General features: G+C 38.9%; 1 protein-coding gene across 1 annotated transcript; it reads right to left on the bottom strand.

Moving 5' to 3' along the window:
• Positions 1-7,297: 7,297 nt before the first annotated feature.
• On the bottom strand, positions 7,298-58,504 carry PALMD (palmdelphin). The gene is made up of 8 exons (XM_027616862.2): positions 57,540-58,504; positions 41,370-41,450; positions 35,253-35,377; positions 15,436-15,550; positions 15,266-15,299; positions 15,030-15,143; positions 12,111-13,205; positions 7,298-7,663 (listed from the first exon to the last, which is right to left on the bottom strand). The coding sequence occupies exons 1-8, from the start codon at positions 57,582-57,584 to the stop codon at positions 7,620-7,622; spliced, it is 1,653 nt and encodes a 550-aa protein (XP_027472663.1). The 5' UTR covers positions 57,585-58,504; the 3' UTR covers positions 7,298-7,619.
• Positions 58,505-64,330: the final 5,826 nt, after the last annotated feature.

Genomic DNA, 64,330 nt, shown 5'->3' with positions numbered 1-64,330 from the left:
CAATGAATTGTACACTTAAAAATGGTTAAAATGGTAAATGTTGTGTTACACATATTTTTTAACACACACACAAAAAAAGAAATTTGGTGTTCATAGCAGCACTGGTCACAATAGCCAAATGGTGGAACTAACCATGTCCATCAACAGGTGAATGGATAAACAAATTGTGGTCATACATATAAGAGAATATTATCACCATAGAAAGGAATGAGGTACTACTACATGCTATAATGTGGATGAACCTTCAAAACATTATAGTAAGTGAAAGAAGTCAGATGTAAAAGGTCACATACTATGATTCCCCTTATATGAAATATCCAGAATAGGTAAATTCATAGAGACAGCAGAGTGGTGGTTGCCATAGTCTTGAGGGTGGGGGAGGAGGGAATGAGTAATTGCGTACTGGGAATAAGATTTTATTTTGGAGTGATGAAAAAGTTTTGGAGATAGAGGTGATAGTTGTACAACATTGTGAATGTGAGAAATGCCACTAAATTGTTCACTGTAAAATGGTTATTTTATGTTGTGTAACTATCACCTCCGTTAAACAAATATTTGTCTTATTACTACTTTTGGATTATACCTTTGGGTGGAAGGACCTGGGGTTTTGCTGGCCCTAAACTTGGTATCAGCTTCATTATCTCATTATCAAAGAAGTTAATGTAATTTTATGTTATGCCTCGTTATATACCTCTAGTTTAGGGGAGAAAAATCCCTGGAACATAATCTTTAGTATAGCTTCTTCATATGATGTCTTATTCATGTGTAAAAGAAATTGTTATTGTACTCTGGATTTCCTGTAAGGACCTTAACACATTTTCTGATTTGTCTTCAGACACTGATACATGGTAATCAAATTCTTGGTATAAGAATTTCCTGAACCCATACGCCTTAAATATGTACCGCCAATAATGGCCGGGTGAGATCCTGCCAAACTGACTCTCCTCCAGAAAACTAGTGTAAACTCAAAAAAATAGCTATGTGAGGGTCCCAGAGAGTGAACAGAAGTAGGAGGATGCTGGAGAGGAGGACACACTCAGAGGAGGCAAATTGTTTAGAGTGCCCTGTTTTCAAAGTTTTTAAGTTCTGGGCAGTTGTAGTCAACTGTTTGCGGTGCTAGGTGGCAGGGGAACCACAGTGCTTCTGGCAGAGGAAACCAGAGAACTGATGGCTGGGCCAACTACTGCTGTCAGGGAGGGGTGAGGTGATCTTGGAAAGAAAACATGAGAGAGCAGATCCCAATTCCTATTTGCCAAAAGCTCTGGTTGACCCTTGGATATGTTCACATGAGTGAAGCAAACACAAAGCGGTTAGAGCAAAGAAAAAAAGCTGACCTGAGTTTGGAACTGTAACACAAGAAACAGAGTTTGCATTCTAACCCAGTTAATTGAAAAGTTAATTGCTTCATTTCCAATGAAGCAGCATTCATTGGAGAAAAATAAGAGAATCCAGTATTTTTTTTTAAAGATTTATTTATTTGAGAAAGAGAGAGAACATGTATGTGTGTGTGGGGGGGAAGGGACAGAGGGAGAGGGAGAAGGAGAGAAGCAGACTCCCCCGAGTGCGGACCACACTTGGGGCTCAATCCCATGACCCATGAGATCACAGCCTGAGCTGAAATCAAGAGTCAGATGCTTAAATGACTGAGCCACCCAGGTGCCCCGAGAATCCGGTATTTTTTAGTATATGTGCTGCCGAAGCGAGCACAAGAGAATCCGGTATTTTTATAACCTAATATTTTATGGTGTACAGATGATAATCCAGAATTACCTAAGGTAAGAAGAACCAGGAAATTCTGACCCATTCTCCAAAGTAAAGGTTGACTATCTTTTTCTCTAAAGGGCTTGATAAGGAATATTTTAGGCATTGTGAACTACATATGGTCTCTGTAGAATATATATATGTTTTTTTGTTTTTTAACTAATCCTTCGAAAATTTGAGCAACCATTTTTAGCCTGTGGGCCATGGAAAAACATACAAAAACATACACAAACAGGATGTGGGATGGATTTTGCCTATGGGCTATGGTTTTTCAACCCATGCTTTAAAAAAGAATAATCAATGAAGACCAACCTTAAAGATTTCTTAGATGATTAGATTCAGGAGATAAGGATTTTAAAGCATCTATCATAACTATTCTCATGATGTAAAAGAATATATGCTTGCTATAAATAAAAAATATGCATAGAAATAGAAACAATACAGAAGGACCATATAGAAATTGGAGAGCTGAAAAAATAAAACTATTTGAAAAATTCCCTGGAGGGAATTAATATCAGAATGGAGATGACAGAGAAAAAAACCCATGAACTTGAAGACAGATCAATGGAGATTGTCTAATGTTAGAAGGAAAAAAATTTGGAAAAGAATTGAACAGAGTCTCTGGGACCTGTTAAATGATAGCATCTTTAGGTGTTATCTAAGAAGGAAAGGAGAATCTGAGATTATGACTGGAAAATCCCCAAATATGCTAAAAAGCTTAACTTTACCCACTCATGATGCAGGAAAACAACTTCAGAAAAAAAAAATGAAGTCAGTTATGCTTTTAAAAATCATAGTCAAGCTTTTGGAAGCAAAAAAACATAGAGCAAATCTTGAAATGAGAAAGAGAAAAGAGGGATTATATACAGGGAAACAATGATTTGTTTAACATCTGACTTCTCATAGGAATATATAGAGGCCAGAGAAAGTGGAACAACATCTTTAAAGTGCTGAAAGAAAAAGTCATCAAGAATTCTCCCTGAAAAAAAAAAATCCTTCAAGAATGAGGGCAAAATGGGGGCACCTGGGTGGCTCAGTTGGTTAAGTGTCTGCCTTTAGCTCAGGTTGTGATCCCAGGGTCCTGGGATTCAGCTTCATGTTGGGGTCCCTGCTCAGCAGAGCCTGCTTTTCCCTCTCCCTCTGCCCAATCCTACCTGCCCCCCGCTTGTGCTCTCTCTCTACCTATCTCAAATAAATAAATATAATATTTTTTTTTTTAAAAAATGAGGGCAAAATGATGATATTTTTGGGTGAAAGACATCTAAGAGAATTTGTTGCTAGCACATTTGAACTATAAGAAATGCAAAAGGAAGTTCTGCAGGATAAAGAGAAGTGACACTAAATGGGAGCATGGATCCTCAGAATGGAATGAAGAGCACTCAAAATGGTAAATAATTGGTAAATATAAAATGCTTTTTGGGCTTTTCCCATTTAAATTCTTTATAATAAGTATGTCTGTTTAAAGCAAGCAAACAGAAAAGCCTACATTGTTTCATGGGGGCTTATAATATAGGTGAATGTACTACGTATAACAAGTCAGTATAAAAGATGGGAAAGGATAATGGACCTATATAGTTGCAAAATGTCTGCATTTTATTTAAAGTTATACAATGTTAGTTCTCAGTAAGTTTAAGTTCTAATGCAAAAAGTTAAGAATGTATATTGTAATTCCTAGAGAAAAAAATAAGACATATATAAAAAGCCAAAAAAAGAATTAACATGGAATTCTAAAATTATTTAAATAACTTTGAAAGGCAAGAAAAGAAAAATAAAGGAGGAAAAACAGAGGGGATAAAGAACAAATAATAAAATGGTAGGCCAAAACTCAACCATATTAATAATTACATTAAACATTAGTGGACTAAATACTCCAATTAAAGGGCACGGAATGTCAGACTGATAAAGGAAAACCCATGATGTGACTTAAATATAAAGAGGCAGATAGGTTGAAAGCAAATGAGTGAAAAAAGGTATACCATGAAATAGTAAGAACAAGGGGGCTGAAATGTCTGCTTTTATGCTAGATAATTCATTTCCAGCCAAGAGTATTATTAGAGATAAAAAGAGACCTTTCTTAATGACTGAAGTATACATTTATCAAGAAAACACTGCATTCATAATTGTTATGTTCCTACCAGACTTCAAAACACATGAAGAAAAAGTTGGCAGAATTAAAGAGAAGCACTCATGATATAAAACACACAGCGAATGTGAAATAAAAGGGAATTTCTCAATCTGATAAAGTTATCTAAGAACAACCTATAGCTAACATCATACTCGATGGTGAATGACTGAACATTTTCCTTCTAAGATCAGGAACAAGACAAGACAAACACATTAGCCATTTTGCATCTCCATGGTATTGGAGGTTTCAGCAAGGGCAATTAGGCAAGAAAAAGAAGTAAAAGGCATCCAGATTGTAAAGGAAGAAGTAAAACTATCACTTTTTACAGATATATACAGGTACAGATATCTTATATATAGAAAATCCTAAGGAATCCAGTAACTACTAGAACAAATGAATTAAGGAAGGTTGTAGCTGTGGGATGCCAAGTCAATATATAAAAATTAATTGCATTTCTAAACATAAGTGATGAACAATCTAAAATTGAAATTAAGGAGATAATTCCATTTACAATAGCATCAAAAAGAATAAAGTAGGGCTAAATATCAAGAAATGTAAGACTGGTATGTTGAAATCTACAAAACATCGTTGAAAGAAACTAAAGATCTGATGAAATGGAAAGACATCTCATATTCAAAACATTTTTGGGCATACATCAAAGGCATATAGGAGCCAACTGAAATAGCCCAAATTGAAACAATTTGAGCAACAAGTTGTGTTGAGTTAGATTATAACTCAAGTGTAAAGTAAACATTCATGAGTCCATACTGGTTTAAGTTAATAATTGAATAAATAAATAAGTAAATAAATAAGTAAATAAATAAATAAATAGGGAGAATAGACAAATCTCCTGTGCAGAGGAATTTGAAATAATTTACATAGGTATTCTGCCTTCAAGAGAAGGAGCCTAACTCTCTACTCCCTTAAGTTTGGGCTGTGCATGGTGACTTCCTTCCAAAGCGTAAGGTATAGGAAGGGGGATAAAATAATAATTTTACAATGGAGCAACCTGACAAAACATTAGCCAGGAGATCAAGGTCAACATCACCAGGAATAAATTATTGAAATTTTGTACCCTTGATATGATGCAGTGAAATGTTACTTTACCTCTGTGATCTTCCTCCTCCAACCCCACTCTAATCATGAGAGAAACATTAGACAATTCGCAACAGAAGGATATCCTGCACAATATCTGACCAGTAATTTTCAAAATTGTCAAGGTTATCAAAAACAAGAAAAATCTAAGAGGAGCAAAGTAGACATGACAATTAAAAGTAGTGTCTTCTGTGTGGGATCTTGGAACAACAACAAAAAAGGACAGGTAAAAACTAAGGAAATTTGAATAAACTATGAGACTTAATAATAATAATAATGTATCATTATTGGTTCATTTAATTATAACAAGTGTACCATACTAATAAAGAAATTAGTCATAGGGGAAACAGGGTGCGGGGGGGGGGGAGGTATATGGAAACTTTGTATTATCTTTTCAATCTTTCTGTTAATCTAAAATTGTTCTTAAAAATAATGTCTAATGTAGTTAGCTGTGGATACAATGACTCTTGAGAGTGTGTGTCTCCTCCTTTGGGGAGAGGGGAAATCTTTGTATAAAAGCTAGCAGCATCTTATTAGATGGAAACAGAGTTGTGTTTTGGTTTCTCAAATGTTCAAATCTATGTGGAATGATAAATATGGAAGCTGAGTAGAAAAATGGGTGGACTGTGCTAGTTTAATGCTTCATCTTTATCATCATCATTTAATGTTTCATCTCCAAATGCATCTTTTGCCCTGTTTCATGATCTTGACCCTGTAAACATCTCTCCTTTGTCACTTGATGCAATGTTAGGCTTTGCTGAGAGAGGGTGGTGGAGGGATGCTGCGAGGCAAGAGCCGCAAGAAGGCACCTCACTTCCACTTTCCAGTTTTCCTTTCTATTCACTGAGCACAGGAGTCAATGGATTGGTGTGTGGGATAGTACAGTTTCACTTTAGCCGCCCTGACTGGCCAACTCCAGCTTTGCACTCAGTCCTCCTCTGCTCGCCTGGCAGCCAATTCCACTGCAGTTCTAGCTTCACCCCTAGATAAAAAGCCAGCTCCAGCCTTTGGTATTTTCTGGCCATGCTGGGCCACTTCTATGCACCAGCCCTGGCCCATGCCTTTTCGCAAGGGACCAGACATCAGCCAGCCAGATTCTGGCTCATGTTGCCTGAGGCCAGCTGGTATTACACAGTCCCCCCTGCAGACTACATCTTTTCCTTTCTGAACCATTCATTCATTTATTCATTCATTTATTGATCAGTTGCTAGGTGCCAGGCAGTTCTAATAAACATTTGTGTACACAATCAAAACCAAAAATCAGTGCTTTAATCACAAGTTTGGCAAAGCTACAAAAGAATGTGCCATTTTGACAAGTCACTTAAGCTAAAGTCAGAACCATGAAAGGGAAGGAATGGGAACACTGGACGTGGGATAGGGGTGTCTATGTCAAAGTGTCTCTGATATTTGAACGTCCACATTTTCCGGATTCCAGGCCAGCAGAGAGAGGAGTTTTCTTGTGCTAGAGAACAACTGCCCCTTCCAAATAATTGATCTGAGGTTGATGCTTGCAGGGTGTTAAGCTTGTCCTCATCAGGATCTGTTTCTTTGACCTCTCGTTGCCTCCACACCAGTAACCAAGATAAGGTCTCATCATAGTTTCACCAGAGAAATTCAGTTTCTGCCCTGAGAGGAAACAGACTATTCACTGAAGGACTTGCGGGACCTGGGTACTATGCACTGGCACGATCCAGGGGAAGATGTGTGAAGATGGATTTTGAGAGTGTTGGGTGGAGGACAGTACAAGAAGGTAGGGTAGGAGAGAAGTGGCCTGGGTGTATTCTTCAAATCAGGGTTTAACATCTTGGCAAGAACACTTAGGAATGACATGCTGTATGCATTCTTATTAAGTTTTAATATTAGGCTTCTAACATCTTTACAAGGATTGGTCAAACATTAGACTAGATTTGTATTCTCTGAGAATATGGGAAGGCCTCCATCTAATAGCCTTAGGTCATAATCAGTCTTTGCACCATGTAGTTCACACTCAACTGAATGAAAGAAAAGATAATATTTCAAGAAGAATAAATGTGTCAGCTACCATGTACAAAGTCATGAACACTATCAAGATACTACAAATCTAGTCCCCAAATATGAGGTTAATTATGGCATGCACCTTTGGGATGGATGCAAAGAGTTTGAAGTCTCGACCAAATCAATTGGTCCTTAGCAGGAGGATGTAGATGTCTTAGCTATGGGATGCCATGTTTGCTTGCTGGGTTGAAGATGAATATTTCTGTGATGAGGTCACAATGGCTTCCTGTGATCTTTCAATCTTTGTATTAGCAAAATTACCATTCAGTTAATAGAATATAGTCAGGCTATTTTAAATAACTTTATTCTTAAATTTAACACACTCTTATTAGAAATGCTTTGGTATCAGTACAATAAAAATATGCTGGTTTTTCCCCCCCGCACTGAACTGTGTCAAGTAATTGGAAAAGTTAAGCTTTTGTTCTCCCTAGTTTTTTTGGGATTTTTTCACAAATGATGACTACTGCTTATTCACATGGCTTAATATGGCTATAATTATAATTTTTGGAGTCTTAGGAAAAAAGAAACAAAATACCCAGAAGAGAAGTTGGCAAATGTTTCTTAGTTTCTTCTCCAAAGGATGTTTAGGTAGATGATACACCTCTCAGATAACTTTTTTCCCCAGTTTTGCCATTCTCATCCTTAAAGCTGAAAATTAAAAAAAAATAGAGAGTTATAAAAAAAAGAGCTTTAGTTTTCACTCTAAATGACCATTTCATAGAATGCAGGAAAGTTTGAAACATACCTCAGATGATTTTATCCAACAATGTGAGCATTGTTTTAGTAGCACAAAAAGATAGTAGAAATAATAAGCTATGGTTAACTAGGGCTGAAGCAGGTTCAGAACTAGAAGGAACCTATTTCTATAAAGGTTAGAAAAATTAGTAGGGCAAACATAGCATAAGTTGGGTAAATATAGGATTAGTGTGCAATTTCACTATTAGCATTAGATAAATTCTATACATCGATGACCATGTTTTGTGCCTATTTCTGAGCTATGTACTACTAAAAATAAAAAAGGCATTGACAGAAACTTTAATTCATGGTTGAGTTATAATTTAAGTCATCAAACATGGTTACCCCAGGGGACTCCATCCTTGGATATAGAATGACAAAAACATATTTGAGTGAAAAAAGTGTGATCCAGTTATTAAGAGTTGGAGTAATTATAAAATTATGTTTTTGTCAGGATATGTTATAAGTATAGTTTCAAATATATCTTTTGAGCATATTCCACTGCTAATGATAAATATGATGTAGAAACCATTTTTTAAAATGTAGATTTAGAATTCGTAACACTCCTCCAGTGTTCTGGTATCATGCCCTTAATACTTAGGCCTTCAGAGTATAGCTGCCTTGGTCATGTTCCAAAAGTTGAAAGATGCTTTCAAGGCACTGATCATTGTATTCATGTGTCAATATGGCCCAAGAGCCTGCTATTTAACTAATTGCAAGATTTCATTTAATGTAAAAAATAAAAAAAGAGAAAGCTTGTTCTCTCATTTTCCAGCCATATAATTAGTTGTCTATTAACAAATGAAATGACTCCATCTCTAAGGAGCTCTTTTGCATAAATATGAGAAGGGATGAGGGAATCCAATACTGTAATGAGACTATGATAATTTTTTTTGTTATTCTACTTATGTGAAATATTTTCATTTAAATGAAGTCAAGGAACGTTCTTTCCTGTGGAATCTTATGGGGAATGGTCATTTCTAATGTCAGGGTCAAGAATATTTCCTTGAGGGATGCCTGAGTGGCTCAGTCAGTTAAACATTGCCTTCGGCTCAGGTCATGATCCCAGGGTCCTGGGATCGAGTCCCGCATTGGGCTCCTTGTTCACTGGGGAACCTGCTTCTCCCTCTCCCTCTGCCTCCCCCTCCCCCTTGCTCATCTTCTCTCTCTCACTCACTCTCTTTCAAATAAATAAATAAAATATTAAAACAAAAGATTTATTAAAAAAAAGAATATTTCCTTGAATTTAGGACCAGCTGAGAGAATTTCCTTTACGCTGTAGCCAGGAGGATGGTCTCTATTGCTGGGGATGTTGGATGGTGAAGCCTGAGGAGAGCACTGTAATTCCACAGTAGGAGGTGAAATGAAGGCAGAAGGCAAGGCTTTATATTTTCTACTCTTGGATTTTATAGACCTCTACCTTGGCCATACCAAAAAAGAGGGTAGGGGAAAAGTCCATTTTAAGGGACTTTTTAAAGGGTCTCTTTTAAGGCAGGGACAAAGTCTTCCTCCTTACAGTTATTCCTCAATTTGAGATTCAGTAAATCAGGCACAGCCTTTGTGCTATGGACAATTCAATGAAGCTCTTGAAGGACACCCTAGATGTGCACATCCTCAGGAGTGAGGGAATGCAGTAGCTCACTGTCCCATTTTTTAAGGGAAAAAATGAATTTTAGGTTGTTAGAGTCTGCTATTTTTTTTCTTTAGGCCTATGGCAAGTAGATGGTGTGAATTTCAAGTAGGCATGTGGGGTCTGAGCATGTTGGCAATAGGAGGGCGTAGCAGGTAAAATACCTGGGCCATCAGTCTTCTTTTTATTTCTCCTTTCTGCTCTTTTTCTGATCTTTATCTCCTCCCCCTACAGCAATTCAGACACATAGTTTTGGCTGGTTGAACTTGGTGGAAGAGAACTTGCCTCCTTACTCTCAGTATTCCTTGGCTCCTAATGATTGCCACAGGTTGGCAATTTTGACACCAATAGCATGTGAATCCCTTGGAGCTGAGGATCCCTGCCTCTATCATCCTGAAATGCTGCTGACATATCTAAGAGGGGTGAATAGAGCTAGAAGGAATACAAGAGTAGGTTGGTGAGGACTAACTACCACAGAAAGCCAGCTGCCTAGTTGGTGGGAATGGTAGTGGAGTCCCAGTAAAAGCTTACTGGGGCCACTCATTGGTGGATGTGCCTGGCATTGAGTTATACTTTAGAACACAACCCTATTATATTTACATTAGCAGATGGACATAACTTTGCTGAATTTTCTTGTCATGTCTTTACCTATTCAAAGGTTTTGACTAAGACATCTGGACTTCCAGGCTCCATTTTTCCACCTCTTTCTGCCTCCTTTGTGTTCTTTTCCAAGTTCAAAATTGCTCTTAGGTAAGGCTCTCATGACAACATTTACACTAAGAGACTAATAATTCTTATTACGCCTACCAAGAATATTTTAGCGGGGGACCTATACCATGAATAAAGGAATTTATTGAAATGATGGATTTTCAAGTATCAAAAAGCATTTTTGGGGTGTTGGGGGAAACACTCAACCTACGTGGTGCTTGTGAAATTGAACTGCACAGGTGGCTATATGTTCTATGTATATGGATGCCTCCTGAGGGTGAGGGCATATGTCAATATGATATGCTTATTTAAAAAACCCGTTAGAAAAATAACAGCTCTGTAATCCATGCACTGAATTGGGAAGCAAGAATGTAAAACAATATCATGATGGAAGGCAAGGAATTTGGAGCATTCTGTTTATAATATGCTTTGACTGATAGTACGGAACTTTGTATTGTTACTTTGTCTGGAAAAGGTCTTCCTGTTTTCATTATTTTAGTTCAGTGGCATGATTAGTGTTGTCTGGAAATGTTAGTCACTTCCTGTCTTTTTCTTTGGGGTAAATGTGTTGACATGGGTAGGGGAGAAGGAATAAGGGCATGTGGGGGGAGGTGGCTAACATCCAAGTTCAAAAATGGAAGGCTTTATGGTGGGTAATGTTACTGCTCTTGACCATAATCAGTGTGTTTCTCTTTTCTAAGTCTACTGTGTTGTTGTTTTAAAAATGAACTTAAGATGCAAAATTTGATCAGCAAACAAAATTCATTCTCAAAACGGAAAGGAATATTTAGTTTTAGCAGGTTTTCATTGTGGGGACACATCACTCAACTCTGATTGAGGAAGATAACTGTACACTTACCAAAAGGTTAGAAATTCTTCAGATAATTAAAATTTCAGTGTATCCCTGATTTAACTATTTAAAAGGTTGGAAGAAGTCCATTTCATTGTATTATTAGCAGCCCCAAATTGGGCTTATGGGTTGCAGAAGAACCCTTCCTGAATTGTGCAAGTACTACCACACTTCTATAGAATTATCAAGTTCTGCTTGCTGAATTAGTTGGGACTTAATAGTTATTACTTTTTAACAAGAATCCTTCCATTAGAAACATTTAAAATTTACCTTCACATTCACACATCTAGAACCTATATGTCTGGGTAATTTGAGGTAGGTGTTTAGCTAAGGTTAAGTACAGCTATTATAATTGATTTTGTCAGATTCTTATTTATTTTTTTGTAAGTGAGGAGTAGAATACAATATTCAAGTGATAATAAGGAATTTAAGTTGATGAGCTATCACTTTTATAGAAAAAATTTATTTTCCATTTAAAGCTAAAAATGCTAGATAGCTATAAAACTATAGAGAATGAGAAATGTAAATATATAGAAAATAGAAAAATAACTGTTAAGTTGAGGAAGACTATGGAAAGGTAAATGTTATAGATAATTAAAATAAATTGACATTCTGTTTTAAAATGTAGAAAAATTAAGGAAATAAAGTTAAACTATAAAAGTATAGAGAAATAAGATATAGCAAAGTAATAAAATATCACACTGAAAATAAAATTTGTTTCTTGTTTTTTCTTGCAAAATTAAGGCAACTTGTTAACTCAGATAAGAAGTTTAAATAACAGAGAGGCACAGACAAGTAGCTGGCATCAGTTTCTGGTGGGAAAAGACATGATGTAGATGATCCAACATATTAGTGATCCAAATACACTCACAAACAGTACCACACTGTGACAGAAGACAAATTTCAAGTTTCTTAGGTCAACCAATGCACTGTCCAAAGAAGGCAACAATTGTCCTTTCATTTTGTCTTTCGAAGTGACTTAATCACTTTAGTTATGGTGACAATAATTCAGGTCAGCATGAATTAAAAAACAAAACAAAACAAAAAACCCTTAGTGTGTATTAGTCTATGAGGTAGTCAAAAAAGCTGAAAGCAAGAGGGTGTGTTAACTACGCAAAAGGAAGATAGTCACATGATTAAACAGCAGTGGCAAGCCTTGTTTTTCTCATTACCTGTTAAGGACGGGTCCTCAGTCCCATCTCCGGCCATCTGAACGCCAAGCGGAGAATGTTGAACTGGGTTGCCTAAGTTTTCTTCTTGCTCTTTCCGGGATATGGAATTTTTGTGGGGAGATTTGTGGTTTGTGTTTTCATAGGGATTAACTTCTGATCTCTTTCTAGGAAGCGGTGTTGGTGTGGCAGGCTGGTAAACCTGACTGTAGGGAGCTACGGCATGGTAGGATGGTTTCTCAGCTTCCCCTTCACCTTCCTCCTCATCATCAATCACAACCAGCTCAGCATGGATGATCCCGTCATACCCTGTCAGAAGCTTCTTTTCTTCTTCATTGTCTTCTGCCTGCTGATACCCCATGAAAATCATCGTCACAGGTTCTGAATCAGTCATATCAGAAGGCAGGGAATGAACGATATTGTATCTAATATCTTCCTCATCCTCCTTACAAGCAGGAGAAGAATCCTGGTGTTTTGACTTCCCAGCTAGTGATTCACTGGGACTCAGTCTTGCCTTTGGAGAGGCCACATATTTGTCCTGCACCGCCCTGGATTCTTCCCAAGGAGTCATCAGCCTCTTTTGTAGGCTGTGGGGCACCTCCGCAGCTTGTTGAGTCATTGATCGGGGTTGAGGGATGGGCCGAACGGGGCTGACGTGATTGAAGCTGTTGTCCCTCCCCTCTGAAAGCCCATTGTCCAGATTGTGTATGGATTCATATGTATCATTACCTAATCCGTTAGCTTTCATCTTTATCCTTTCTTGAAAGTTTGGTCCAGGAGTTACCTTCTCCCTCTGTGGTGTTGTAGGTCTGCAGAATGGATTGGCATAGACGGGTTCATGATACTCTGTTGGGGATTTAGAGTTTCTCTCGGAGGCTTGTCTCAAAAGTTCCTCCACCTCAACTGGAGCCAGACCATCGGTGCCATTGTACGCCGCACCGTGATTAGAGCTTACTGCATACACTGACTTGCACCCGTCGTCGTAAACTTTTATTCCTGTACCTTTAAAGTCATCTGAGGGGAGAGGTATTGAAGACAGGACTGTACTTTCTCCGGTTTTCAAGTCTTTTTCAACTTTAATTTCCATGGCATACAAAGCTGTTGAGAGAGAAATTTGATCTTTGATTTAGTTAAAATTTTCTCTTCTCAAGCAGCCTGCTTTCACAGTGTATTTTTATGCTAAGTATACTCTTTGATATTCTTTTCTGTGAGATGTTGTCTGTTTTTAAAACTTTTGATTTCATTCCTTAGTTGTGTAATGGCCAACAGGGCAATGACAGAGGTTTCTATGTAAGGATGCATGGGAGGACTGAAAAATGGGATTGAAAAGCTGGTTGGAGAAGAGAAGCTGATGATTCCAAACAGAAAGGATCTTCACTGGGAAACCAAAAAATATTCTATTTGTAGCTAATAAATCTGACAAGACGGATTATACTCTTAACATTACTCAATGGGAGGAATCAGACCTCTTTGTCAGTTAGGAGGAATATGTCGTGCTAGGCATTGCAGCAGGTAAAAGGCCTAGCGCAGTATATTTCATTCAGTTACATCCTTGCTGTGCGGGCCAGCAGCCTGCTGAAATTATAGAGGAGTGTTCTAAAGTTTCCACAGCAGGGAGCTTGTTTAAATGTAGAACTGCTATTGAAGAGGGAGGAGGGAGGCTGGAATCACATGCTTCCCCTTCTCCCTTCTTTTTCTGGTTCTTTCACTACAATTTTCAAGTAGGGGGAAAAATAGAGCAATATCAGCTGAACTGAAAACAACTGAACTGGAGAGTGCTGGGTGGTTGAGCTCTGCTTCCCGGCCCAGGTAAATTCCTTATGACTGGAGTTTTAAGAGCTAATAGGAATCTGGGCCAAATAACAATGGGGCTTGCTTCTGTTGTGACGTCCCACCTTCCTTTTTGGACCCATCTTGGATTCCGTACATCTTTCTCAGTAGCCTGTGGTTCTTTGCCTTCCCTGTCTACCCAGATAAACCGCAACCTCCCCACCCCCACCCCCAACCCCACTCTCCCTGTCCTTCTCCTCTGCTTTAGTCTTTAGTATTTTCACACCCTCATATGATATATTTTATGTATTTACTTAATTTTTGGTCTGTTTTCTCCTTTAGAATGTCAGCTCCAAGAGGGCAGAGATTATCACTGTTTTATTCACTCCTGGATTCCTACTGCAAGAACTGAGCTTGCCATGTAGTACGGGGTCACTAAATACTTGTTGAATTTTTTTTTTTAAGATTTTATCTATTTGACAGAGAGAGCTACAGTGAGAGAGGGAACACAAGCAGGGGGAGCAGGAGAGGGAGAAGCAGGCTTCCCGCTGAGCAGGGAGCCCGATGCGGGGCTCAATCCCAGGACCCTGGGATCATGACCTGAGCAGAAGGCAGATGCTTAACGACTGAGCCACCCAGGTGCCCTACTTGTTGAATATTTAAATGAATAACTGCTCCCTGCTTATAGAGTGTGGCTTCCTTTTCTAGTCTAAACTTCAAAGTTTCCCTCTCTGACCCCAGGCAAGCCTTCATTTTGTCCGGAGGCTTGAAGTGTAAATTTTATGAAAATCATTCTCACATGGGGGTAAATCATGTCTAAACTTCCCCAGGGGATATTTTTATTTTCATAAAGGATCTTAGTTACCCAAGAGAGTGTCTACTAGATGGACTACTTGGGGAGAGAGATTTTTGAGCAGGGGAGCCTTGTTTTTAAGAGTTTGTCTCTTTTAGCCTTTACCTTCTTTGTCTCTATCTAGTTTGCCTAAGTACTGTGACCCCCTTATCCCTACCAATGCAAGTGACTCAAATACCTCTTGGAACTTTGTAAAATGGACTATTGCTTCACCTGAAGCACCGGATGTCTTAGCAGGTTGTTAATGTCTGACATCATAAAATCTGAATTTGAGAACCTGCCACAGATTTTTCATATACCTTTTCTGTTTTGTTCATCATCTTCTATTCCTTCATTTTTGTCCTTCCTTAATCTGGAAGGCACGTAGGATTGTGGAAGGTCAGGGATATTAGCATAGATGTCTTCGATTGACTCTGTAAAATTAATATTAATTCAAAAATACATTTAGGATATATTTATAATAATGGGAAAATTTTCTGTGGGTTTATCAAAAAATATCATAGTTAGACATAGAATAGACTGCTTGAAAACATACCTTCTGATGTTTCTTCCTTTTCCACTTTCACAGACTATAAGAAAAATGAATTCTCCATGATTAATACAGCTTAAAACATAAGTTCTAAATGAGGATATAGTTTAAAGAAGTATATACTATTTGTGGACTCATTCTAGGAGGAGCTCATAGTTTTACATGTTAATGCTTACCCTTATTATGTCTTCTGTTGTCCTCTCAACTGATTTTAGTTTCTTTAAAATTGCTTCTTCATTGGTTGAGATTTGCAGCTCAGCCTTTTCAAGATCTTGTATCTCTTTCTCAAGTCTGACAACAGAAAGATATGCTTTTCATTGCTTAAGGTAGTACAAATGCAGAGTTCCCAAATATATTTTCTCCATATATACACTTTCCTTGGAATATTGCATGTAAATATCCGGATACCTTTTAAGAACATAGCATCACACAAATCACATTTAATACATAGCAGGTACCTAACACCTGACTTTGATTTAACAATCTTCATTCAAGTTAAAACAAAAAATTTTTTTGACAAAAGGAATTCTTAGGTAAAGTATTTGAGCCTTGCCTCATTTTCTTCATTGCAATTACTAATATTATTTCCAAATAATTAGAGAAATTTCTTTTATAAAGAGACTTAAGTTTTTTTTTTTTTTCTCAGTCTTGAGGTCTTTTATTTTCTTTACATTTATCATGCCATGAATTCATAGGGAATGGGTTCCAGCAGTTCGGGGACCTTTCCATTGGTTCTCACAAAGTGTGCTTCTCTGGGTGGGGCAGGCTGGCGCTTCAGTTGAACCCAAGTACCTTTCTCTTTGGTTTCCTTCTTTTTCTGATCATTTTCCTTCACATGCTTCAGGAAGTTATCTCGTCTCTTTGAGTGTTTAATATGCTCAATGCGTACATTAATTCTCTTGGCAAGAATCTTGCCCTTGTTTGTTTACAACAGTGCCAACAGCATGCTGAGTAACATTGTAGACTCTTCCAGTTTTGCCATGGTAACATTTGTGGGGCATTCCTTTTTGAATAGTGCCCATTCCCTTGATGTCCACAATATCACCTTTCTTATAGATTCGCATGTATGTGGCCAAAGGAACAACTCCATGTTTTCTAAAAGGTCTAGAGAACATATAGTGGGTACCTCTCCTCTTTCCCTTTGTGTTGGTCATTTTGGTGAATTACTGGTAGATGGCGGTTCCAAGAGACTTAAGTTTAAAGCTGAACCAAAAAGAATGGTTCATCAGTATTTATTACATAGCTCACCCATTTTCTTACCCAAGTCGCCATATAAATTATTTGGAGAAAGCAATATAATTTTTTTTCTAACCAATCAACATTTTATAAGATTATAATGTTTAGACTTAATTTAATAATCAAAACTATCACTTCAAAACCCTGTATATCTTATCATTGAAAATGACACTTCATTTTAATTTCACAGTTTCCTAGGAGTTGTGCTTTATTATAGCGAGTAAGGTAGAGAGATGAGAAATGGACAAAACCTAGGATAGTGGCCTCAGCTGCTGCTGTTTATAGAGACTACATTATCTAGAGAGAGAGAAAAAAAGGCACACATGGCCTGCTGAAGTGTAAGGGAACTTATAAGGACAAAGAGACAGACATTTGAAATCGGACTGTCGCAAATATTCTGAGCTGGAATATTGACCAGAGTGCAGCTGCATGTCAGATTCAAGTTAACATCGGGGTGTGGTGTCATGACTTCTGTCCTCTATAAAAACATACAGGCATTGACACTCATGCAGTTAGTAAAGCTGACCCTTGGCTGTCATGAAATATGCGTAGTGTCTCAGCCAAATACCCTAAACTCTAAAGCCAGCTGCCTCTGGGGATGGCTGATTAGGTAGAGCAACTAGTCTAGGAGGTGACAGCCATGGGTATTTGCATCTGTTATGATAATTGTCAGTTTTCTTGGCTTCCTTCTTTAAGATGATTATGGATCTGGCAGCTCAAAAATCTTGTGCTATTGTCACACCAATAATAGCCGAAGATATGGTCTGCTTGACTATTCTACTCATTGCTACAGTTTCAAAGTTCTGACTTTCCTGCTGCCTCTGACCATTGGTGGTTGGCTATTTGTAGCTAAGGAAGTTTTCTCCCATATCCTGGAACTCCAGGTAAAATGTAGTACTTTTGTTTACTTAGAAGTTACTGTGTGACTGTCATCCTATAGATCAATGGAACAGAATAGAGAACCCAGAAATGGACTCTCAACTTTATGGTCAACTAATCTTGGACAACGCAGGAAAGACTGTCCAATGGAAAAAAGTCTCTTCAACAAATGAAGTTGGGAAAATTGGACAGCCACATGTAGAAGAATGCAACTGGATCATTTTCTTATACTGTACACAAAGATAAACTCAAAATGGATGAAAGACCTAAATGTGAGACAGCAATCCATCAAAATCCTAGAGAGGAACACAGGCAGCAACCTCTTTGACATCAGCTACAGCAACTTCTTGCTAGACACTTCTCCAAAGGCAAGGGAAACAAAAGCAAAAATGAATTATTGGGACTTCATCACAGTTGACAAAACCAAAAAACAACCCATAGAATAGGAGAAGATATTTGCAAATGACATATCAGATAAAGGGCTAGTATCTAAAATCTATAAAGAACTTATCAAACTCAACACCCAAAAAACAAATAATCCAGTCAAGAAATGGGCAGAAGACATGCACAGACATTTCTCCAAAGAAGATATCCAAATAGCCAACAGGCACATGAGAAAATGCTCAACATGGCTTGCCATTAGGGAAATACAAATCAAAACCACAGTGAGATACCGCCTCACACCAGTCAGAATGGCTAAACTTAAGAAGGCAGGAAACAACGGATGTTGGCCAGGATGCAGAGAAAGGGGAACCCTCTTACACTGTTGGTGGGAATGCAAGCTGGTGTAGCCACTCTGGAAAACAGTTTGGAGGTTCCTTAAGAAGTTAAAAATAGAGCTATCCTATGGCCCAGCAATTGCACTACTAGCTATTTACCACAAAGATAAAATGTAGTGATCTGAAGGGGCACCTGTACCCCAATGTTTATAGTAGCAATGTCTATAATAGCCAAACTATGGAAAGACCCCAGATGTCCACTGAAAGATGAATGGATAAAGAAGATGTGGTATATATATATATATATATATATATATATATATATATATATACACACACATATATATATACAATTGAATATTACTCAGCCATCAAAAAAGATGAAATCTCACCATTTACATTAATGGGGATGGAACTGGAAGGTATTATGCTAAGCAGAATAAGTCAGAGAAAGACAACTGTCATATGGTTTCACTCATATGTGGAATTTAAGAAACAAAGCAGAGGATCATAGCGGAAGGGAGGGGAAAACAAAATAAGACGAAAATCATAGAGGGAGACAAACCATAAGAGACTCTTAACTATAGGAAACAAACTGAGGGTTGTGGGAGGGAAGGGGGGAGGGGGATGGGGTAACTGGGTGAAGGAGGGCACGTGATGTAATGAGCACTGGGTGTTATATGCAACAGATGAATGACTGAACTCTACATTAGAAACTAATGATACACTATATGTATATGTTAACTAATTGAATTTAAATAAATAAAAAAAATCTATCTCCATCCATGGTTGCACGTTTGCCCATCAGTAGAGTTGTGGGGATATATGTTGGTTGGTGGAATGGAAAGGTCTATACTAAACGTGATAGATCTGGATTATTCAGATCTGGTTGATATCAGATGTAAGTATTATTATGGTATTAAAGGTTTTCTGCCATATGCTGTGTCTCTTTCTCCTTCTATACCCTGTTTCACAGGGTCCTTTACCCAATAGCATGTTTGAGACAGTCTAATGAGGAGCTTTTGAATAGAAAATGAGGGTGTTCAAATCATTGCTGCAAGCCGCTCTTGGACTGCAGGATTCACCTGTGGAATCAGATGGACCTGGGTTTAAATACTGGTTCATCTTCCAACTTCCTGTGTGACCCTAGACATGTCAGCAGACCTTACCAAGCCTCATTATCTTCATTCATTCATTCATTCAAAAATATTTGTTTAGCATCTATTTTGTACCAGGCACAATCCTATCTACTAAGGATATAATAGTAAACAAAACAAATTCCCTGCCCTCAAGGAGTTTACATTCTACTGAGAGGACACAGACAATACACTAATAGAGGGGCTGGCAACCTTTTCTATAAAGGGCCAGATAGTAAATACTTAGGCTTTGCAGGCTACATACAATTCCTGTTGCATATTCATCTTTTTTTTTGGTTTGTTTTTCTTTTTATATCCCTTAAGTAATAAAAAACCATTCCTAGCTTGTGGCTATACAGAAATAGGCCAGGGCTAAATTTTGTCCTGGGCCATAGTTTGTCAACTCCTGCGAATGTACATACATATTTACATGCCTATGTGTATATATATATATTTGTTTATTGTATATATATCTGTTCACACACACACATTTATTTATGAAGAAAAATATTTCCAGGAAAAAGTAGGATAAGGGCTATAACCAGAAGGAAAATGGGATGAAGAGTGCCTGGGGAGGGGACACTGTTTGCACAGTATGGTCAGGGAGAGGCTAACTGATAAAGTGTCATTTGAGCAGAGACATGAAAGAAGCGAGAGGAGGATACATGAGGGTTTCAGGGGAAGTGTGCTTCCAAAAGAGGGAAGAGTAACTACAAAACTCAAAGTTAAGAGCACAGGGAGTGAGGAGGAGAGTGGTGAGAAATGAAGTCAGAGAAGTGGCAGATCATATGAGGCCTAATGCATGGTGAGGCCTTTGGGGAACCATGGGGAGTTCTGAGCAGAGGACAAACAGGTTATGACCTGAAATTTAGCCAGTTCTATTGGCTGCTGTGTGAAGAATAGACAGGGGTTGGGGTGAGGGGAGAAACATGGAGGTCAGTTGTCATACTTCACACAGAGGTGGCTTATTCAAGATGGTTGCTGGTAGAAGGGTGAGAAGTGATAAGATTCTGGAAATATTCTGAAGGAAGAGTTGCCAGGATTTGTTGATACATTACATGTGGGGTGTGAGAGAAAGAGAGATGTCAAGGGTGATTCCAGTGTTTGTGAATAATTCATTGGCAAGATGTGAACACAAAGACAGAAATCTGGGAGGGGGAAGAAAGGAGATTGGTGGGGGATGCGGTTACTTCGAGACAGTCAATGATGATGTGGAGAAAACAGCTGGATATAAAAGTCAGGAACTCAGAGAAGTCTGGATTTTAATATAAATTTGGGAGTTGGCGGGGCGCCTGGGTGGCTTAGTCTGTTAAGTGTCTGCCTTCGGCTTGGGTCATGATCCTAGGGTCCTGGGATCGAGTCCTGCATCAGATTCCCTGCTCAGCGGGAGTCTGCTTCTCCCTCTCCCTCTGGCCCCCTCTTGTGCTCGCTCTCTCAAATAAATAAAATCTTAAAAAAAATAAATTTGGGAGTTGGTATTTATAACCATAGTCATGGATAAGATTTCCTAGAATGTCGGGGCTTCCAAGGATGGAATCCTGGAGCAATTAAACATTTAGAAATCTGGGCGATGTTACTACTTCACAGGGTATAATAAAGATTAAAGAAAATAGCAAGCATTCAGCAAATGCTAGTTTCCTCCTGTTTCTGCCCCTTTCTATAGCTGGGGCACAGAGACAGATTCTGGATCTGTTTGGCCAGTTACATCGCAGGGACTTAGAAATGCACTGGTATTTGTAGTTGTTTTCCTCTGTAGAGAGGCCCATGGGTAATGTAATGCCATATGATTCTCATGGATGTCTTTAGACTAATATGGTAAGAGTATGAGGTTAAAAGCCTGCTAACCTCATCAAAGTATCTGCTAATGAATGTTTTTTGAAGGTTTTCAAGTCACTGGGTAAAAGACACATTAATATGAGTCAGATGACACATCAGGAATGTTTATGAAAACCAAACAGAAACAAACAAACACACTCTTTCTCTTCTTTATTATTTAGTTACAGCCAACTGTCAGTTAAATAGGATAATACAGAAGTCTCTCGGTGCTAATTACTTAGAGTCACAAACCTCTACAGGAAATGCTTACTGATATAGAGCATTTCCTAAAATTCTCACTTCAATGCAAAATGCTATGTCGCTTTTTTATATGTTGATTTGCTACTTCTGTATATTATTTGTGGACAATATAAATAACCTCAAAAGATAAATGTTAGAGATTTGTCGTTCTAGAAAAGCTTTCTGACAGCTCAGAATGCCAGTGGAAGTGATGGGAAACCCAGAAAAGAGTAACAGAGCACGGACCTGGCTTCTGCCCGCCTCCCTCTCACAGGGTTGGAACTCAGGTGAAGGCACCCTGGTAGCCCAGCAATGGAAGAAGAGGAGGTCTAACGAGATCCACACTAGGTAATGCACCATGTTTTTGAGGATTGTCTGTTCTTAAAGAACATAAAACAAAAATTGCAGGGTGCCTGGGTGGCTCAGTCGATTAAGCGGCTGCCTTCAGCTCAGGTCATGATCCCAGGGTCCTGGGATCGAGCCCCGCATCGGGCTCCCTGCTTGGCGGGAAGTCTGCTTCTCCCTCTGCCTGCCATGCCCCCTGTTTGTGCTCTCTCTCTGACAAATAAATAAGAAATCTTAAAAAAACAAAACAAAACCCCCAAAATTGCAACTGGAATGTAGGCACTATTTTTGTATATATAGCACAGTGGGTCTCAACTGACAGCGATTTCCCCCTGAGGACATCTGGCAAAGCTGGAGACATGTTGGTTGTCACGACTTGAAGACTTGCTACTGGCATCTAGTTGGCGGATGCCAGGGACACTGCTAAACATCCTAGGAGGCACGGAATAGTTCCCCACGACAAAGACTTCTTTGGTCCAATATATCAATGGTGCTGAGGGTGAGAGAGCCTAAAATAGTGCTTAGTATGATAGGTGGTTGATACGTGCTTCATAAGGGATTTTTTAAAAATATCCATCTCTCTGATATTTTTATTTTTTCCTCATTATTTCTCTTTTCCATGTAGCTATCATATGGAATTCAAACTATTATTTGTTGACTAGAATTTGATCAGCCTTATTTTTATTTAAAATTACCATTTGGGTTAAATCCCTTCTCAAATTTCTCTGTATCTGTGTCTATCCATGCATTTATTGATTTTTTTCTGGCTCAGTGATCATTCATAGTGAAGTGGATACTCAACCCCAATTCGGGGTTGTAAGCTCAAAAAAGTTCAGGGCTTTACATTAGGGATTCATATCTAATCTTTTTCCAAAAGTTTTGGTAGAGAGAAAAATTTAGCAAATATAAATGAAGTACTGGGGAAATATATGTGTGTGTGTGTGTGTGTGTGTGTGTATCTGCCTATCTATTTATGCACGTGTGTACATATATTTGTATGTACACTCATCCATATCACACATACATAAAATACTTATGTGTGTATATATAACATTTTAGTTTTATATATATAAAAATCTAATTTTACATACGTAAAACTCTTTTTTACATGGAAAGCTTTTGGGGAGGTCACTAGGGGATAACTTTCTAACCTTCACCTGTTTATCTCTCAGCAGATGGGTTAGAATTTCCCTAAGTGCTGCCATGCCCATCTTTAGAAGGTATTACCTTTCTGAATGGGAATTGAACTCCCAGAAATGCTGATTTAGTTTGACGAGAAACAGGTGGTGGAGAAAGAGAAATATCTTTCTTGGTGCCTCCTGGACTGTTAGGCGGGGCCTGATGGATGAGTTAGCACCTCTCACGATTTCTGAGAGATGGTGGGCAGGCATCATGTGCCAATTTAGATAAGCAGAGTACATGAAAAAGGATTTGTAATGTTATCCATTATTGGAATCTTTCTTCTCCTTGCCTATTTGCTGGGGAAAAATAGGGTTATTTTCAAGAGCTCCCTAGGTGAAAGCAGGTAGCTTTCATTTCATGCACTGTTCTAGTAATAACCTCCCTTAATCATCAGGAGATAATGTCCCCAATCCAATTTCAACATGCAATTTTTTGTCTTAGAAAAAGGACAGCACATAAATGCTGGATGCACCAAGAAGGGGTTATTTCAGAAGGCAATTTTTTCTGCTGCTAAGTGTCCATTTATCTCTTTCAGTTTTTGGTGGAGCTAACAAGGACTAACAACCTAATGAAGTTTGCCATTGGGGCCAAAAAAGGCTGGAACTCAGGAGAGTTACATCCTACCTTCCATCATTTTATTTGCTAGCAATTATAACAACCTTTAAAATGTATTGAGTATCTACACCATATCAGGCATTGACCTAATTAGTCCTCCCAACAACCCCCTTGAGTACCACTGTTAGTTCCCTTTGACAGATGAGCAAGCAGGGGGCTTAGACAGGCAACGGGTCTGGAGGCTTACAGGTAGCTTGTGGCAGGACAGAATTTTCAATCAAATCTCTGCCAACGGAGCCTGAGCTTTTAATCACTTTCTAATTAACCACTGTGGGAACAAAACTTTAAAAAGTGGATTCTTGTGAACTTAGATACAACATTCATTTTGCAGAGCAGTGTAAAAGGTTTTCTTACTTCCTATCATAATAGAGAGAGAGAGAAGACTGACATCCTAGCTGGGGTCCACTCACATGTAAAAGTGCTGACTCATTACATATAAAGGTTATATTTCTGTCCTGGCCGTCACTAGAGTTACTGTGTTATACTAATTTTTCTGCTTAGTGGACAGTCTGACCAGGATTAAAGTTAAACCTTCCTTTCTTCCTTTCTTTCTTTTTCTTTTCTTTTCTTTTCTTTCTTTTTTTTTCTTTCTTTTCTTTTCTTTTCTTTTTTTCTTTCTTTCTTTCTTTCTTTCTTTCTTTCTTTCTTTCTTTCTTTCTTTCTCTCTCTCTTCTTTCTTTTCTTTCTCTCTCTCTCTCTTTCTTTTCTTTCTCTCTCTCTTTTCTCTTTCTTTCTTTCTTTCTTTCTTTCTTTCTCTCTTTCTTTCTTTCTTTCTTTCTCTCTTTCTTTCTTTCTTTCTTTCTCTTTCTTTCTTTTGTCTTCTTTCTCTTTCTTTCTTTCTTTCTCTTCTTTTCTTTTCTTGGCTGCCTGAGTTTGGATTTTGGTAGAAAGTTCTTAGAACAGTCTCTTTCAGAGTCTGGGGTTTCTCTGAGCTTTAGCCACTTTATAGAGAGCCTCTCTTTGTTCGGGCACAAAACTGTTCTTCAAAGTAATAGAAGTTTTAGGTCTTAAATAAAAGCTGACTGATGTAATTTGATTATAAAACTGTAGTTTGGAGGTAATCACTGATGCCATGTTTGAAATTAAGTTTATGACTGGCTTTAGCTGCATACTTTGAAAGGACGGATGACCTGTTTGCCTCTTGGGAGCCCATGCTCTCTTATTAAAAGCCAGGACTTCACCCAAAAAGGGCCCAATGATCATTTCTCTGGGAAGGCCTGAACCAGCAGGACTTGATCCAGGCTGTGCCACCTCTGGTTTACCTCTGAAACCAGTTGGTAGAAGTGCTAGGACCACCTCACCAGCCCCACCCCAAGCAAGACAAAGAAGGATCTGGTTTCTTTTCGGACTCACAGGCTCTCAGAATGTGTTTGCTTCCAGCAGGTGTTGAATTCGGCCCCAAGTGGTGAGCAGTTGTAATCTTTGACTATTCTCTTGGGCTGCAGATTCTCTTTCCTTTCTTTCCCACTGAATCTTGGGAGAACAGGAGGTGGCTGGTGGCTTACCTACATTTTGTGATTTTTTTGTGGGCAGGGCTACTTTTTTGTTTTCAGTTCTACCCATGGAAACAAGAAAGTGAGCCCAAAGTTAACCAAAGCTAACACACTTGGCTTACTTACTTATTAGCCCAACCAAGCTTCAGTTTTCTCATTTGGTGAATAATAATAGTATTCACAAAAGGTTGTCTTGAGGAGGTAAATGAAGTCATGTTTGTAAGCTTCTAGCACAGGGTGTGACATGGAGGAATTAGTGGATAATGTAGTAGTTAGTCCTTTCTCTTCCTACTCTGCTAGGGAGAGGAGGACTATCTATGACAACTCCAATAAAAAAGAAAACATACCACGTCCATTTGGGGATTTGATCTTCAACTTTAATATCAATGATTTTGGAGCAAGTGTGGGTGTTAGTATAGCTTCAGGGACACACCTGTCTTTAAAAATACAGTTCTAGACAGAAAACCAGAATAGCACTCCAGCATTATTAGAATTTTCGTAATATTTATGGGCATGGTGTCTATTTAACAAATGTTATCTATTTTATAAATGAGATAATATGCTAGTCTGTTTTGACAACCTGCTAATCCCCCCTCACCCCAATCCATTTCTCCTGTTCTTTTTAGTAATAGAACTCCTTGAGTTTTATATCTCTCCCCAGCTACCCTGCCATTTCCCATCTCTTTTGCATTTAAATGGTGCCATGTGACTAAATTCTGGCTAATAGGATATTAGCAGAAGTGACCTCTGCAATTTTCCGGTCATATCTTTTAAACAGAATTGTTTGCCCTCCATTTATACTCCCCTTCCTACACTGGAATGTGGATGTGGTAGTGGCGAGCTGTCTTTGGCCATCCAACCATGGCCAAAGCAAAGCAACGGGACAGAAAGAAACAGGGTCTCTCTGTCATTGATCATCTCATGGGACATTGCTTCTCCTCTTCCCTTGAATGTCTGCCAGCTAGGATTGTTACGGGTGTGAGAGAAATGTGCTTTATGGAATCTTTTAAAACATCAAAACCAGTATGCTAACTATTGCATCGCCTTATGGGGATGAATCTTTGAGTCATCAATTGTATGAGATTTTTCCATATTTTTTCTTTGATTTGCAAAATTACTCATTAGTATCTTGCATTTCCAGTAGTTAGCCAGTAAAAATAGAAAAAGAAATCAGCTTTGTGCCTAGTGGTTAAGGACTTTACATGTTTCTAGATCATTTATCAAAACTGACATGGTTTATATTTACCATAGCTAGTTATTATTGAATGGCTAAGGTTTACAATGAAAAAGGAAAGATCTTTTTATTTATTTTTTAACCATAGTTTGGTTAAACGAATAGCTTTGGAATCACAACAGATACTATTGAGTATATGTAGTTGATGACTTTAATCAGGTAATATTGACTGCAGTGTGTTGGTCATATGTAATGGGCAAATAAGTGATTACTAATGGATCAGGGGTTAAAGATATTTTACCTTTATAGACAGTTTACTTCATGGTATTACCAAACTACATTTTCTCATAAAATTGAGAACATGCAGTCTAGTAGAAGGTGGGCTTTTTTGTGTTCTTTTTAAAAAACTAGGGGTCTGGTAAATTTCATCAAACATTGACACACTGTTTAAAAGCACTTACTGCATGTCAGGCACATTTTATTCACCAGGCTGAAATACAAGTGTATCAAAAAAGATGAAGAATACTTGTATGCACAGGCATAGCACAAGAATTGCCTGATAAACAGCCTTTGCCAAAGGGCATGTGTATAATAAGGAAGATCTAACCCACCAGTGCAAACAATCACATGCTATGGGTAAGCATGCCAGAGAATTAAAGGGCATTTGGCATACGACAAATACTCAGTTTGCCCTGAGCCAGATCTATTGCCTCTAATCCTGAGCATTTAAGAACAGGAGGAGCAGTACAACACAGAAGCTTCAAGATAACAAGAGGCGGAGAGCTAGCCCAGCAGTGACATTGAAACAAGTGTCAGTCTGCTCTGATAATTGGGAGCAGAGCAGATGTTTAGAAAAGCTGAATAATTTATAGTTACATGTGAGCAGCTTTTGCATGGGTGAATCTCATCTCCTAATATAACTCGGTAAATATTAATACTTATCTCATGGGCAGATGATACTGATTTGAAACTGCCATGTAGGCAGGTAAAGTTAGAAGATAATAATTTAGTAGAAAAGCAAACCCTCTTAATCAGAATCATATTTTGTAAATTAAGGGTTTTATTTGCCATGAAAAATAAGAAACCAAACTGGTTTTCAGAGAATCAGCCACTTTCATGCGCAGATTACAAACATAACTTTCAAATGAATGCAAATTAATGCACGCTCTGGAGGTTGGTGAGGTATGGCAGATCGGTTAGTTATGGGCTTTTTGAATGTTCTGGTAGGACAGAAACTGGGTGTGTGGCTTTTAATTAGAGCCTGTAGAGAGCCTTGTCGTACATGCCAAACACTTAATAAGAGCTAATAATTTAAAAATAGTAATTCAAATTGACCTCTACATAGGTGTAATGAGTTTCCCAGGTGACCTCAAACACTGCTATTGCCAGGACAGGGCAAGTTAGCTGCAAAGGTGCTTATCCATGATTTGGGGAAGCTTTTTTCTTTCTTTCTTTTTTTTTTTAAAGATTTTACTTATTTATTTGACAGAGACACAGTGAGAGAGGGAGCAAAAGCAGGGGGAGTGGGAGAGGGAGAAGCAGGCTTCCCTCTGAGCAGGGACCCCGATGCGGTGCTCGATCCCAGGACCCTGGGACCATGACCTGAGCCGGAGGCAGACGCTTAACGACTGAGCCACCCCGGTGCCCCAGGGAAGCTTTTTCCTTAAAAAAAAAAAAAAAAGTTGTAGGGGAAAAATATTTTTAGTGAATAAACTACTTGTAACCATATTATGAAATGGCAAAGCATATGTAATGATGTAGACAGCCACTGACTCTCTACTCAGAAATAATGACTGGCTTTGTGCCTTGCAACGCTGAGCATTTGCCTCTCATGGTATTATAGAGCAGCCACTGTGTTTTCAACTCTCTTTCCACTTCATTTTTGCTTTGCTTCTCGTATTAATTGTTCATATTTGATACCAAGAACAGGACTCTATTATTTGAAGGCCAATAAGTATAAATTCCAACCTTAATATAACATAGACTAACCAACAAGGATCAGTTAGCCTGGGGTGGTCTAAACGGACTAAGTGACTCTTGCCTTGTGGCAGACAAAAGAGGCTTTCCAAGGGGTGTGGTGTGGAAACTTTCTGAGCTGATAAATTTAGCCAAGGGGTTGGGGCTGGGGTGGGGGACAATCTTGGGCAATGCGGAAGCCTCGGCTCTTTGGTAGCACATTATACCAAAGAGTCTCTGCCTTTGAACATTCTTTATGACAATGACCTGGAGGATGGGCCCCTGAAACTAACTCCCCTCCCACTTTCTCCTTTGTTCATTTACTCCTTTCTTCCTTCTTTACCCGTATCAACACAGCCAAAGATTTATGACATTCATGCTAATGGTTTTAAATTTGTGTTTCGAGTCACTGAACGTTGTTTTGAATGAAATGATTAGTGTAAAGTCACTTTGAAAAGTTAAAAGATCTAAAGAGAGGTAAACATAAATATTTGCTTTTGAAGCACTTATGATTCTCAATCTCTTCTAGAAGATGAAGATGAGTTTGATGTGGGGGGTTCTCTATAAATGTTTATTGACCTGAATCAAGAACAAGCAGAGTGAGTCATGGTGGAATGGGTCTGGAGTCAGAAAGATCTATGTGTGACTCATGGCTTGACCGTTATTAGGTTTACAGGTTTCTGTGTTTTAGTGTCCTTATTTGTGAAATAACGCCAATCAGATTTCCCCCAGAGAACTGTCATTCTCAGAATAATGCTTAGTACATAATATGTGCTCCATAAAGGGTAGCTGTTATTATTGAATTGCATTGGAGTGGTGGTATTCTAATCTACGTTTTGGCCTACCATGGTGGGGGAGTGTTTATTCTGTGTAAATTTAACCCTTATTTCTACTACCCTATGGATGAGATTAGCAGGTGTGAACAACAGAGAAGGCTGGGAGGTGGGGGATAAGGAAATAAAAAAGCATATGTAAGAGGGGAAAGGTGAGAAAGTAAAGTGATGATGAGCCATCAACAGTGGCCTCAAGAACCAGGGGTACCACTGTCATATAACTTTGCCCTTGACTCAAGATAGCTGGGTACTTATTCTTTTTTATTTTTTTTTAAAGAATTTCAAGGCTTTCCTTTTTAGTTTCTTAATGTTCAAGTCATCGTGTAGTCTTTAGCTGGTCCCTTTAATAGGTGGTATTTTCAAATCTGGCCATCCATTCAGCCAACCATCCATTCAACCAACCATCCATCCATCCATTGATCATCCATATTTTTCCACTCATTCATTAAGCTATGTAGTCATGGTTTTTCCTACTATGTGCTAGGCATTGTACTAGGCTTTCTCTAGTGGGGGTTGGGGGATAGATTTCTTCCTTTTTTTTGCTGGAAATTTGATTTATTTTGCTCTTTTTGTGAAGTTAAAAAAATCTCTTAAATTAAAAATAATTAGAATATCTGGGAAATTAAAAACAACAACAGATGAACTCTTGCAAATCTGATAAACCAATTAGTCAAATATGGAGAGTGAAAAACATGCTTGGAATGATTTTGACTCATGTAATTGCTTCAGAATAATTTCTTAAGTGTTTCTAGGCAACAGCAAATTTAAGAAGAAGAAACAAATGGTGGGTTCTCTCTCTCTCTCTCTCTTTTTTTTTTTTTTTGCCTTTTTCCCCTTTCTCTTCTCTCTCGCATTATCACAGAAGAGCAGCTTGCATCTCTTTCTCCCACTATGTGATGTTAGCTATGGCTGGCTGGGTCAGAGCAGGAAGGCAGAAACATTTAGAATGTGATTATTTTTTTATGCAGCCTTCCTCGCTGTATTGGATGAGGCATTAATTTCATTAAGGTACAGTTGACCTTCACAGGTAGATCTGAGCATCAGGTAGGGGTTAAACTTGGATAGAAATCATAATGAGCTGAACTTTGATAAATCCATAACCAGGAAAAAAAAATCGTTTAACCTTTATACTTCTACATCAATCCTCTGGGTTCCTTTTTGCAATTGAATCTTGCCTGCTCTTTTTTGAGTTAACTGAGTAGATTATTGCTTCATATGATATTGAGCAGAATGTATTTCCTAATAACTGCATCTCCATTTGTGGAGGAATTTCCCTTAACTTATGTGGGGTGGTGGAAACCGCAGTAGCGGCCCGTTCCTCAGATTTTCTCACGGCATTAAATCACACAGAAATCTACTCCTTCATGCAGCTTCCTCTTAGTACCATATGGGCAGGCAGTTTCTAACCATTTGGAGACAAATGAAAGCTCATTAGAGGAAGGCAGAGGGTCAGAAGGGTACTTTGGAATATGAAAAAAAAATCCTTACTAGAGAACATTTAATCATAAGTAGATAATCCTTCTCAAAGGGAAGGCAGTGCGTTTGCCTCATTCTCCTTGGCAGTTAACCTTTTGCATTTTTATGCTTATGACATTTCTGGCAGCACTCTGTATGCTCCAATTAAAGTCAGAGGTCTTTGGACACAGTTCAAAAAGTAGCAAGTGTCTGGAGGGCAGCTCGATGCAAGGCATTTTGGCAGAGGGAGTCACGGAGAACAGCTGGGCAGCCGCATAGGAAAGAAGAATCTAGAATGTGAACGACATAGCTCCTTTGGATACTTCTGAGGGTGCTTGGGGTGGGGGTGGCGGGCTTATTTTGGGTGTAGGCTATTGGACGGAGGGAAGCAAGAGATGCGACTGAAGAGGATTTCTAAGCCAGCCTATGAATGTGTGCACATGCTGTCGGCACCAAAAAGTCAGTGCTGGATCAGGAAGTAACTGGTTCACTGGTCACAGGAAGAACAGGGCTCATTTGGGAGGCAAATTGACACTCTATTTAAGCAAAGGCATTAATCAGGGCACCAGGCAAAATACTCACTAATGTTGTTCCAAAGCTAAGAATGTGTCTCTGAGACAAAAACCATGGAAACCTACTTATTTTCTGAAATGTTGCTTCTCTGAAAGAAAAGATGAGAGGAGGGATAAGCAGACATGCTTTACTTAAAGGTTAGGTGTGAGTCAGGGGACCTCTGAGTGTGTTCAGTATGGCAGAGAGTCATCTGAATGTGTCTATACAATGATGCATGCAAGAGAGTGAAATCATAGCATGGATTAGAAATAAAAACGTGCTGTAAAAGGCTAACATTTACAGGATTTAACTTCTGTAAAAGTTGTCTGCAGGATCTGAGGCATAATTTACTTTTGTAATTAAGACTCTTAATTAGGTTTTAAATCCTGAGTCTTAATTTTTTAGTTATATGAGCCAGGACAAGTTAGCATCTACAAATGTCATCTTTCTCACCTATTAAATGTTATCTATCTCATAAGGTGGTTGTGAGAATTCAATGAAGTAATCTATATGAAGTGCTTAACACAGTGCCTTGTCTATAACACATACTCTGTAAAAATTACTGCTGTTGTTAGCATTTCAGTCTTCAAGCCATAAAGAAAACCCATCAATTGTATCTGAATGGAAGGAATCCTCGTTGGGTGATAATCTCAGTTTACTAAAAAAAAAAAAAAAGATTCTTTGTACTGACATAAAGAAATGAGAGATCTTGGCCAAAAGATAAACTACCCCATCTTTCTCTTAATTATTTTTGACTCTTAATAAGGAATAGGATCTAATATTTTTTGAACACCTACCATGTGTCAGGCACTTTGAAAGCTGCTTCACTCATAAAGTCTTGTGAAGTCGCTCTAATTGTCCCACTATTACTGACAAGGAAACTGAGGCCCAAAGAGATGAAAGAACATTTCCAGGCTTCTATGTACTATGGTCAGTAGAACAGGGATTTGAAGGCCAAAGGCCACGCTTTCACTTCATCTCACAAGACCGTGGGAGTAGTAGTGGGAATGAAAACTCCAGGGGCAGCCTGGCCCTGCTACAGACTCTGAGGTAATAGCAACGTTTCTATTTTGATGTTCCCATTAAAATCTTATCCTCTAACTGAGAGGCCTGGCAGATGGCAAATGTCACCCTTGAGCAGTCACCTAAATCGAGTGATAAACCACATTCAGGCTTTGGGATGCCTTCCCTGCTTGGGGAAGGAGCATGGCTCTGCCCGGTTCAACTCCGTCTGTTGACTGGGCTGCTTCTTGGAGCTAACAGGAAAACGTACTTTACTTAGCTGGTAAGAAAAGCTCCTGAGGCTCTGCGGGCAGTTGTTTTGGAGAAAGATTGACTTTAAAAACACCCACTTGATTGTTTAGCAGCTTTAGAAACCTCTGAGAAGAAAATGTTCAGTTATCAGGTAAAGCTGCTTTGGCAGCATGATTTCTCTAATGCTGGGCAGCAGCGGAGGCTGTAGGCTGCCGAAAGCAGACAAGGCACAGATACTTTGTGTCTCCCTATGTTGCTTCGGAACATTCTGTTCCCTGGCCATTTTTAACGAAATAAACATGACTTCATGGGTCACAGCAATGCAAATTCTTTACTAACTCTGCAAACATGGCTTTTTGGTTTTTTAAACAAAGCAATTTGCTTTGAGGTGTTAGGGGTTTTACCATTTCCAGAACATTTACACCCACAGCACTCCGTTAGTTTTACAGCGGCAGAGCACCAAACCTGACTTGCTCTGAGGCCCAAGATTACCCTTTAATGACTCTGTGACCTTCATTAAGCCCCTGATCTCTCCGAGCCCTGTTTCGTCATCTCTACCATGGAGGTGTCAGGGCTTTCTTTCTCAGATTGCTGTGAGAATTAAATGGCATAATGTAGGTTCAAGGGCTTCGCAAATTGCACAAGGTCATTTAAAAATGAACCATTCCTGTTATTATTATTTGTATCTGGGGGTTAACATCATTTGGTGATAATAAAGGAGCCCTGATGGTTAATGACATCCTGAAGATCTAAAACAAAGTTGTTAGCGAAGTCACAGGAATGAAAAGCCCGCGCAGGGAATCCAGTCAATAATATCGTAATAACATTGTATGGTGACCAATGGTGACTGCACTTAACCTAGTGAGCTTCATATAACGTATAGAGTTCTTGAATCACGATGCTGTACACTTGAAACTAATATAATAATATATGACAACTATATTTCAATTAAAACAAAAAATAAAAAAAGTAAAGTCATAATAAGATGCCAGAAATTGGGTAATGTATAGACACAGAAGTGGTAATTTAATACAGATGTTAGAGAGACACCGAAGAAGATCCAGAGTGTGGTAGGAGCTGTTTGGAGAAAGGAGAACCAAGGGACAAGAACATGCTTTAAAGACTTCCTATAAGAGATAACAGCTCATCAGACCACAGTGTGGGGTCTGGAATGCTGTGTGCTGTCACTTTATAGGCAGCATCGGGTAGTCAAATGAGTTAGTTTCTGATTCACCACTTCCTACTTGTGCAAATTCTTCAACCTCTGTGCAAAGAGTGATGATGATGATGACATCGTGTCATAGGGTTATGAAGATTAAATGGGATGATATATGTAAAGTACCTGGAGAGTAATATGGCTGGTAAATATGGTTTCTCTACTTCTTCCTGCTCCTCCTCCTTTTTTTTTTTTTGGTCATATAGGAACTCTAGGCAAGCCACAGTCAATACTACTAGAAGCTAATGTGCTTCTCAGAGCATTCAGGCAAGGTCTGAAAGCAATCAGTAGAACCCTCGTAAATTCTCTGGGATTGCTTACAATGTTGCCCAAAGTTGTTAATGGAGTTTGGGTTTATGTAGCCACTTCACTGATCATCAAGTGCAGAGAAAGTTGTAGGTGTTCAGTAAGGGCAAAGACTCTTAACCAGGGGGCTTTGAAGGGAAGCATGGAGGTGTCCGCAGAGCGCGGGGTATGCAGGGGTTAAATTCAGAACTCCTTCGGAGATAAGAGTTCTGTGTTGACGATGAGAAAGTAATCATCAGCTAAGTCAGACTTTGGTAAGAAGCTCTTGCTAAGGGACGCCTTATAAAGGATCAAGTTTTCCGAACTGTAGAGTTGATTTATTGAGTTATTTTTAAGTATTTGTTATCTACCATTCAGAGGCACTTCACATCTTTGAGCAAGCAACTGAGGGGTTCATAAATGTAAACATTTCAATGATTACAATATAACTTTTTACGAATTGTTAATTTAAAAAACATGTCAGTAAGAAGGAGTAGTCAATGATTTTAGCTTTTAAATATACAAGTGTATGAAATTAGGCAAATAAAATGAGAATCAGTTTAAAAAGGAAGCTTTTCTTCATGTTGTCAATTTGACGCCTAATGCAATCTGTCCAGAGTGTGGTGAGGATGGACAGAATGTAGTCGTACAGCTACGGGATATTTTCACCTTCTAGGTGTTTCCTAGAGTTCTCACTAAAGAGAACAAATTCTCAGTGAGATTTTGAAAGCTACCTATGTTTCAAAGATCCACAGGCTTTAAATTATTGTCATTATTATACCACAAGAAATCCCATCTTTTTTCCACACATAGGTTAGAAAATGATTCTGACATTTCCCACATCTTTCTTCCATGCTCTCTATATTTTGTGATGATACTAATAACCCCATCTCCTATTCCAGCTTTTCAGTTTTTTTTTTTTTTTTCATGTCCATCGCCTCATTTTAAGCCAAGGCAATTTTAAGACTTCCCTTGTTATATTACAAGTTGCTGACTCAGGACTGACTGTGTATGATGGGCAGGGAAGGACATCGAGAAGTGAGGTCAATGCCTGTGACCAAATAATTAGGGAAGTAGAAGAGAGAAGATGCTAGTGAAGGATTCCTACAGTGTCTTCTCTTCCAAAATATGGTTGTGACTGAGGAGAGCCTGGGAGAGGGGTGACAGAGAGACAGTGTAAACACACCCATAGAGTTGTCCCCTGTTCTAAGGTGAGAGTGGAGGTTGGGGCTGTGAAGAAGGACTAGTTTTTGATCACCTGTTATGTGCCAGGTAGGTGTCAGTAGCTTAGCTACAATATACAAAATACATATATTGTTTATTTGCACAACAACTGTAGGAGACAGATGTTGTTACTACTGTTTTATAGATGAGGAAATAGGCTTGGAGAGCTTTGGGTTAAGTATTTAAAAATATTTAATATTTATTTATTTAAAAAATAAATCTTGTGTTGCTATGTGTAGGGGACATTTATAGTGAAATTTCTATTGCCTTCTGGTATTGCCTTGCTTTTTATTAAAACCTAAACATAAGAATGGCTCTTATACATGCAACATGGGGCAAAGTCAAAATAAAAGAAGTTGTAGAGTATCTCAGTGAGGGCCGTACCTGAGGATACTTTGTTCTAGAACCTGGGTCTGGTGCTGGTCTTGTTGATTTTGCTTCTTCATCTCTTCCTGTTCTTTTCCACTGCTGACTCCCTCTAGAAGCCATTTCTCCCTTAAGGCCTTTTTCTGATATCAGGAAACATAAAGATGTTCTTAAATCAGTCAATAATTTCCAAAATCTCTGGCTGCTTCGAAATCTTATGAATTTTAATAGTGGACAGAGTAAAGAGAAATTATTTTTTCTCACTGCCTTGCCTGAATAAATCTGGTATCTTCCTTCATTGCACCCTTTGTGACCTCCTTCCAAAGCCAGTTTGATGTGTCTAAATCCCGTTTGTCCTTTAAGTTCTAGTTCAGGTCCCTCCTTCTCTGTGAAAATCTCCATCCTGCCCTCAAACCCTCCACAGCCCCATCCTTGCCCTCAGAGAACTCTCTTCCTTCAGAATCCCGCGGCAATCTCTGTGTATGTCTAGCAGTCATAGGGGAACCTTATCTGTGATACCTCACTATTATTTACTTGGTTAATGGTTGTACATCTTGTGTCTTAGGAGTAAAAGCCTCCTTGAAACCATTTTTTAAATTCATCTCAATGACATTGTACAGCGAACACTCCAATAAAAATTTTGGAGGGATTATTTGAAATGGTGGCCAAAACAGGAGGTTGCTATTGTATCCTAAACCAATTCAATGTTAGTCTTAAGTGGCGTGGTCAGCATTTATGACTTTGCCGACCCAATACCCTTCTTTCTTCTGAGAACCTCCCCGGTTCCAGATACTTAAGTTTAGCACAAATTACTTGTTCTGATAATATGATGCACAAAATTTACTGATCTGTTTAAATTTTGGTGAGCTGAATTTTTGTCAACTTTAACAAAACAAAAAATATTTATGCTCTATCACATGGAAGAAAACATTGAATTTGCATGAAAGAATTACAATCCTGGACTTTGAGCCTTAGAAGACCTAAAGCAAATGAGAGATGTGTAAAATTTGGAGGGAACTTAGCTAACATCCCATCCATGTCTTACATAGGAACTGTTAGATATTATTTCCAAAGAGTTAGAGTTTCTCCTTTTCTTCCTGGAGAAAACTGTTCTCTCTATAAATCTAATCTACCTGTGCAAACTATTTATTCAAAAATTATTTTGGGAGATTCGCTGTGTCTAAAATGGTGAGGAGAGAAGAATGGGAGCTTTGTATTTTCTGAAACTTCTTTCTCTGATGCCATAATTAAAATGAGAGCAAGTTAATAGAACTTCTGTCTTTTTTAAAAGGATGCTAGGATCAATACTACTGGAATATAAATACCTTTGAATTTTAAACAAAATTTAAATAAGGTTGATTGTGCTAGGTAATTACCAAATGATGGTTATATTAAGTAAGGCAATGGTTTTCAAACCAGTAAGAAACATTACATTGATTATGAATATATATTGCATGGAATTGTACTTTGTAGGACTGATATAAACTGGGCTGCTCTAGCTGACTCAGTGAGGGTGTCTGGAAGCCCCCGTGGATGCACAGAACACAGTTTGAAAACCACTAGATCGAGTAATAACCTTGTCCCAGATCATCATACTTGTGTTGGCCCTTCCAGGGTTTCAAGCAATTGCATGGCGACAACATACCCCATAAGAGAAGTTTGTAGCCAGAGATTCTTTCCCTCAGTGTTATCTTAACCCTTAATTATAGCTCTTTGGCCGTTTGTAAAAATGTTCTCCCACAGACACAGTTAAATGTTATTAATAAAGGTCAAGATTTATCTTCTGAGATCAAAGATGCCAAGAAAATCTTAGTATACTATCATTTTAAGAATTTACCTTAATTTAAATTTATTTTTATTTGATGGAATGTGATGATAAGCTAATGCACAGTAAAGAAGACAGAGGACACCTGTAAGTAAATTATAGTCCTTACAAACCACTTACGAGGACAGTTTCAGTCATTTACATCCAGATCACTGTAAGAAGCATTTAGATGGGATAGTCTTATGTTGTTAAGTTACAGAGAGCAGAGAATAATTCTTGTGATGTGATTATGTGAGCTTGAGGCTATCGTCTTGGTTCTTAGTCTGGTTAGGAATAAGAATGATTTTAATTTTAGCTTCTTAAAACTTTTCTCATAACTCACAAATTGTCATTTACCTCTGGCAAAAAAAAAATGAATTTGTGAATGAACTCCTTGCCTCCGAATATAAAATACATAATTTGGATGTGCAATTAAAATGATATGGTACAATCACATATTGTAACAACTTAAACATAGTCATTTCTTTTTTTTGTTTTGTTTTTTTAAATGTGGGATAACACCTTTCTTATTTATTTTTTTTAAGAACTTTTTTTAAATTTATTCATTGAGACAGAGAGATACAGAGAGAGAGAGAGCAGAAGCAGTGAGGACAGGCAGAAGAAGAGGGAGAAACAGACTCCTGGCTGAGCAGGGAGCCCAACATGGATGGGGCTTGATCCCTGGACCCTGGGATCATGACCTGAGCTGAAGGCAGATGCTTAACCATCTGAGCCACACAGACTCCCCAGTCATTTTGTTTTTATGTCACAGTTTAGACTTGTGCTTTCGTCTATGAGGTTGATGAAAAATCTATTTCACAACAACCACATTCAGAATCAAAAGCCATATTAACCAAATGAAAATATAAGGAACATGCCGGTAATAGATCTTTGGGCAGTTTTTTTAGGGAAAGGTTTTCCTGAAGCACTTTGCATTCTATATAGCAATTACAGTAGACTTTAGGAATAAATTAGTTTTTCATACCATGAATCAAATGGACTTCCAGAAAAGAAAAGTTTTCTAAGCTGAGTGTAGTTTGTGTTTCTTGGTGGCAGACTGTGATCATGTTACTATGTGAGGAGACCCATAGTGTACAAATCTCAGAAATGTTTGAAAGTTAGAATGCTCCTCATATCCCTGGAAACTCCCTTTCTATCATGTCATTGGTATGACTGCCAGGTTCCAGAGCCAACGAATATCAGAGTTCCTACTATAATTTCGCAAGGTATGTACTAATGATAAAGGAGTGCTTTGTAAATGTTTGTGTTTGTCTTGTTTAGAGTGTGTCATTGAAGTGTAACGAAATAGTTTGCAATCAGGAAAGTGCTGAGGACAGTCAGTGGAATGGAGACAGATGGATGAAGAAGAAAATAAAAGAAGGACTGGTAACTGTAGAGGCCGATAAGGCTTTCCTGACTTGGTGAGGATATTGTAGAATCTATTTTAAAAATACTTCTGGGACGCCTGGGAGGTGCAGTCAGTTAAGTGTCAGACTCTTGGTTTCCGCTCAGGTAGTGATCTCACGGTCATGAGACTGAGCCCCACGTGGGGCTCGGTGCTCAGCAGGGAGTCTGCTTGAGACTCTCTCTTCTCTCCCCCTCCCTCTGCCCTTCCCACTCTGCTCTCTCTCTCTCTCTCTCAAATAAATAATCTTTAAAAAAATACTTCTGCACATTTCTGAACCCCATTTGTTTTTTGTTTTTTTTTTTTAAAGATTTTATTCACCTATTTGAGAGAGAGAGAATGAGAGCCAGAGAGCACGAGACGGAAGAGGATCAGAGGGAGAAGCAGACTCCCCGCTGAGCAGGGAGCCCGATGTGGGACTCGATCCCGGGACTCCAGGATCATGACCTGAGCCGAAGGCAGTTGCTTAACCAACTGAGCCACCCAGGCACCCTCTGAACCCCATTTGTAATGGTGCCTATTTGCTGTTTGGTACAGCCAACCATTTTCTGCAAAACACGTCGCAAACAGCCACTCTTTCTTCTGTGTTGCCTTCGCAGTTTGTGCCTCACATACACTGCTTATCACGGTGTGTGGGTCGTCTCAGGGTTCTGGGTCAGTTCTCTTTTTAAGGACGCAGGTCAAACTTTATTGTGTATTCTTAGTGTCCTGCATAGTACCTTACACATAATAGGTAATTAATAAACGTTTTTTGACTAAAAAGCTCTATACACACCTATATAAATCCTATCTATCAGTTAACACTCAGCTTAAATCCCACACCTTTAACAGACCTGCTTTGACGACCACAGATTAAAGAGTTATGAACTCTTTATATTCTTATTTAAATTAAAAAAATCATCTTTTAACTTGTCCTAATTATTTATTTAATCCTGAGTTCCCCACTAGGTTGCAGGCAGAAGGGCTACAGCCCTCTGGGGCCACTGGTAGTCTGTATGGCATTAATATGAAAATCAGGAAAAAGTGCTGTTCCTCACCCCCATCCCTTTGGGTCAGTGCACAGCTTGGGAAGATGGATAGCACCTTTGTGCAGAGAAAAATAAATATCATCCTTCAGACAGAAGCAGCCCTATGCCAGCGTGCACAGTTCCAAGCCAGTGTGGGCAGGGTTTTAACACCCCTTTCTCGGGTATCTTTGTGCAGTACACAATCTGCACAACCATCTTCGGCAATCCAAAGCATGATAAATGTTCTGATTGGATGGGTTAGACAGTCTCCTGGGTTGCAGAAAGCAGACCTATAGGGAAGATCATATATGACTTTTTTTTTAATGAAGATTTTATTTATTTATTTGACAGAAAGAGACACAGCGAGAGAGGGAACACAAGCAGGGGGAGTGGGAGAGGAAGAAGCAGGCTTCCCGCTGAGCAGGGAGCCCCTATGCGGGGGCTCGATCCCAGGACCTTGGGATCATGACCTGAGCCGAAGGCAGAGGCTTAACGACTGAGCCGCCCAGGCGCCCCTCATGGATGACTTTTGGGACTGGTTTTGGCAAGTATTGAAAGGAGGTGCCACCTCAGAAATGGACTTTTCAGTGAGTCAGAGTTTTCATATGTCAAACTTGCTTCCTAGAATGAACTCAGGGGATATTTAACCCTTTCTCCTACTGTGAGCTCTACTGTTGTTCGGCTGCCCACTGGACAAGGATAGCAATTGCTGAATGTGAGAGAGCTATCCATTTACTCAGAAGCAGTCGTTAATTTACTGAGACTCAAATTGTGTGTGTGTGTTTGTATGAGCGAGAGAGAGAGAGAGAAGGAGAGAGAGAAGTTAAAAGAGAGAACGAGCACTGGTTATGGAGTTAGAAATGGCTTAGCTCAAAAATTATTGTGGAATTGCCTTTTGGTTTGAGTTTCACCAAAATAACTTGGTAAAATTTGTTTTAATCTCATTGATTTTTCTGGTTATATACACTGCATTTCTTGGCTATACCCACCACTCATGTAAATTCAATGTGAGACACTGCAAGAATAACAGGCTAACTATACTTTAGAATTATCCATCAAACATTGGAAATGCCAATTTATATAGGAGCAAAGAAGCAAACAGAATCCAGAGAACTGAGGCTAATTGGAATCTTAAATTACGTTTCTTTTCAGAGGTGGTTACTTGATCCCTCAGAAAGCTGGATGTAGCTGAATTTGGCAAGTTTAGCTTAAATGTATAGACGCCATGAGAAGTAGCTTCCTGCTTGAGTCTGTTCACAAGGAGCTCCTGTTTGTCATTTGGTTGCATCCTATGAGCGAGCTACGTAATAAAATGTTGAAACTCAATGTGCTTTAATTACAAAATGACCACACCCATGGAAGTTGTAAAGTCTGGTTTTAAAAATGGAGGTTTATTTCTGGTGATGATCTCATGGTTTGTCAAAACAAGGCAAAAGAAAACAAAACCCCCAAAACATACTCAAACAATATTGGATTCATTGCACTGAACTTTTAAATACAAGCATCCTTGACCAGGTCAGACAGCGTCTGTTTCACACCCCCTGGGGGAAGGTTGGCCTTTCACTGATTTCAAAAGGGACTTCCTAGCTGGATCCATCCCTAGGGATGTTAAGCAAGACTGTGTTGGGGGGCGGGGGCAAATTATCAAGGCTGAATTCTCAAGGTTACCCAAGAAAATGAGGAAATTCAGTAATAAAGGATAAAAGTAATAAAAGCGTGTTTTCTACATGTTTACCAGAAGGTATTAATCTCCTATGCAAATATTACTAGCTTCTTGGCCCTCCCCTATCGTTATTAGGGAATTAGTAGAACTATGCTGAATTTTTTCCTTCCTAAAGCATCTTTACTATAGAGATTTTGAGTGCCATTAGGATATTTGAATACAAAATCATTGAAATGAAATTAAAATCATAAATTACCTTCAAATGCTGGTGCTTTAGTTTTTCTTCCTCTATTTTCAGACGCTTCTGTGAGATTTCTTTCTGTATTTTTCTTTTATCCTGAAATAAAAGAAGTTCCAGCATAATCTATTTTTTCAATTTGCTTAAATATGCTTCCTTGGGGTTGTCGTCATTACCGAATGGCTGTCCAACGGTATGCTCTTGGCATTGGTAGAAAGCTGCTTTGGAAACTCATTTCAAAGCGAAGGGGGGCAAAAGTGAGATATTCAAAGCATTTTGCTGATGGAAAATGATAGAAGGTGCTTTTTCAGAGAGAACTTGCAAATATTTTAATGTCTTTCCTTCCCCACTCTCCTCCCCTCCCTTTTAAAAAAATCTTCCCCATTAATCAAGCAAGATTGAGCTACTGAGTGATGCAATGGAAAAAGTGAATTTTAAGGAGGGAGTTTTGAAATAGGCCTGAGGAAACCCTGTGAGGAGAGAGACTGTTCCTGGCACAGGGCTGAAGAAACTGCTGGGTAAAAGGTCTGCTTATGTAGGAAAACAGGATAGCTAGCCTACAGAGCATTCGAAAACTAGGAAGCTAGAAAGTGGGAGTGTTTCCTCCTTGTATAACTTGCTATGTGAAGATAGAGAAAAAAGGGTTCAGATAATGCTTGTTAACAGTAAGAGGGCTTTTAGCTGTGGTTAAAAAAATTCATGGGGAGATAGAGTTTCTTTCACCAAGTTTAAATTGCCTTACCTCAAAAAACCCAGGAAGCATAACTGTTAATGCCCAGGGGTTGTACTTTTTTAGAAAATAGAGCATATGTACTATATAGCCTGGTTTTGATTTCTGGCTCTGCCATTTACTAGGTTTGTGTCCTTGGACAAAATCCTTAACTCCTCTGTGCCTCAATTACCTCATCTGAAATAGGGGGATAATAAAAGAATCTACCTCATAAGATACGAGCATTAGATGTATGTCAAATTTCCTAGGACGGTGTTTAACACATAGCACTCTGTATTTGTTTAATAAAATTAAGTAAATAAGACATAATCTGTTAATCACAGAAAGTAGCAAACTAATTCTGATAATGCTTCCATAAGCCTGAAATGTTTTAGAGAGTCCCTCTCTGGAATTGTTTGAGGCTTTTTACAAGCTATGAGAAAAGGCCCTTATTTCCTTATTTTTTGACCAGAGGTGACATTATCCTCCATCTCTTTTATAAGAGTGGATTTTAAATCTGCTTTCAAAATTGAAAACTCCCAAAGGATAAAAAATTTGTTGCCAGTGAAGACAACTAAAAGAATTTGAAGCAGGCTCAGAAGGTAATTTAGAAGGAAGAGTTCCAAAAATACTTGGCAGCATTGTTGAAATAAGTGCATGGCTTCCTGATGCGACTCCTTTGAAGATAAAAACTCTTTTTTGATGTATAAGTTCAGGTACATTTGTTGAAGAAAAACAACATGTTGCTTTCCAACTTTATGTCATGTTTTTCTTTGTGTGTTAGAAGAATATATGACTTGGTCAGTATCCCACTTTGTAAATTTCATAAGCAGCTATTTTGAAAAAGAAAAAAAAAACATTAGCTAGGCAACTAGCGTGGTCTTCAGTATCGCTTCTTTGGATCAAAGCTGGTCTTTAGGAACAAAAACTCTGAGAACCTGTGAGTCAGTTCTCCATTCTCTCTAGAGGTTGTAATTGAGCAAATACTAGTAATATTTATAATGTATTATGCCAAACATTTTGGTATTTTATAGGCACTATTTCATTGAATTGTCATAATAACAAAGATATTGCGATAATTTTCATTTCAGGAGAGGAAACGTAAATTTAACTAACTAATTAACTAATTAATCTGAGCTCTCACAACTAATAAGTGGCTCAACCAGGGTTTGAACCCAGGCAATTTGAGTTCAACCTTCACACTCTTAGCCAACTCATGACACCATTTTTCTGAATGAGAAATTAGTCCAGCTTCTTACAACTTCCCTCATTGTCCTATCATGAAGAACTGTGGCCGGTAGCAAGAGTGGGGCCTCTCATTAGAAGGGAGCCCATTTTTCATTCCATATTTAGTGTTGGTGTGTAACCATCCACCTCTCATCACAGGCAGCCCATAGAGAAGAGTACCTTAAGCATAAGAGACAATGCTGAACCTAGCAAGTTTTCCCCACCCTTGTCGATAGCCAGTTTGGGCTGGTTTCATCTTGGGGTTAGTAATAAGGGAAAGAAAGCTGTGTGGGTAGAGGCATTGTGTCTGAAGTGTTTTGGCAACACAAGGCTTATAGAGGGTTGCTAAGGAATATCAATGTTTTGTCTCTCAGAGGTAACATGATACCTCCCTTATGTCAGTCTAGGTAATTAAGAAGATAATTTATAATGTTATAGGCATGATTCTCTTTTAAGATAGAAGCACTTTTTCCTCATAAAATATTCAACAAAAAGTTATTGTTTTGCCAAATTTCATAGGGACTTATAAGAATTACTGAAAAATAAGATGGTAGTAATTTAATTTTATTAAGGCAAAATAAATAAGTCAACCTTAAGTTGCATATCTAGCTCTATTGCTAGTGTACCCATAGTTACCAGAGCCCACTAATTCCTTTCCAAATTATCATGGAACAAATAGATGTGAAATGCCATCTGCTTCCCAAAATTTTCCCAGGAGCTTGAGCATCTCTATAGATGTCTGTTATAACCTGGCACATCAGATATTTATTAAATGTTAACTCTTGTGAATAACTTATATTGATGTTTACTTTTTTAATGTTCAACTAAGAAAGACTTCTGTTGTCTAGATAAATTTTTAGCTGACTGACTTAGAATATTTTAGCAGTTCACACCCACAAATTCCAATTCTGTATAAAGTTACCTCTTGATTATGCTGAAAATTAGTTTATTTGTGCAACTAGAAAGCTATTGTGAACATCCATGATCCAGTATTCTTGCAACCACGTACTTGATAAAACTCAGCACAATACTTAGGAGTGTGACTATTTTAGAGATATTATAGATAATAAGGAGCTAATATTCCAGAATCCCTGAATCTGTAAAGAAGGCAGGATTGATCCTGAGTTATTTAATGATTAATTTATCCAATACTGGGGTACTTATGTACAAACGTTGTGTTCAAGGTGACATTAGAAGTTGTGCAATGTTTAAAAATTATTCAGAAGTAGTTTCATCAAGAAACTTACACTCTCATAAAGAAAGAAAATCATTCATTCAAGTAACTGTATAGTCTAAGAAACAAAATGAGAAATGTCATTCCTGAGGCACAAGGGAAGGTCTATGAGAGTTGAGGGGAGATAGGGAGCAGTTGTTTCTAGCTGATGTGGTTGGGAGAGACTCTGATGTAGCATTTGAGAAGAGTATGTTGGATAGTTGCTGGGGAGCAGGGGAGTGGGGAGAAAGGGCATTCAAGTCAAGGGCTCCAGGTGAGCAAAGGCCTGGAAGTAGAAAATTAGTACATTGTATAGAACAGCAATTCTGGAATCTAAGTTGCCATACGAGTAGTGGGAAATAAATACGGATAAGAGGATGAGGTAAGTCCTCAATAGAAATACTGAATGGCAGGACAAGGGGTTTGGAATTTACTTATGTATTGATAAAGAGCAATGAAAAGTGTTCAGAGGGAGAGGATTCGTAGAGTTAAAACCATGTTTTAAGAAGTTTAATCTAGCTTAACTGGGTCGTAGATGTTGAAGGAGGAGCACGTGAATGGGGATCATTAGTTAGGCTATGACTCCTACATAAGACCAGGAGAGCTTGAGCAAGAGGTAGGAGAGGGCATGAATGTCAGAGATAGCAAGGAGTTAAAGGTGGTGGGACACATGGATGCAGGAGAGGAAGGGGTCAAATGTGAGTACAAGGCTTTTATGCCTAGGTAGAGCAGAATTGCCAATAGACGCAAGATATTCAGGAGAAGGAAGAGAGTTTGGTAGGGGAGATGGTGGATTCACACCAAATTTGAGGTGTCTTTGGGAAAACCAGGTAGAGTTATCTGGTGGAGGGTTGAAACAATGGTTGGAGAGAGATGAGGGGGCAGAGCTAGAGATAAAGATGTAGGAGTTTCAGAAGGGATAGCTGAGGTCAGAAGACGGTCAGAGCATGACAGGAGACATATTTATGAAAAGAGAAGGAGAGCTAAGGACAGATCCTTCATGAAGCACCTACATCTAAGGAGTACAAGAGGAAGGGAATCCATATGGAATTTTATTTCGGGATCGATCAGAAATTATAACAGAACTTGGCAAATCAGGCTAATTCAATTAGTCAAATGGTTTCAGATTCATTCTCCTAGAAGCTGAGTATCTTATAGTTTCATGACTAGCTTTGCTGACATTTTCCTTGCTTAAGGTCTCCAAAGAACAGTAATAGAAGCTGCTTATTTGGATCTAAGTACTACCAACAATACAGAACTTCTTGGTGATGTGCAGATAATGGTAACCTGGAAAGAAAGATATGTGCTAACACAATATTCCTAGAAAAGAATCCTGAGCATAGAGGTTTACTAGATTTCACTGAAATTTAGATTTCTAAAATTCTTGAAAACTTCTTAAAAAAATTCTTGAAAAAGGGAAAAGCATTTCAAGAGTGAAGATAGACCATGAAGCCTGGGAAATTTACAAGTGGAAACATGGCTACACAATTACAAATGATCTCAGGTAAGAAGAAAAGAGTGCTACTATAAGCAAAACAAACCCAAATAGTGTGGTATCATTGGGAGCTCTCCAATGAGCTCATGAAACCAAGAGGGAAGATTAGCAAGTGGTACCTATTTGTAATAGTGTAAATAAAGGTAAAAAAATCTGGGGTGATGTGAAGATGAGAAGCATGTGAAAAACATTGAGGGCACACAAAGCATGGGTGTATAAATAATTATATATCCTTAAGTTATGTTGAGAACAAAAAGGTAAAGGACTAAGTCATTGGACAACTGCTGAGATACATAGTACAATAGCAACATGACGAAAATAGAACTATTCCATTTCTATTTTGCTTCCACATTTTTGATTAAGGAGAATAATCTTAACTCTGGAGAGGGTAGAGCAAATAAGCTTAAAGGAAAATTGAAGCACAAGAAGAAATAGAGCACTGAAGACAGAGCTGCTCAGACTCTGATAGGTTTCATTTCAGGAAGTAGAAAAATCTAGAGACATGACAGAAAATTATTATTATTGTTGTTGTTATTTTTAAAGAGAGAGTGAGTGGGAAGGGGCGGAGGAAGGGAGTGAGAGAGAATCTTAAGCAGGTTCAATGCCCAGGGCAGAGCCTGATGTGGCGCTCGATCTCACGACCCTGTGATCATGACCTGAGTCTAAATCAAGTCAGATACTCAACTGACTGAGTCACCCAGGTGCACCAACATAACAGAAAATTATTGTTAAGTAACCTTGGAATCTTGTGAGAAGAGGTCTCTGAAGACTGAAAGCAGCAAATGCCCCAATTTTTGGAAGAGGGATAAAGAGGAATTATGAATATTTAAAGACTGGTGAATTTACTGGTTAATCCCTGGCAAAGTTGTAGAATGAATAATTAAACAATGTTGTATTTAGACAAGCAATGTCTAAGAGATGACATTCGATTGTTAAAAATGAAGCATTTTAAAACTAACTTTATTTCTTTTGCTTAATTTTTCTACATCGGCAGATGATGAAGATTATGGTGGTTGCAACAATAGCAAACATTTACCGGTAACTTTTTGCGAGTCGGGAACTACTTAAAGCACTTAAATGTATCAATTAATTTAATCTTCCCCCAAATTTCTTTGAAGTAGGGGCCACATTTATCCCCCATTAGGTAGGTGAAGAAACTGAGGAATGAAGATATCTAGATCATGGAAGTTTAGCATACCTTGATTTTAGCATGGCTTTAGACAAAGTTTCTTATTTTATTCTTTCAGAAATTTGTGTAAATTCAAACGGAAAAAAATATAGTTGGAAAATGATTATCTTAACTTCAAAAAACAAAACAAAACAATGCCCCATAAGAAGAGAGAACACTAAATTAAATCCAATAAACCGATAAACATATTGAGGTAACTTTCTGACTCAGAATTTGAGGGTGTAGTAGGGTGTGCTGGAAGATTTATTGTTAGAAACTCTTCCTGGTCAGCTAGTTTTAGGAGTCAATGAAATAAAAGAGGACCAAATCAAGATTTTGAAATATCTTGTCTATTAGGATTGAACCTTATCGAATATGTTAATTGTAGAAGATTAAAAAAATCCAGACAACTTTAAAGAAAAATATAAAAATCCCTCATACTCCCACTGCTTTAGAATTAACTGCTATCCACATTTTGGTGCCTTTTATTCCATTTTTTCTTCAGTATACCCAAACCATAGATGCGCACCCTTACACAAACACACGTGCAAACCACACGCGGGGGCCCATACACAGTTTGTGTTCCATCTTTTGCGCTGAATACTGTGTCATGAGTGTTTCTCATATTATTAAATTTTATTAATAAAATATTAAATTTTATTCAGAATATCATAATTTGCTTAATCAGTCTCCTTTTTTTTTCTGCCCCTTAGGCTGTTCTGATTCGTTGGCTATTATGAGTAGTTGTATGATGAAGTTCCTTGTATGTAAATTTTGGACCTATTTTCTCTGATTATTTCTTCAAGATAGGTCCCTAGGAGTTAGTTACCTAGGGGTAGGGATGTTTTAAAGATTCTTAATACAGATTGCTAAAAAGACTTCAATGAAAAGTTGTTTTAACTTATATTTCTATGTAACAGTGTCTGTCACCTCAACCTTACTAATTATGAATATTGCAAGCAAAAGTTCTTTTAGCAATTTGCATAGGGCAAATAGTATCTCATTTTGATGTTTTAATGAGATTTCTGAGTGCTCGCTTCGGCAGCACATATACTAAAATTGGAATGAGATTTCTGAGATTAGTGTGGTCAACCATTATTCATAATTTTCTTGGCTATCTGTATCAATTATTTTTTAAATTCCCTGTTGGTGATGTCTACCCATTTTTCTGTAAAACCTATTAATTATTTACTTATCAATGTGTAAGAGCTCTTTGAATTAAGGATAGTAGCCTTTTGTTTGTCATGTTAGTTACAAATAATTTTCTTATTTGCCTTTAAATTTTACTTCTGGTGTTTTTAGAAGTACTGAAAGTTGGGATGCCTGAGTGGCTCAGTCAGTTCAGCAGCTAGGCAGCTCATGATCCCAGGGTGCTGAGATCGAGTCCTGCATCAGGCTCCCCGCTCAGCTTCTCCCTCTCCTGCCGCTCCCCTGCTTTTGCTCGTTCCTGCTCTCTCTCTCGCTCTCTCAAATAAACAAAATATTTTTTTTAAAAAAAAGAAGTACTAAAAGTGTTTTTTTCTCTATTGCCTTGATGTTTTTAATATCTTTATCATCTGAGATACAGTAATTATTCATCCATATTTTCTTCCTGTTTCCTAAAGTTTTTTTAAAAAGCCTCTTTAATCCAGCTGAATTGATTTGGTTTATGGTGAGTGCTAAGGATCTAATATTTTTTTCCAAATTTTTGGCTGATCTGAAGCTTTTTCAAAGAATTCTTTCCTATTGATTTACTTGTGAAACATTTATTAATTTTATCAATTACTAATTTTTTATGTACATTAGGTTTTGGTTCCGGGTTACCTGCATAGTTGGCTTTGGTACTAATATTACACAGTTTAGATAATGGCTGTTGAGGCAAATTAACATTTTATGGGTCAAGTTTTCAAACTTTATTGCTTTTGCCTAAAATGTCTTAATTAGTAGCAGTAGTTTTTCTTCCACTTGGACTTTGGAGTTATTTTGTTAAATTCCTATAGAAACGACATTGAAAACCCAACCAATTCCTTATCCATCTTACTCCCCATCAAACCAAAAAAGCCAAACAACCAAACAACCAAACAAAAATCCACATAACCTGACAGAATTTTAAAAGTCACTCCTAATAGTAATTATCATTATCCAGAGATAATCAGAGATCAATACTTTTTATGTGATTTATATCTGCATGATATATTATAGGTCATATAAAATTGGAGGTGTTCTTTACATATTTAGTAATCTGACTTATTTTTTTAATATATCATGAACATTATGATATGCCATGTCATTATGTAGTCTTCTAAATTATTTTTAATGGCTTCATATTATTCCATCATATATAATATATACATATATATCATACTATATATGTATACACACATACATATATGCACTATGTTTACTCAGCTAAATTCCTATTTTTAGACATTGAGTTCGCTTCCACTTTTGTACTATAAGATATGACTTTGCTATGTTATGAACATCTTAGGAATCCATCTTTGAGTGCATCTCTTGTTTTTCTTTAGTATAAGTTCCTTGTTAATGAATTTCTAGGTCGAAGGATAAAACTATTTTTGGGTCTTCTTTTATCAATTGCCAAACTGTCCTGTTTAGCAATTTCATGCTGCCACTAGCAGTGAACAAGAATGCTTCTTTCGAGGATTTTGATTGGAATTGCATTAAACATAAAATAAATTTGGAAAAATATGACAGCTTTTTATATTTGAGCTTCACCTCGAGGAATGGTGTGCCTCCTCAACCCACATATATTGCTTAGTAGTTTCACTATATAAATTTTGCACATTTCCTTACCTTAGTGGGTATAAAAGTATAAAAGTTTTATATACTTTTATTTTTTATACTTTTATATACTTTTATATTTGTATAAATCCTGCACATTCCTTAAGTAGGATTATTTTTAGCTTTTAAGAGCTTTTTAAATTTTGTAGCTATTAGGAATGGGATATTTTCATATTACATTTTCTGACTAATTATTGTTTTTCACAAAGCTATTGATTTTTGTGTATTTGTTGTGTATGTGGCTAACTGAACTTTCAAGTTAATGTTTATTCTTAACTTTACAGACACTGAAGCTGAGGACTAGAGAGTTTATTAATTTTCCCAAAGGGTGTGGTTGGTCCAGAGTCAGAATTGGTATTCAACCTAAATTTCTATAACTCCAAAGATGACGCTTTTTTATACCACACCTTATCACTTCTCAAACCTGTCAGTAGAAATACAGTTTCCGAAACAAGTGATGTTAGAGCGCTAAGCACTCTGTATGGGTCAGAGTGTTCTGTTCGACTCTGAACACCAAATTTTAAGAGTGACGGTGACATTTCAAAGAGTGTCTAGAATGAGCCTGTGATATTGATTGAAATCAAGAGAATGAAACCGTTATGGCTTCAGTGCCTGGAGTCATGATGAATGGGTGGGATTTTAAGGAAACTAGATTCTGAACTCAACACCAAGGGCTGTTCTCAAATGGAAGAGGGTTTTGGGTGAGGTATTGATATACCTGATGCTGGAAGCATTCGAGAAGCTGGGTGAGCATCTTTGGAGCATGGCATAGCGAGAATGGGAATATGGACATTCTCTAAGTTTTCTTCTGTTAGAATGGGAAATCTCTAGATTTTCTCCTGGTTCTATGGTTACTTCTGCATCCTTTTTCTGAAACACCCTCATTCTTTTTTAGTTATCCATAGGAATTGGATGTGGTTATCACTACTGCTTTTGGGGTGAATGAAAAAGCACACATTTTCTAAACCTCATTTTATTCAGTAACTTTGGTCTTCTTTCCTAGCCTGACAACAAATTCTGACATCTCAAAATAAAACTCAGTTTGTGTGCTACTTGTTTATTCCTTTGTCTGTCCTTTCCTGTTTGTTCTAATGCATAGTGACAAAACAAAACAAAACAAGGATAAAGAACAAACACAAAATGAAACCCCCCAAATTAAGGGGTGATGGTAAACTTGGTTATTTTCTTCAGTGAAAAATATCTTTTCAGCTTGATGGCATTCATTCATAATGGCGCGCGTGTGTTTGTGTGCTCCAGCTAGTGTTGAGCTCAGTGCTGGGGAGCTGTGTGAGATGCAGTGATGTCCCTGCCTTAAGAAATCCTGGCTGGAGGGAAGAGACTGTGTAATGGAAGCGGGATGGGAAGAAGGTCACAAAGGCTTAGTTAGAGTATGGGATGCTCTGGGAAACGATGCCTCCCAGCCCTGTTGAAGCAATTACAAATGCTTCTGAAATGGCATCACGTTCTCTCTTTGAAATGGCATCACGTTCTCTCTTTTCCAACCTCTACTCCCCGTGGACTGGGGAAAGCAGAGGAGACCGGAAGGGCTGAAGGACTGGTTTGGGTTAGAAAATGTGGTTAAGTGAAGCAGAACCTTCATAGATTCTTCTCTTTGCTCCACGTCAAACTCTATTAAGAGTGAACCACGGGGAAGTTCTAAATGGAGTGAGGTTTGTGGTTTTGATCTTCCTTTGAATTTATTGTGATGTTGTGGTCAGAGTCTGACAAGCAGAAGAATTGACTCAAGTTGTATTCAGCTAATCCCTTAACTTTTCATGGTGTTAGGTTTTCCACCTACAAAATGGGGATGGTGACATCTGCTTTTGCAAATTCTCATAGGATATTTGGACAAATGAGATATGGATGTGAAAGCTTTATATATATATGTGTGTGTATATATATATATATATATATATATATATATATATATATATATATATTTAAAACCCAAGTTCCAATGACAATAGGTGCTGTTATTATCATTATTAATCTTGGAATTCTTTCACTTAAGAGACGTCCTTTATGTTCTAGATCTGCGAGCATAGGTTGATTTTGAGTAGCAGTTGTAGCTTATTTGAACACGTTGCACCCCTAATGTCAATCACAGGCACAAGTATACATGCAAAACTTGGTGCTTAGGACAGGAACCAGTTTTGAGTTCCATTCAGAGCTTCAGAGAATAACCTGGTTCTGTGTCTCCAAGGGCTTGACTGAGTCCACTCAGTCACTGGGGGGTTTTATGGGAAAAAAACCATAAGTATAGATCACACTCAAACTGCTCCTATGGCCTTTAGGAAAGGGGACATCCCACAGGCTTCCTGGTGAGGGAATTTGTGGAGGCAGTAAATTTTCAGGGAGTCTCTTCCCCCAGTGGCATCACTGTCACTGAAATCAGTTAAGATATTTATATTTTATTTTAAGAGAAGCAAGGCAGTTTGAGACTGGAGATGAGGGAGTGGAAGCCCTGTTTGCATTTTAGCCAGAACTCTGCGGCACTTGTTTATACTCTAGTTAGACTTCAGAGCTTAGACTCTGTTTATTTCAGTCCAAGTTTTGTAAAGAAGCAGCTTTTGTCTTTTAACCATCCGGTACTATTCAGAAGGTTCGTGGGGATCCTTGTCAGGAGAGGTCTTTGCAAAGTAGCACTATCATTCTGTAGCATGATGGAAAAACCTCGTCCTGTTATCAAAAAGCAGTTTCCTTAGTAACTATCAAAATTATTATACCTCGTCACATGCTCTCCTTTGTGGGTGGGCTATTATGTTTGGCAAAGAGACATGGTACAGCACATTTTGTTTGAAGAAACCTTTCCCTCTCTGGGAGAAGCAGGCAATCTCAGTATGGCACTGTGGAAAATAGTGCAGAGGCTTGATTGTTTGAATATCCTCGCACAAGACTTCTTTATTTAGGAGATTTCTGCGTCTCCATGTACCATTGTTATGTGAATGCCTTTAGATGCCCAGGACAAATTAGAAGTGCTTCCTGTAACTTTGTCTTAACCATGAGGTACTTCCGAACAATGGTGCCTTATGCATTCTTTTAGCCATTATTATTTTAAGAAGTCCTTAGAACTCTAAATGATGTAATGACCCAAACACACATAAGGGTATACCTTTAGGAAAGATCCAGGCTGCTTGGTCTCATTTTCACTCTCCCATTTGTACTGGTAAAATGAACGGGGGAAAAATGTATATGGTGGGCATATACAAGGACAAAGAAGTAGGGCTGGTTTCTTGGGCAAGTGACCTGTGAAGACATACTTGGCACCACACTGAGAAGGGCCCAGCACTTCATTTAATGCTGTGCCGTTGCCACGTTGATATTTTGAATGCTTTTTGAACAAGGGTCTGCACATTTTCCTTGTGTATTGGCCCCATAAATTATGAAGCAGGTCCTGCTTTGAGGCCATCAACTGTCTTATTAACTGCTAGAAGGTCAACAAAAAGGGAACGGGGTGAGGTGTGGTGTCCAGTGACAGGCTACACATGCTAAAGAAATAACTAGAACCTGTGTGTGTTTGTTCTTGTTTTAATGTTGGTCTTTGTATTAGATGGATTTCTGTTTCATGCAAAGAATTTTCTGCCTCCCAAATTCCTATGTTTACAAGTCTAGAAAAAATTCTTTGGGAGTGGAAAGAAATAGGGAGTGGATCTGGGGAAATGTGAGAGCTCCTTATTATTTTGCGTCACGAGCAGCTTTGGCCGGCAAATCTGGCTCTGTTGCTCAAATTCCAGCCTCAGGACTTTATATGGCTCCCTTCCAAATGGAGTCAGTCCTCGGCAGGTGCTTGTTGTTGTGATTAGTACCGTTGTCTAAATTTTGACAGAGCTCACCTCTTTCGCATCTATGCTTAAATGTCACCCTCTTTGTGAGGCCCATCCTGCCAACGCCACTGTGATTCTCGGCCCACTCCCCCCCCTACTCCTGATTTCCCTTATTTCACTTCCTTTCATTTAAATACATAAGGCCTGGCACACAGTAGGTGCGCAATCACCATTAATTAAATAAAGGAATGAGGGAATGAGTTGATAGCACACATTCCTAGCAATTAAAGATAAACTTTGATGAGAATAAAAATGTTGACTTTATTCTTATTCCTTTACTTCCCAGCTGGCTCTCTTCTCTGAAAAACTGATTCTCGTTCTCAGAATTCTTCTGGGGTCAGCACCAAACTGCTGTTTTTATGATCTCTAGGCAGTTTAAGGTCTAGGAGCTTTCCAGACTGAGTGTCCCCATGTTATTTAGGAACTGGATTGTCTAAGGTCATAGTGGGAATGGAGATAAGATAATGCGTTCCTCGCTGAGGAGGATGCCGAGAGCATATGGAATATCACTAATCCTAAGGGGATCTTTCTTTTTCTGGGGGGAATTCATCTGGGTATTTTCACTGGTTTTATTGTGGGCCAAGTTTCTTTCCAGAGAGGAGTTCTGTCGGGATAACCGTCAGCCCCTCATCTCACTCTTCCTGAGGATGCTGGAAATGTTGGTGTCGTCTATACAGTAATATTAAAAGTGAAATTCAAATTACTAGTCTATGTCAACAGCTCTTCTTTTGTATAAAAACCGGCTATTTGTTAAAATACGTACTAACTCGAAAAGAGTCTCAGGAGACTTTTCATTTAATCAGCTTGAAGCAGTCCTGCTTTTGAGTTACAGCTGAAAACTGAACTCTTTGGCTGAGAGATACTTCGACGATTAATTCAGTGAAGGAAGAGTTGGTACATGGACAAAGTAATGAAGGAAGAATGTGAGAGTACGTGTATAAAATAGAATCTGTATTTGGTATACCCAAACTGATATACTGGCTTTTAAACAATCGTTTCTGTGTACTTTCATACATTTTTTTCTTTATTCTCTTTGAGTCTTTGAGAAGATTTCTGACAATCTAAAATTCAATTTCCTGAGAGGAGAAATGAATGACATAGTTACAGTATTAATTCTCAATCCGAGAGCCTAAATGCCACATTCCATCTACTTACTGTGTTTAATCTATTTTTTTTTTTTTTTTTTTAGAGGAACATGGAGACGGGCACTTGGTTCTGTCAAGTTATAGTAATCGACATTTGGTGGAAATAATGACTGTTTGGACACTCGAAACCAGGTGGGATAAATGCAACAGTGAAGATCATCTCATTTCACAGAGAGGGAATGGAAGAACAAATTTTAATATAAAAATCAAATAGATCTGAGAGTGTAAAAAGGTGTTTTTTCCCCCTTTCCCTAACCAAGTCTGTGAGTTGCTGGGTTGGGTACATTGGAAAAGTCTTAAAGTTTGTTCCTGAAGTATACAAACATTGTTTCTGTGAAAGGAAATAGGAAGAAAACAGTTAAAATGAGAAGATTGTGTCTGAGTTTTAGTTTCTGTCAGAGATTTTGAAGATTTTAAGTATTTCCCAAAGTGAAACAGTTCCAGCAGATTCTCTGGATACTGTATGTTTTCATTCTCCCAGGGAGGGATGGGGCAGTGCTGAGGTGGCTTCCTGGTGGAGCAAGGGTGGAGAAAGCTGGCATCTCTGGGGGTGTCTAGCAGGAGGTGAGTGGATGTGTTGTTTCCATGGACACACCATTGCTCCATTTTCCTCTCTAGGTTGTGACAAATTGGGACTGGGCTTTGCCTGGTGAGGTGGAGGCTAGTGTTAATTTATTCCCATAAGCTTTTTCCCCAACTCCCCCCCTCCCCATAACCTTCATATAACATATTACTTCCAAGGTAGAGTTACTTTGTGATTACTTTGAGTAAGTAACTAGAGTTTCTTTGGAGATTTGCTTAATTCCTTCTAATGGGATATGTTCAGGCTAATGGAATAATTCAAAAGTAGGGGTGTGTGTGTGTGTGTGTGTGTGTGTTTGTGTGTGACTCATCAGAAAAAGCACACCCAGTATATTCAGGAACCTGCTTACTCTCTTGCCTGCTTGGAAGGCGTGATTCCTCTTGTTCTACCTCTATTTGCATTTGGAACCCTCAGTGCAAATTCCTGGTCTTCCTGAATAACTAAACATCGTAGCTGCAGACCACGCACTGCTTCCGGAGGAGTTATAAGGTGCACTGGAGGTACCGAGGGCTTCAATAAGGCTGTGCTACAATTCAGGAAGGTACAATGGGGAACAACAGGCTTGTTGTGTATTGGCTTGTTGTGTATTTCTCCAGCTATGTGATTTAGTTTCGTAAATTAGGAGGTAGGGGCAAAGGCTGAGCTTGTGCCCATAAAACTCACACAGTGTAATAAAGTAACCTTTAGACAACAGCTGTAATGCAAAAAACCCATGCCAAAAACAACAGAGCAGGGCCCAGTTCCTGTTCCTTAAAGCCTAACAGCTGAAACGGTGGCTGAGTTTAAAGACCAAAAAAAAAGAACAAAACAAAACAAAACAAACAATAGTTCCAAAGCAAAGCTTTCTGAAGAAAGGAAAATGTACTAATTAGAAGTTAGACATTTCAAAAGCATTGTTTTATGGAAAAGTGCCAACCTTATTGGTGGATGTCTGGACTTCTGGTTCCTCACTATTGGCTGAGAAAATGTTTCAACTTCTTGAATCCTTTTTGGGTGGAACTAAGACATTGTATCAATTTAGTAAAAATTCTAAATTTGGATTAGCATTATTATTTATGCTATGGGAACAACAGAGAATAATATCCTCCTACCCACCCTGATTTAGCATCAGTTTTTAAAAAGTACTCATTTCTTCCTGACAGCTAATTTCAGTGGCAGAAAATGCTGAGAAATTGGGATGTGGATTTCCAACTTTTTAGAAAATTATATCACAAATTGTAGCTAATCATAAATGACTGTGCCACAGATTTCCAGGTTACTGCCAAATACAGGATTTTAGAAAATTAAAAAAAAAAAGCTGGATCACTTAAAGAAAGTAGTTTATTTCTTGCTGCAATTCTTTCCCAGAACAAATGTAAAAAATGCACTATTTTCCTTCCCGGTATTAACGAGATATTTTCCAAACCCATTGCATTGCATGCATTGCATTCCTTTATCAGGATCTTACTCAGTTTGTGACTCTGCTGAAAACTGATATCTAAGAATTAATCTGATACGTGCTTTTACCTACTTTTCTCTTGTTTAATGCTTAGTTTAAGTACAACGACATTCATTTTAATTCTGTTAGGCTCTCTGGAACATACTACCACACTACAAATAAAAAGTTTCAAGTTGTTTGTTTTATCTCTTTCTTTCTCCCCCATTTAAAAGAGTTTAACTTTTAGGTATATTCCTTGTTTTAAAAAGTCTCTAAGTTTTAATCTCATGTCTGGCAAATATCAATCGAAGGAGAAACTGCTTTTTTAAGGCACCGAGAAGGTGAATGACAGTGAACCAAACCGCCTCCCAAGCTTCTGAGTGCTCTTCAAAACGCCGGCACAGGTTTTTTTTTTGCGAAAATAAAGAACATCGCCCTGCCCTCAGGTTCCAAAGCCCGAGAATGATAGAGGGTCACAAGGGTTAAGAGAGCACCAGAGCCGCGTCCGTGAAGGGTGACAGTTCTGTTTTTCCACTCACAGGGGCTCGGCGGCAGGGGCACCCGCAACCTGTCTGCCGTTCCTCTAAGCAACCACCTCCTTGGGTTATAACTGGACGCAGACTTACTGTGATGGCTTGAAGTCTTTCCTTCACCAGCTCAGCTTCTTCCATTCTAGAAGTCAAGGGCAGGCAGACGGGTGCAGGACGTCCAAAGCTACCATAAAGCGGGAGCGTCCTGGGGGAGAGGCGAGGGGTGACAGAGGAGAAGCCCTTCGCACCCGGGCAGGAAGGCAGAAATCCCCGGCGCGGCAGGAGCGCCTCAGAGCAGAGGTGCAGAGCAGGCCAGACTGACACATGTAATGAGAGTGTGCCGGGTAGGCAGACCCTGAGGCTGCTGGCGAGAGCTGACTGACAAGTTTGAACGGCAGCCGCACCAGCCCTTTTCCTTCAGGAGCTGCCAGCTCTTTGTTGTAATGTGCACAGTTAGCAAGGCACATTTTCTCATTAACTGTTCCTTAGCCAACTCATTATTTTCCAGGAGTGGCACGGCGAGCCCGGGAGCTGAGTGTGTCATCAGCCTCGGCTCTAGCGACACCCAGCCATCTCTGGGTGTGTGTGGGTCTGTGTGTGTTTGTACAAAGTTTACCGGCACCCTCCTCCTGAGTTTAGAAAGACAGAGCCTCGCCTGGACTGGCCGGGGCAAGCCACTCGCTTGCCTTTCTTCCTCTGACTGGCTTCAGACAATCATAATAAATGCTGGGGTGATCTTAGAACTTCGTATAGTGGTACATTTACCTCAGGGCGTCCTTCCCTCTCCCTCCTCCTCCCACTTGAGCAGTTGCTGTCAAACTTTGGAATCTTGAGGTCATGGAGAAATTAAAGGTGTTAACATGGCGCTGGGCCCACCGAGCGGCGTTGGGTGCGATTTAAACGTCAAGTACCACCCTTGGTTGTTTCTTGTCTTGGATTTCCACGGGACGCCGTTCTTTCTTGGACCTTATTCAGAAATGACACTCTCGGCTTTCAGGAAGGTGCCCATTTTGACCTCACCAGTGGTGCAAGAGAAAGGAGCGAGCCTTTGAAAGTGTGACCAGACGTTCTGTAACTCAGGCGGTCTGACATCGTGTGGGTGTTCCCTTGTCCTTTAGAAAAAGAAAGCCAAGCCCAGGGAAACTCTTAGCAGAGGCTGGAAGCTTTGCAAGTGATTTTGTTTTCTTTCCCTTATGATTTCTTTGATTAAATTTTGATGTAGTAAACCGTAGTTACTTCTACCTTGTTGTTACGTTTTTGGATGCTAGCCAGCACCTTTAGATCAGCATTCAGCTGTTAAAAGGACAAGCCAAACAGTGACCATATGGTATAATTTCCTTCGCATTATTGATCGTAATAATAATAGCTAATATTTGTTGAGTACTGTCTGTAGACAAATGTTCCACAAACTATTTATCATACAAGGTGCTGGGAGATAGCTGCTATCATCCCTATTTTACAAATGAGGAAACTGAGGCTCAAAGCTGTAATTTGCCACATAGCTAAAAATGGCAAACCCAGGATTGGCGGACTGACTTTATAATAGCCATTCATCAAGACCGGCCCAAAAAATGGGGCTGAAGGCTATATCAATCTTTATGAGAAAGAATTGGACCCCCCAGCCTCCTCCTCCATCTACGTCCCAGAACACTTACATCTGAAAGCAAACCCCTTAGGCAGAACTCCTTATGAATCTCTAGAGTATCTCGGTGGCCCTAGAGAGAAAAGATTTTTCCATATTGTCATGTGGAGCTACCTAGCCACAGAGTGAAACCCACCAGTTTCAAGAGTCTAAAATCCTACTTGAGAATAGTTTGTCGTTGTCCATACATACTCAAAAGAGATGGTTTGGGAAACTAGAGCATTGGAGAATTGATTAGGCATGGGCCAAGTTTGGTTACTATTGGATGGATACTCAGGCTTAAAAAAAAATCAACCCTTCAGAATTTTTTATTTTGTTTATGTAGGTCCTGGGTGAGATTAAATACAAGAGAGAAGTAGTGATAAATATCTCAGTCAGAATTGCATATTTGCAGCCCAGAACAGATGGGCAGTTATCCAATTATTAGTCTGGATCTTTTCCTAAAAACAATTTACCACTCAAATCTCCTTTCTGCTATGGGAAAACTCAAAGGTTTTCTAGTGTAGGGGAGGATCTGATAAAATAAGAAGACCGGGGAATTTAGGAGGGAGCAGAGTTGTGACAACTGATTGGTATCATCCTGTGTTTATTCATTTATTTAGTTGATAATACTAATAATTGCTAATATTTTAGAAGCATTTGTTATTCATTTATTCTGCACATATTTATTGAGTACCTATGATGTGTCACGCACTGTGCTAGGTGTTTGGGACGCAAGGATGACCAAAATTCCTGCTCTCTGGACCTTCTCTTCTGGTAGGCGGTGAAAGATAAACATAGTAAGCAAGCAAAATAGGGTAGGTGAGAAGATGATTCTGTTGGTTGGAGTCTTCTGACCAACAATTAGCAAGATGGGTTAGAAGTATTAGATTTTAAGAGACTGACTCTATGAGAGAAGATGGGGGAGGTAGGCAAAGGGGATTGGAGCCGGGAGTCTGGGAGAATGGTCGGACTGTGGCACAAGTCTGGCTCAAGTGAGGGAGAGAGGAAGAGAAAGTGGCATGGGAATGGCCTGATCTGCAGTGCAGCCTCAGTCAGACTGGCAAGGCCATCAAAAGTCCTGCAGCCAGGGTGTCTGGGTGGCTCAGGCAGTTTAGCGGCTGATTCTTGATTTCAGCTCAGGTCATGGGCTCAGGGGCATGAGACTGAGCCCTGTGTCAGGCTCCACACTCAGTGCCCAGTCTGCTTGAGTTTCTCTCTCCCTCTCTCTCTGCCCCTCCCCCTGCTCACGTGCTCACTCTCTCTCTCTCTCTCTCTCTCAAATAAGTAAATAAATACATAAATAAAATTTAAAAAAGATTTAAATTATTTATTTGTCAGAGAGAGAGAGAGCATAAGCAGGGAGAGTGACAGGCAGAAGGAGAAGCAGGCTCCCAGCTGAGCAAGGAGCCCGATGTGGGACTCGATCCTAGGACTCTGGGATCATGACCTGAGCCAAAGGCAGATGCCTAACCGATTGAGCCACCCAGGCGTCCCTAAATAAAAAAAATCTTTAAAAAAAAAAAATCCTGGAGCCAAAGTCAGCTACCAGAGAGGGCCCATGTCTGCCAGGAATGAGCCTATTCTAGCATTTCTGCCATACTCACCCGTTGGCTGGGAGTAGCCACTGAGAGGCAGGGTCTTGATGCAAATGCAGGGAAGGATTTCAGGGTGCAACAGCTGGGACCCTTTATCAGTTACGCTCCTGTAGTTGAATGTCAGGGAGGCACATTTTTATGACAGCCACAGTGATAAATGCAATAGAAAGAAAACAGAGCAAGGGCGGAGAGTAAAGATTGCTAATGAGTGGAAGGTTGCAATTTGGAATTTAGAATGAGAGGGGAGAATTTGGATAAGGCCTTGAAGGAGGGGTGGGAATCAGCCATGAGTATGCCAGTGGGAAGAACGTATCAGGGACAGTCTGTGCAAAGGCCCTAAGGTGGACTTTCTCTGGCCTGTTTTAGGAACAAGGCCACTGTGGTTTGACAGGAGGCACTGCAGGGAATGGTAACAGAGGTGGTTGGAAATATAACAGGTCTCAATCCATGTAGGATCCTACAGAACACTGTAAGGACTTTGTTTTTATCGGTGTGGGGTGAGAAGCCATTGAGATGTTTTGAACAGAGAAATGGTGTGACCTAGCTGTTTTGCAAGGATGGAAGCAGGGAGCCTACGTAGGATGCTATTGCTGTAATCCAGTTGAGAAATGATGGTAGCTTGAGCCAAGGTGATAGCAATGAGGATACTTATTGGGAATTGGTTGAACTGTGGATATATTTTAAAGTAGAACCAACGGGATTTCCTGACATTGGATATGGAGTTTGAGAGAAGGAGAAGATTCATGATAACTCTATGACTCTTGGACTGAGCAAATGGAATTTGCCATCAATTGAGATAGGGAAGTGGTGAAATAGTTTTCTTTTGACAGAGAGGGCAGATACCAAGAGCTCAGTTTTGGACAAGTTAATTAGTTATCACATGAAGATGTTTAGGAGAAATTGGATATATGAGTTTAGAGTTCAGGAAAGAAGCCTCAGCTAGATTTATAAAATACATTGTATCTCTGAAAGTCAGAAGGATCACAAAATATCTAGAACTGTAGTTCACAATGTAGCATAATTTAGTGAACTAACGTTAAGTGTTAACTATATATTCATAACCAAATTCAGTCTCTGTAAAACAGATATACAATAGAACTTATCTATTCCCAGATATCTTGTTAAACTAATTTTCCTGAAGACTTTGTTGTTTGCCAAGCAATGTAAATGAAGATGGCAAGAGTTAGAAGTTAAAATCAATGACCCGACCTTATGTTAAGAGGTAAGGGATATAACAGATTCTGAGACAGTACCCTTTCTCAAAATGAATTCACTATCTGGTTTGGAGAGGTAAAACATATGCCAGAAACAATTAAGGTACAAAGAATGGTAAACCAACTGTCATTGTACTGTGATAAAACAAAGTCTTCACTATTGCACTATTTGGAACCACGAGAGTATAGCAGAGTGAATAACGGTAGTGTGTGGCACAAGCAGTAAGTGTGAAATGAGTTGAAGAAGATAAGGATTAATGTGAGTTGCAGAAAGCCACTGCCAGGAGATAGCAGAACTTAAAAGCCATTTCTAAGGGTGAGAGGGAGGGAAACATAATGTGATAGAGGATCTGAAAGGAGACGGTCTTACCTGGGGCAGAGAGGAGAAATTAGAAAGGTTGATGGGAATATACATCCATATCTAGAATTTGGTGTTCGCAGAAAATGGGCTAGGGGAGTGGGAGATGAAAGATCCAATTCATATTTTAGGAAAATAAAACTGTCGACTCTTCAGAACATATAGAAAGAGGGAAAGATTAGGTAGGAAGGTAGGAGATACAAAATGTGAGTGCCTATGGAAAGAGTCTAAAAATTTTGCCAGTGTTCTAGGGAAAGTCCCCAGGTTTCTGCATGTTTTTCAGAAGGTCTGAATCCAGAGACCAAGACATAGGACAAAATAAGTGGACTAGTACACTATTATTTAATGTGCTAATTTAAATATTTAAAAACCCCAAAGTGACAGCAATGGGAATGATTTGTAAGGGAGGAAACCAAAAAAACATTTCCGTGATCGTTAAATTGGAGAAAAGAATGAGAATTTGTAGGTTCCAAATTAACTACAAAAGGGAAGCTTAGATTAGAGATTTTGGATTGAAAACCACAGAGAATTAAAATTCAAACAAGGAAATAAATATTTATTGGATGTATATGTAAAAAGACTTTTCTAGAACTTTTTTGAACCCAGATCCCATTTAAAAAGTACGTGTTCACTCCTGACTCTTTTCTCTCTCTCTCATTCTGTCTCTTTTCTTTCTTCATGACTTCTCAGACTTCTGAAAGCCAGAAGTGGTATTGACCTAAGGACAGGGAATTTCCTTTTTCCTACTACATCTCTGAATGAATCCTCAAAAAAAAAAAAAAAATCCTGAACCTCACATTTATTAGTACTAACCAGGCTATCTCCTTTCTTCCCTTCCCTTCCCTTCCTTTCCCTTTCCTTTCCTTTCCTTTCCTCTCCCTTCCTCTCCCCTCCTCCCCTCTCCTCTGCCCTCTTTTCCTTTTTTTTTTTTTTTTGATTTTATTTATTTATTTAACACAGAGAGAGACATCAAAAGAGGGAACACAAGCAGGGGTGGGGTGGGGTGGAAGAGGGAGAAGCAGGCTTCCCGCCAAACAGATGTAGGGCTCAATCCCGGGACCCTGGGATCACGACCTGAGTTGAAGGCAGAACCCAGGCGCCCCTTTTTTCCTTTCTAAAATTTATTTATTTATTTGAGAGAAAGGTGGGGAGGCACAGAGGGAGAGAGAGAATCCCAAGCAGACACCCTGCTGAGTGGGGAGCTCACGACCCTGAGATCATGACCTGAGCCAAAACTAAGAGGTAGATGCTTAACCAACTGAGCCGCCCAGGTTTCCCCAGGCCATTTCAATTGTTCTTACCTTTGAACAGTTACTCTTCCACATGGCTGGGCAACATGGGCTTTTTTGCATCCTTTCCTTCTCTAGTAGACCCCTGGATGGGATTTAGTTGCTATCCACAAATAACAAACAGTTATGTGAATAGGGTAACTGCATAAACTACAAGAGATCCCTAATAATGAGCTATTGTCATCATAGAGTACTCTATATAGTTGGGTTGGCAAGATACTGGTGTCTTTGTTAGGTACTTTGAGCTCTACAGTTTAGAGGAGAAGTGGAGAAAATGCAATAGGCTTCAAAACAGTCTGTAGCGCAGGTGTTCATTGTACTTGAACCATCCATGACACTGGACAGACTTGTTCTTTCCTCCTATCTTCCCTGGGCCTCTGGGGCACTTCACTCTCTTGATTTTACTCTTACCTCACTAGCATCTCTTTCTCAGCCTTCTTTGCTCCTTCCTTCTCTTTTCCACTTGACATTGGAGTGCACCAGGGCTCAGTTGGTGTCCTTTTCTCCTCCATTCATCTCTACTCACCCCCCAAGGATCTCATTGAGTCTCATTCTAATGCTATTTAGATGCCTGAAGTCTAAATTTATTTAATCTCCAGTGTACACTTCTTTTCTGTCCTAGGGTCTTAGGCTGTTACCTCTGCCTGGAACTTACTTCCCCAGCTATCTGTATGGCTCACTGCCTCCCGTTTTTCAGGTCTTTGCCAAGATACAACCTTCTCAGTGAGGCCTCCCTTGACCACAGTAGAGAGAACCGCAGAAACCTCTCTCTGATTCTACCAATTCCTCTCACTTTTTTTTATTTGT

This window comes from Zalophus californianus, chromosome 4 (assembly GCF_009762305.2).
Source record: "Zalophus californianus isolate mZalCal1 chromosome 4, mZalCal1.pri.v2, whole genome shotgun sequence".
In the NCBI taxonomy this organism is placed as follows: domain Eukaryota; kingdom Metazoa; phylum Chordata; class Mammalia; order Carnivora; family Otariidae; genus Zalophus; species Zalophus californianus.
Note: the sequence above shows the minus strand (reverse complement) of the source record. Positions and strands in the feature narration are given on the sequence as shown.

Coding starts and splice junctions, on each gene's coding strand:
- PALMD (XM_027616862.2), bottom strand. CDS start 57,584: ATGGAAGAAGCTGAGCTGGTGAAGGAAAGACTTCAAGCCATCACA. Junction 41,451..57,539: donor AAAGACTTCAAGCCATCACA/GTAAGTCTGCGT, acceptor CTTTTATTTCAG/GATAAAAGAAAAATACAGAA. Junction 15,551..35,252: donor CTAGAACAAAGTATCCTCAG/GTACGGCCCTCA, acceptor TTCTGTTGTCAG/ACTTGAGAAAGAGATACAAG.